The 72089-nt window shown below is 41.7% G+C and overlaps 4 protein-coding genes across 7 annotated transcripts in view; 3 read left to right on the forward strand and 1 right to left on the reverse strand.

Annotated features, from left to right (window-relative positions):
* Positions 1-33013: 33013 nt before the first annotated feature.
* On the forward strand, positions 33014-34023 carry LOC109552244 (olfactory receptor 52I2-like). Its single transcript, XM_033862430.1, is given in 2 exon segments — positions 33014-33071; positions 33074-34023. Coding segments are annotated over 2 exon segments (993 nt in total). The 5' UTR covers positions 33014-33028.
* A 2693-nt stretch (positions 34024-36716) lies between these two features.
* Positions 36717-47195, reverse strand: TRIM68 (tripartite motif containing 68). Of its 4 annotated transcripts, XM_019948396.3 has the most exons (8): positions 46871-47195; positions 43813-44294; positions 42116-42211; positions 41007-41267; positions 40518-40540; positions 39822-39922; positions 39489-39629; positions 36717-39148 (listed from the first exon to the last, which is right to left on the reverse strand). In XM_019948396.3, the coding sequence occupies exons 2-8, from the start codon at positions 44236-44238 to the stop codon at positions 38985-38987; spliced, it is 1212 nt and encodes a 403-aa protein (XP_019803955.1). In that variant the 5' UTR covers positions 44239-44294; positions 46871-47195; the 3' UTR covers positions 36717-38984. The 4 variants fall into 4 exon arrangements, with proteins under 4 accessions (XP_019803955.1, XP_019803954.1, XP_004330062.1 ...); XM_019948395.3 differs by having other exon boundaries at positions 36717-39629; positions 41106-41267; positions 46871-47191; XM_004330014.4 differs by having other exon boundaries at positions 36717-39629; positions 46871-47187.
* Positions 47196-57433: 10238 nt separating this feature from the next.
* Positions 57434-58403, forward strand: LOC101330094 (olfactory receptor 51D1). Its single transcript, XM_073807927.1, is given in 6 exon segments — positions 57434-57523; positions 57525-57573; positions 57576-57729; positions 57731-57780; positions 57783-58297; positions 58299-58403. Coding segments are annotated over 6 exon segments (963 nt in total).
* A 5100-nt stretch (positions 58404-63503) lies between these two features.
* The window catches only part of LOC101316507 (olfactory receptor 51E1), an 11264-nt gene continuing 2678 nt past the window's right edge, over positions 63504-72089 (forward strand). The window contains exons 1-2 of the mRNA XM_073807928.1: positions 63504-63588; positions 71655-72089. The exon at positions 71655-72089 is cut by the window's right edge and continues 2678 nt beyond it. Of these exons, the coding sequence (XP_073664029.1) occupies positions 71697-72089 (393 nt within the window). The 5' untranslated portion in view covers positions 63504-63588; positions 71655-71696. The remainder of the gene's footprint in view (positions 63589-71654) is intronic.

The following is a 72089-nucleotide window of genomic DNA, read 5'->3' on the forward strand; positions in this document are numbered from 1 at the left end:
CGGATGCAGCCCAGCCCACCAGAAAGACAAGATCGAGGCCCATCCACAAGAACACAGGCACCAGTCCCCTCCACAAGACACTGAACCAACCTCACACACTGGGGGTAGACACCAAAAATAATGGGAACTATGAGCCTGCAGACTATGCTACAAAGCTACAGTAATCATGACAGTATGGTACTGGCACAAAAACAGAAATATAGATCAATGGAACAGGATAGAAATCCCAAAGATAAACCCATGCACCTATGGTCAATTAATCTATGATAAAGGAGGCAAGGATATATAATGGAGAAAGGACAGTCTCTTCAATAAGTGGTGCTGGGAGAACTGGACAGGTACATGTAAAAGAATGAAATTAGAACACTCCCAAACACCATACACAAAAACAAACTCAAAATGGATTAAAGACCTAAATGTAAGGCCAGACACTATCAAACTCTTAGAGGAAAACATAGGCAGAACACTCTATGAGATAAATCACAGCAAGATCCTTTTTGACCCATCTCTTAGAGAAATGGAAATAAAAACAAAAATAAACAAATGGGACCTAATGAAACTTCAAAGCTTTTACACAGCAAAGGAAACCATAAACAAGACCAAAAGACAACCCTCAGAATGGGAGAAAATATTTGCACACAAAGCAACTGACAATGGATTAATCTCCAAAATATATAAGCAGCTCATGCAGCTCAATACCAAATAAACAAACAACCCAATCCAAAAATGGGCAGAAGACCTAAATAGACATTTCTCCAAAGAAGATAGACAGATTGCCAACAAACACATGAAAGGACGCTCAACATCACTAATCATTAGAGAAATGCAAATCAAAACCACAGCGAGATATCACCTCACACCGGTCAGAATGGCCACCATCAAACAATCTACAAACAATAAATGCTGGAGAGGGTGTGGAGAAAAGGGAACCCTCTTGCACTGTTGGTGGGAATGTATATTGATACAGCCATAATGGAGAACAGTATGGAGGTTCCTTAAAAATCTAAAAATAAAACTACTATATGACCCAGCAATCCCACTAGCGGGCATATACCCTGAGAAAACCATAATTCAAAAAGAGTCACGTACCAAAATGTTCACTGCAGCCCTATTTACAATAGCCAGGAGATGGAAGCTACCTAACTGTCCATCATCAGATGAATGGATAAAGAAGACGTGGCACATATATACAATGGAATATTACTCAGCCATAAAAAGAAACGAAATTGAGTTATTTGTAGTGAGGTGGATGGACCTAGAGTCTGTCATACAGAGTGAAGTAGGTCAGAAAGAAAAAAACAAATACCGTATGCTAACACATATATATATGGAATCTAAGAAAAAGAAAAGTCATGAAGAACCTAGGGGTAAGACGGGAATAAAGACACAGACCTACTAGAGAACGGACTTGAGGATATGGGGAGGGGGAAGTGTAAGCTGTGAGAAAGTGAGAGAGTGGCATGGACATATATACACTACTAAACATAAAACAGGTAGCTAGTGGGAAGAAGCTGCATGGCACAGGGAGATCAGCTCGGTGGTTTGTGACCACCTAGAGGTGTGGGATAGGGAGGGTGGGAGGGTGGGAGGGAGGGATATGCAAGAGAGAAGAGATATGGGAACATATGTATAACTGATTCACTTTGTTATAAAGCAGAAACACACCACTGTAAAGCAATTATAGTCCAATGAAGATGTTAAAATGATGTAGCACATATATACAATGGAATATTACTGAGCCATAAAAAGAAATGAAATTGAGTTATTTGTAGTGAGGTGGATGGACCTAGAGTCTCTCATACAGAGTGAAGTCAGAAAGAGTGAAACAAATACCGTATGCTAACACATATGTATGGAATCTAAAAAAAAAAATGGTTCTGATGAACCTCGGGGAGGACAGGAATAAAGACACAGACGTATAGACTTGAGGACACAGGGAGGGGGAAGGGTAAGCTGGGTAGAGAGAGAGTAGCCCTGACTTATACACACTACCAAATAAAATAGATATCTAGTGGGAAGTAGCAGCATAGCACAGCGAGATCAACTCCGTGCTTTGTGACCACCTAGAGGGGTGGGACAGCGAGTGTGGAAGGGAGATGCAAGAGGGAGGGGATATGGGGATATATGTATACATATCGCTGATTCACTTTGTTATGTAGCAGAAACTAACACAACATTGTAAAGCAACTATACTCCAATAAAGGTGTTAAAGGAGAATTATTAGAACAGATGGATGACTACTAGCAGTGGTCATGTGTTTGTATTATGTGCATAAGACAAACAGGATTTAACTCGGCACAAAGTTGCCTTTGCTTTGTAGAAGTATATGGGTAGGAAATAGAACAGTCCTTCATCCTCAGTCCCATTGGGAGGTCCTATAACTATGCAGCCTCCTGGACTCTCATCCCTGCAGGGATGTGAATGAAGATGAGAAAGGATCAAATGATGAGGCTAACATGAGTTACGTTCCACCTTACACAGAGATCTCTGCATTGATATTCCACTGGAGTTTTGCCTTTTCAAGTATATACGTCCAGGACCTATGCCATAGACCCACAAGTCCATCTTTTTCCCACAGACCAGGAGATCAGTCAACAGGACAATCATCTCTTTGTGCACAGCATTCCACCTTTATCTTAACTCAGTAAGAACTTACTGACAGGAGGGCCTGTTCAATTAGTGTACCTGGAAAAATCACTATCCACATGGAAATTCTTTAGATCCCAACCTTACTCCATAAACAAAAATGAATTCCAGATGTATTAAGAATTTAAATGTGAAAGTAACTTTAATTCTTGGTATAGAAATATAGGTGAATAAGTTAGTTCTTGGGGGAAATGAGAATTTAGACATATGTCTCCTCCAAGAAATGTAGAAAATTGGACTAAATTTTCAAAAGTGCCTTAAATTATAAGACATTATAAATGGAAAGATTCACATACACAAAGGACTTATAAAGGTCTAAATAACCATCAAATGTCCTAATATTAAGAGAAATTGGACAAGAAAATGGTTTCAAAAAAACCTTTAAACACACAAGAAATTATAAATAGCAATCAGTAATATATATCAAGATATTATCATTGAAGACCATTTAATTTTGAAAAATAAGATCTGATTAGTGTTGGAGAGGGTGTTGGTTAAGTTTTTTTTTATGGTGTAAATCAAGGCAATGACTTTGAATGACAGTTTCGCACTGTCTCCTACAATTGAGCATTTGTACACCCTTATAGTTTGAGTTTCACTCTAAGTATACCAAGAAGCTTACATGTACAACAATGGACATGTAAAAGTGTTCACAGATGCACTTAATAGCAAAGTCCTAAAACTCCAAAGACTCAGTAAGAGCATGCATAAACTATGTATTTACACAATGAAATGTCAGACAAGTCAGAATGAATTACGGCAACATACAGATGACGTCTTCAAATCAGATATATAAAGGGATTACACAGAACACTGTTTAAGTAAAGAATGACTAACTTCTAATATGTACATTTAGATGAACAGAAACATGGATTTTGTGCTCTGCATTTAAGGCAGAGCTCAATTAATTTGAGCTGCTGCAAAAACAGATCAAGTCTTGTAAAGAGTATTAACTTGGGTGTACCACATCTCTTTCTATAGGCATCTTATCTCTACTGCTCTCCCTGGCTTTCTAAGCCATCTAAAATTGAATTGTACTAGTCTATCTCCAAGTTTCTGTGGCAGGAGGGTAGGAGCCTTATTTCAGCCAATGCTTGGCTCCAAGTTGCCAATCTACCTCACATATGAAAATGTGAGAAATTTTTCCTCTGGATAAAGGCTATTAAACACAGGTGACTATCCAAATTACCAGGTGAATTTAAGATAACTGTGCAACCAATGGTGCTCTTCAGTCCTTATTTATCATCTATCTTGATAACAGGCATGTAATGGGATACCTACTTTGCTATATAAATGGACAAAATTTCTGTCTTTGCAATCTCTTTAGCTAGTTGCTTGTCATGAGCACCACATGCTAATGCTTATTCAATACTTCTCTTGTACCTTTGTGGAGTGGTTCTGTTGGCAGGATGTTGTGTTTAAAGTTTTATTTCCTCAAAACTAGTTAGGATGCTGAGTCAAGTTGTCAGCTAGACAATACAAAGCCCCAGTATCCTAGTTGTAGAATGTTAACTAAGTTTCTTGGTATCTCACTCAGATTCTCTCAGTTGCTAACCCTAACTCACCCCAACACTATCAAAATGCAAGGTTTTAGAGGAACCTGGATAAATCTGAAAACTGTCTTTAAGGGCATGAATAAAGAACCTTTTTGAGTGTTAGTCATTGGTGGAAAAGGTGACTGCTTATAAGAGGTTCTTTATCAGAGGGATGAATGTTTATGGCTTGTTATTTGACAGTCAAGTTCAATAGTGATTCTTTAAGAACATGCATTAGCTGGTGGTCATTGCAGAAGAGAGATACTGCAAACTTTGCTGTCCAAGAAACTACTGTTAAGTAGCAGCAGCCAGAAGGAAAAGGCATGTACTGAGTTTGCATTAACCCCTCACCACACATACCACTTCTTCTGGCTGTTGATGCCACAACCTCTATAAAGAGCATGGAGTAAGGCAGCCAATCAGAAGTCTGTTTATAGGAAAAAAGGAAGCAAGGTAACAGCTTGCACCCTATTGTGTGCATCCAAACTTACGTGCAGTGAGTCCAGACTTAACTGTTCCAAAAAAGGATTGCTTTCTACCTAGATCTACTCAAAAGAATTCTTGATACCAATATAGGACATGCAAACCCTGGAGAAACCCCACATGGCCGCTTGGAATCCTCAGCAACAGAACACAGAAATATGAGGAAACTGAAGATGCAATTACCCTGTCATGTCCTTTTCTTAGGGTTGACAATTATCACCGCTCTGACCTGGACAGCTTCCACAAGACCAGACAGCGAAAGTTTAAGACTGCTTTAAAACATCATCCCAAGTTGAACCCAGCTCAGGAGCCATCATGTAACCATAAACAAAAAGCTCCCAATGACCTGAATAGTCTTCAGTTAGAAGAACAGTTATGCAGACTCACAAATCTTGTGACGAGCACTGAACCATCAACCTCTAGTTCCTGTGGGACAAGAGTCCTAAAATAAGCCCAAGGCAATACTGTTAGCAAAACAGAGACTAGGAAGCTTTCCACTGGTATTTAATATTATGTCTAGGTAACAGCTGCTGAAGATAACATGTTAGATTGAACAGCAACTCCTGCTACTATAGCAGTGTTGCATTCCTGAAAGGGAGTCCTCGAGGCTACAAACACCTAGGGTACCCTACTGCAAGGGGCATTTCTCCTGAACTCGCAGGTCTCCTTAATTGTCCCTGCTCTCATCTTCCCTGGTGAAAACTCCTTCCTCATCATTTGATCCAGGATTGGACCACCTCCCCCCACACAATATGGCAGCTGCCACTTTCACCACATAACTAGGATTGTTAGTGGTTTGTTGGTCTGCCTTATGACACCTTTAAGTTAAAAATTCTGTAATAGTTGATAGGAAACAGGGTCCTAAGATATTCTGCTTCATGTTGTGATGGCTCACAATAAGAATAAGATTATTCTACATGGATGAAGATAAGCTCTCTAAAGGAAGCCAGCCACAAGTGAGGGTATTTAATCCTGCTGGTTAGTCATATTAGTAAGTGATGAATGGCATCTGTGAGCTTCTGACTTAACATGCTATCTCAGCCCTCAGTCAGAAATAACTACTCATGCACTAAGGAAAACTTTGAATTCCCTTTAAGCAACAGACAAATGAGTCCTTTAGGAAGTGCACTTAGATTTCACCTATCAACAGGGTCCCAGAGCATTTCATGGCTTCTCCTGTAATAGGATTCTTTCACTCTCTGAGGACACAAGCAGTATCAGGGAGGAAGGAAAACTTCTGGAATCAGTGTCATAATCCCATTTACTGGCCCAATTCCATCCTCCAACCCATATACTTTACAGGGATCTTGTTTCTCAACTCAATTATGAGGTTAATAAGTCGCAACTGCAGGCTGAGGAACATGAGCAAACCCTACCAGAAAATAGGTTCTGAAGTATAGATTCTTGAATTTAAAGGTCTGTAGTTTGGACATAATTATGGAAGGGAACTCTCAAGTCTGGTGTCCCATAAGAAAGCTGCAGATTGTGATTTCAGCAGTACCGTTCTGATTAATTGAAAATCCTAGGGTTATAAAAGAAAGACTACTTCTGAAAAAATTAAATAATTTCAAAGACTTTAACAGTTAGGGGCCAAGGAAGTACACAAGAGGAACCACCTGTTTCTATGAAGACAAAAACGCCAAGTCAAGAGCTCGAAACAAAAAGAGGGACATCTAAACAGCACGAATATGAGGACATTATGGATAGTATAGTCTATCCCCTCAGTACAAGTCATTCCCTAGCCTTGGGTCTTGCCTCCAAAATTCCATGAATACAAATGGAATCAGAATCTAAATGAACACGAGTGTCTCCCAGAGGGAGAGATGAATAAGCAGAGCACAAGGGAATTTTGGACAGTGAAACAATTCTTTATGATACTACAATGATGGATACATGTCATTTTATATTTATCAAAACTCATAAAATGTATAACAACAAGAGTAAACCCTAATATAAATTATGGATTTTGGGTGATGATGTGTCAGCAAAGATTCATTGATTGTTAACAAGTGTAGGATTCTGGTGAGGAATATGCACAGCATAGAAGTTGTATGTATATGGAACTCTCTATATCTCCTGCTCAATTTTGTTGTGAATCTAAAACTGCTCTAAAAAATAAAGTTTATTAAGAACAACAACAAAAAGTTTATGAGGAGATGTCCTATCAACTTTAATGATGCTTCTTATGATGCTTCTTAGGAATTAGTCTAAGGGATAGCAAATTTCAAGGAACTAATTACTTCCTTATAATTTACCAAGAAAAAATGCATTAGATCAGAATGAAATTATCTTGTAGATTTCCAATTTTCACCAGAAATTTGGTTTACTTCCATAACACACACACATATGTATACATATACATATGTATATATGTGTATGTTTACAATGCTTTAATTTAAAATTTTAAACACTTTAATAAAAGTTATTATTATTAAAAAAAAGTGTCTCCCAGATTTCAACCTAAGAAAGAGTCTGATTAAGAGGAATGGAGAGATCAGGAAAGTTAAATTAGACTAACAACCCTTGTGTCCTGAAAAGACTTCGTTAAAAAATGGATCTCATACAGGACAAATGTTCTAGACACAAAATGACTAGACACTGAATCCTTCCTGAAAGTTCTGGATGGCTTTGGAGTAGAAGGTAACTATAAAGTAAGCCTACTGAAGCCACTAAGAAGACAATAGGCTGTATTCATAGTTTCCCTCTGCTGTTATGAGTCAGGAGAGAAAGTAGCCCATATCCGCCCTTGTCAGGGATGGTGAGGCTACTTTTAAGAGATTAAGCTAGAGTTAGAACCAAAGGTTGAGCCAACCAAAGAAGGTCCTTCTTGCAGCTCCATCGTAAGGGATGCCATATGGAAAATTAGGAATGCCCTTCCTAATGAAAGCAGGGTTAGTGCTGGTAGCCCAGTCCTTTAGCTAGCATCATCTTTGAGACTTATTTCCAGTTCCAGGTTTTCTAAGAGCCCCACAACAAGCCAATAAATGAAGCAGGGGTGGAGGAAAGAATTCCACCTGAAGAGATAGTTTCCAGTATCTGATCAGCCCTAAGCATTTCTTTAACTCAGTATCAAGTTTCTCTCTCTTTTTTTTTTTTTTTTTTTTCCAGTATGCGGACTTCTCACTGCTGTGGCCTCTCCCGTTGATGAGCGCAGGCTCAGCCGCCATGGCTCACGGGCCCAGCCGCTCCGCGGCATGTGGGATCTTCCCGGACCGGGGCACGAACCCGTGTCCCCTGCATCGGCAGGCAAACTCTCAACCACTGTGCCACCAGGGAAGCCCCAAGTTTCTCTTTTTTCATTACTGAAAAGAAAGCCCAAGTCTTGACTTCTTGCAAATAGTTTGGGATTGTAAGCGAGATGAAAGGAAAGAGGGCTAAAATCTAGGTGCCTTGTTCATTTTTCTTGTTTCCACCCCACCCCCTCCCAGCAGCAGGAAATTCACTGTCTCCCAAAGGAGGCAGAAACAGTAAAGCAAAGAAAAACAGACACTAACAGAAAATAGAACCTAAATTTGAAAATCTCCAGGCTCTCACCTCTAGTACTTATGATGAACCCTCGTTTCGCTCCAGTCTGCAGTAGAAAAGAGCTGGTAAGCTGCAGAATCTCACTTAAGCAGAAGTGAAGTGAACCTAATTGGTCAGAGTTGGAGGCCGGACATGATTGGTCAGGCTGGAACCAATGAGCTTCCTGAATCTGTTAAACCAGAAGTAAAGTGGCAGCTGAGGACTGGTGCTTACTTTTTTTTTAATTGGGAGGGAGACCTTAAAGTATGTCCACCTGTAAGTACTTATGGTAATTCACTCTTCAACAAGAAAAAAAGTTGCAACTGTCAGAAATGGGCTAGAATCTTAAACTTGATAGTAAAGAAAATAAACTTAGTAAATAGTGATATTACACCACTCCACCTGAAAAACAATAAACATTTCCTTAATTATTATAGAAGAAGACACAAGTCGTATCACTTTCTGTGTGAGCAGAAACCACTGTGAACTCCCTCCTTTTTAGGGTCTCTTCTTACAGCCCAACCGTCTCCCTCCAGAAACAGGTTTGGGCAAAACAAGACTGTGACTAGTAGCCATTCAGTCACTTCAGCGTCTCACACTCTCCCTCTAGATAGCTGTACCTGATATCAAAACCCACTTTTCATGTCTTAGTTTTTCTCATCAATACATCCTCATCCTCAGCTTTGAGCTTAGGAAAATTGGTGAAATCTCTAATGAGGACAGCTGGAGTGCAGTTAGTATTTTTACTCTGACACATTAGTAGAAGAGTGCTTATGCTGCCAGGAGAATATTCATGTTTATGAACCGTCTCTGCAGCAGCTGCACCAGCAGTATCACCTGAGACGTATTGGAAATGCAAATTCTTAATCTTCTGAATCAGAAACTCTTGGGATAGAGGTCAACAATCTGTGGTTTACCAAGCCTTCCAGGTGATTCCAATGCATGCTGAAGTTGGAGAACCACTGCTCTATACCAGTTCAGTCAGAATCTTGTGGGGCTGTGTTGCTTTTCTAAACACCAACTGTAGCTTTTGCAAAGTTCTCTGGGTGATTTGTGCAGCCAAGGTTGTTAACCACTGCCTTCATTATTCATGAATTCAGTTACCATCTTGGTGCAAACTGAAGTTGATTACCAAATCTTTAACTCGCATCCAGACCTCCCTCATCACCTCCAGAACAATATACCCAGCTGATTTATAGAGAACTAATTACAAGTAGGGCCATGTGCTAAGTGCTTTACAATTTACCATTTTATTTAATCACTGTGAGGTAGCTATTTTCAGAGCTCTTTTATATTTGAGGAACTGAGCATTTTAGACATTAAATAACCTACTCAAAACTAAGCAATTAATAAGTGACCAAGCCCAGATTCAAGAACATGACTTTTTTGAAGATTACTACACTCTGTTATTGTCCGTGCTACTTCTCAGCAGTTCATTACTGAACAGAATCAGCTGACTTGAAGTGTGACATGAGTGACAGAATAGACTTAGAATAGAGACTTCCGAAAATTATGGAGGAGCTAGGAGTCATACAGCATATAGAAAATCCTGAAAGGAGGGTTTCATAGAACATAAGCACAATTACAGATTTGGGGGACCAAAGTTGAGGCACTTCTTTGATATGTCAAGAAAAGCCCTTCTCCCCCATAGGTCTGTTCTATTTCCCTAGCTACAGAATAAAGGTTTTACATTATACTCATCCTAAAGTTACCTAGAAGCACTGTTTTGTTTTTTTTTTTAAGATTATCTAATTTCCTAGAGATAAAAGGAAAAGGCAAGCAACTCAACAACAGCATTGCAGAATTGCCAGTTCAATGAATTAGTAAATCAATAAATAACAAGTGGGCACTCAAGTATCTCCTATGTAGCAAAAACTCTACTAAGTATAGACAAAGGCATATGGGGAAGGAGGTAATTGCTATGGAAAAACCTTGATGGAAATCCAAATGGGGGCTTATTGTACAATATGTTAAATATAGAAAGCTTCACAATATGGAGGTAACATCATCCTGAAGTCAAATTAGAATAACAATAGTATAGAAAAGAAACAAACAAAATTATACACTATTCACTTATGACAAAGGATAAAAAATCTTCCCAAAATTAAAATCAGCAAATCAGAACCAAAGGTGCATCATAATAACACATAAATAACCAAGCGATTCTAACCAAAAACTGCAAAGATAGGTTAACATTAGGTAACTTATTAATGCAATTCATTTTTCAACGCATTCCTGGCAGGTCACAGATTAGAAAAACAGATCTCATATGTGCTTACTACCAGGGTATTTTAAATCCATAATTTTTTCCCTAGGATGCAGAAACTTATCAGAGCTTAGGTGTCTACCCAGAGGAGACGTAGATACATCATACTTCAGAAGGGTTCCTACTTGAAGGGGGTGGTCACAGCTGCCGGGGACACTTAGAATCCCCCGGATCTGGAAGCTCAAAACATGTTGCACCTGACCAGTTTTTTCCATATCATTTAATTTTATCTAAAAAATTTTGTTCTCTTTTTTATTATGGTTTATTACAAGGTATTGAATATAGTTCCCTGTGCTATACAATAGGACCTTGTTTTTTATCCATTCTATATATAATAGTTTGCATCTGCTAGTCCCAAACTCCCAATCAAACCCTCCTCCACCGCCCCCTCACCTGACCTTTTAGATTGGGAAATTATGTCACTACTCAAGTAAAATCTAAAAAGCAAGAAATGCTAATTTTATGTGTATCCTTTAAGAGAATGTTTACAAGCATCAAGTTCTCTGGCTTCTTGAAGCAAACTCAATGTCAAAAAGGCATTCAGGGATAGAATTAGTGCCCACGGATAGTCAAATAGTATTTCTACCTTCAGCTTCTTTCATTTTTGAAAGACCATTTCTTATTTCTTTCTGATTACATTTAGAGAATTAATGAAACATTAGAACTTGTTGAACATAGTCAACAGCTGTGTTCAACAAATACGCACAACAAATATTTAACTTTCTACTACACACTAGAAATTTCACTGTGGGAAAAGGGAGAAACCAGAAAGACACAAGACCTGCCTGCAAAAAAAGAACATTCTAGAGTAGAAGCTTAAGAAACTTAACTGATTGTTTTTGTTTGGGAGATCAGCTCGGTGCTTTGTGACCACCTAGAGGGGTGGGATAGGGAGGGTGGGAGGGAGACACAAGAGGGAGGAGATATGGGGATTATATGTATATGTATAGCTGATTCACTTTGTTATAAAGCAGAAACTAACACACCATTGTAAAGCAATTATACTCCAATAAAGGTGTTAAAATAAATAAATAAAATGCATGTAGATCAATGTAAAAAAAAAGCTTATTTGCTGGTACTTCATTAACAGTTGTAATTTCAGGAAAGCAGGAGTGAGAAAAGCTGAAGTGATACAGAGAAGAAAGGCAAGGGAATATGATGGTGTTTTACTAAGATGATCACCATTTTGTAACAAGCGTGACTGAATGCTTACCAACAGGCAAGCATCTTGTAAAAGTGCAAATGAACGATATCATATTAGAAAAACCTGTCCGGAGTAAGGATAAGGGAAGGAGAATTTATCTTCCAGCTTCCATATCCTGTTAATAAAGGTTGGCTGCATTACGTATTAACTGGTCCTACTTCTGGATTGCCCATGCATGAGTACCAAGTAGGTTCCACAGGACATTATTACTCAGTGTGAACAAGGAAGCCTAGAGGTGGGAAGTGAGACATAAGCATTTTGGGCATGAGGTGAAGAACTGTGTGGATGTGCCTACATGAACTTGATCAGGCTCCACACAGAGAAGCTGCCACAGCAGTGGATGGAATGAAGCAAGTGGACAAAGGTGCAGGGGACAGATGAAGATGAGAAGACCCAACGTGGTATATACAAAGGTGGATATATTTCACTCCTTGCACCATGCATGTCTATGCATGCCATCCATTATATCCAGCTATCACACCACAATACGTGGCCTATCTATTTTGTAAAAACAACATGCTTTCACTTCTTCCCAGAAAGGTAAGGTACGAGTTAATCATTTGTGTATTTATCTTCAAAGTAGTAGCTAGCTGCAGTCTCTGGCATGAGTTAAGGCAAGGGGATGAGTAAAACAAGCTATAAACTCTACTGTAATTTCTGACCCTAAGGTTATATTTGATGTTCATCTCCTCTTCCTCCTCCACTCATTATAGATTTTTCTCACTCTTGTCTAACCCTTTGACTAGTGTCGGTTGCCTGCCTAGTGGGTAAACTAGATCTTTACTCCCGAGGAGTCTGAACTATTATGTGTCTTGTCCTTGTCAGGCCAGTTGCTTCATTTGCCCATATACTATTACTACTGAGCATGGAAAAACCAAGAGACATGCTGATTAATCTCCTGCATTCCAGGTATATTCCTCTCCACCTCCATCGTGTAGCAACAATGATGGCTCATTTTGGTAATCAGGGTCAGCTAAGGTTATCAGTAGAGATACACATCTTTACCTGCTAGTCTGTTGACATGAAGAACCCAAAGAGACCAAGTGGTAGTTGAGGATTCAAGTTCAGTAGAAGTTTTACTAGAACTCTGGTAGAAATATTTCCTCTGAACTAAGATCTCAAACTCAAAAGAGCCTACGATTGTGAGAAGAGGAAGTTTAAATACCAAAACTGGAATGCTGGGGGTGATGGTGAGAGAAGCTAAACATATTCCTATCCCTTGCTTCCTGGAACATGGATTCTAGTTATTGGGGACACAGTGCTATATGTTGGTTGTTGGTTTAGAGAATACTTCACTCTGGAGGACAGCTCCCCAACTAGCAAGGCCTTCCCAAACTGGCATCTAGGCTCTTATTCAGATTTTATGGAGATATTAAAAGCTTTTCAGACAAGCAAAGGCTAAAAGAATTTAGCATCACCAAGCCAGCTTTACAACAAATGTTAAAGGAATTTCTCTAGGTGAAAAACGAAAGGCCACAACTAGAAAAAAGAAAATTACAAAATGAAAAAGCTCACCAGTAATGGCAAACATACAGTGAAGGTAGGAAATCATCCACACACAAAGCTAGTAGGGAGGTTAAAAGAGAAAAGTGTTGGGTGGGCCAAAAAGTGCCTTCAGTTTTTTAAGCAAAAATAAAAGACACATTTTTCATTTTCACCAAGAACTTTATTGAACAACGTATTCACCCTTTTGTTCCACTACCTTTTGCCATTTTTCAGGCAGCTTCATAATTCCATCTTCCCAAAACTTTTTATCTTTTTGAGCAAAGAACTGTTCCAGGTGTCTTTCACAGTCTTCCAGGAAATTGAAATTGTTTCCACTAAGAGAATTTTGTAAAGACTGAAATAAATGTAAATCCAAAGATGCGATGTCTGGTGAGTACGGCAGGTGAATCAGAACTTCCCCGCCAAGCTGTAAGTTTTTGCCTGGCCAAAGCTGGGACAAAGTGAGAGAGCGGTAGTGTATATATGGACATATATACACTACCAAATGTAAAATAGATAGCTAGTGGGAAGCAGTCGCATAGCACAGGGAGATCAGCTGGGTGCTTTGTGACCAGCTAGAAGGGTGGGATAGGGAGGGTGGGAGACGCAAGAAGGAAGAGATATGGGGATATATGTATATATATGACTGATTCACTTTGTTATAAAGCAGAAACTAACACACCATTGTAAAGCAATTATACTCCAATAAAAATGTTAAAAAAAAAAAAGAAACATGCAGTCTTGTGTTATCCTGATGGAAGATTATGCTTTATCTGTTGACTAATTTTGGACACTTTTTGTCGAGGGCCACTTTCATTTGGTATAATTGGGAGCAGTACTTGTTGGAATTAATCATCTGGTTTTCCAGAAGGAGCTCATAATAGAGGACTCCCTTCCAATCCCACCACTTATACAACATAACCTTCTTAGGATGAAGACCGAACTTTGGTGTGGTTGGTGGTGGTTCATTTCACTTGCCTCATGATCTCTTCCATTCCACACTGTTGTACTGTATCCACTTTTCATCACTGTCACAATTTGTTTTAAAAACGGAACATTTTCCTTATGTTTCATTAGAGAATCACATGCGGAAATATGGTAAAGACGGTTTTTTCACTTAACTTATGTGGAACCCAAACATCAAAGCAATGAACATAACCAAGCTGGTGCAAATGATTTTCAGCACTTGCTTTGGATATTTTGAGTATGTCGGCTATCTCCCATGTGGTATAACGTTGACTGTTCTCAATTATTGTTTCAATTTGATTTCTATCCACTTCAACTGGGCTACCCAACACGGAGCATTGTCTAGTGAGAAATCTCCAGAACAAAACTTCACAAACCACTTTTGACATGTTCAGTCAGTCACAGCACCTTCTCCATACACTGCACAAATCTTTTTTTGCGTTTCAGTTGCATTAGTACCTTTCTTGAACTAATAAAGCATAATATGCTGAAAATGTTGCTTTTTTCCTTCCATCATCAATATTAAAATAGCTACACAAAAATTCACCAATTTTGATGTCTTTTTTTTTTTTTTTTTTTTTTTTTGCGGTATGCGGGCCTCTCACTGTTGTGGCCTCTCCCGTTGCGAAGCATAGGCTCCGGACACACAGGCTCAGAGGCCATGGCCCACGGGTCCAGCCGCTCCGTGGCATGTGGGATCTTCCCGGTCCGGGGCATGAACCCGCGTCCCCTGCATCGGCAGGCGGACTCTCAACCACTGCACCACCAGGGAAGCCCTGATGTCTTTTTCTTAATACAGATTTATTTAATTAATTTATTTATTTTTGGCTGCATTGGGTCTTCGTTGCTGTGCGGGCTTTCTCTACTTGCGGCGAGTGGGGGCTACTCTTCGTATCGGTGCACAGTCTTCTCATTGCGGTGCCTTCTCTTGTTGTGGAGCATGGGCTGTAGGCACGCGGGCTTCAGCAGTTGTGGCTTCTGGGCTCTAGAGCGCAGGCTCAGTAGTTGTGGCGCACGGGTTTAGTTGCTCCGTGGCATGTGGAATCTTCCCGGACCAGGGCTCAAACCCGTGTCCTCTGCACTGGCAGGCGGATGCTTAACCACGGCACCACTAGGGAAGCCTGACAAGTTTGTTTCAAATGCACACTGATATGACAGCTGTCACGTACAATCTAACAAAATTGTTTCAAATGAAGTTAAAGACAACTAAGTCCTACTAGAGCCATCTTACAGAAAAAAACGAATGAATCTTTTGGCCCACCCAATAGTAAACTTTTCTACATGTACAACAAGCAACTAAGGGATACACAAAAGAATTAGATGTAAAATATGATATCAAAAATAATAATTGTGAAGGTAGGAGAATACAAATGCAGGGTTTTTAAAATGCATTTGAAATTAAGAGATCAGCAACTTCAGACGATCACATTATGTGTGTGTGTGTGTGTGTGTGTGTGTGTGCGTATACTACAATATAATAACTTGATGGTAACAACAAACCAAAAATCTATAATAGATCTACACACAAAAAATAAAAAGGAATCCAAACATAACACTAAAGATAGTCTTCAAATCACAAGAGAACAAAAGAAGAAAGGGGAAAAAAAGACCTATTACAAACAAATACAAAACAACAAAATGGCAATAAGAACATACATATTGATAATTACCTTAAATGTAAACATACTAAATGCTCAAACCAAAAGACATAGACTGGCTGAATGGATACAAAAACAAGACCTGTATATATGTTGCCTAAAGAGACTCACTTCAGATCTAGGGACACATACACACTAAAGTGAGGGGATGGGAAAAGGTAATGCAGGCAAATGGAAACCAAAAAAAGCAAAGTGGCAATACATATATCAAAACCAAAACTACCAAAGTAGCAATACATATATCAGACAAAATAGACTTTAAAATAGAGACTGTTTCAAGAGACAAAGAAGGACACTACATAATGATCAAGTGATCAATCCAAGAAGAAGTTATAACAATTGTAAATATATATGCACCCAACATAGGAGCAGCTCAATATATAAAGCAAATTTAATGGACATAAAAGGAGAAATTGAAAGTAACACAATAATAGCGGGGGATTTTAACACCCCATTTACACCAATGGAGAGATCATCCAGACAGAAAATCAGCATGGAAACACAGGCCTTAAACAACACATTACACCAAATGCACTTAATTGATTTTATGTATGTATATTATACATATATATATACATACATACACATCATTCCATCCAAAAGCAGAATACATATTCTTTTCAAGTGTACATGGGGCATTCTCCAGGATAGATCACATGCTAGACCATAAAGCCTCAGTAAATTTAAGAAAACTGAAATAATATCAAGCACCTTTTTTTTTTCAAGCACCTTTTTGACCACAACACTATGAGACTAGAAATCAACCACAAGAAAAAAATTACAAAAAACACAAACACATGGAGGCTAAACAATATGGTACAAAACAACCAATGGATCACTGAAGAAATCAAAGAGGAAATTTAAAAATACCTAGAGACAAATGAAGATGAACACACAACCATCCAAAACCTATGGGATGCAGCAAAAGCAGTTCTAAAAGGGAAGTTTATGGTGATAACAAACTTACATCTATAAACAAGAAAAATCTCAAATAAACAACCTAACCTTACACCTAAAGCAACTAGAAAAAGAACAAACAAAACCCAATGTTAGTAGGAGGAAAGAAATGATAACAACCAGAGCAGAAATAAATGAAATGAAGACAAAAAAAAAAAAAAAAAAAGATCGACAAAACTAAAAGTTGGTTCTTTGAAAAGATAAACAAAATTGATAGCCCTTTAGCTAGATGCATCAAGGAAAAAAGGGAGAGGTCCCAAACCAATAAAATCAGAAATGAAAAAGAAGTTAAGCCAACACTACAGAAATACAAAGGATCATAAGAAACTACTACAAGCAACTATATGCCAGTAAAATGACAACCTAGAAGAAATGGACAAATTCTTAGAATGGTACAATCTCCCAAGACTGACTCAGGAAGAAATAGAAAGCATGAACAGATAAATTACCAGTACTGAAATTGAATCAGGAATTTAAAACCTTCCAACAAACCCAAGTCCAGGAACAGATAGCTTCACAGGTGAATTATACCAAACATTCAAAGAAGAGTTAACACCTATCCTTCTCACACTATTCCCAAAAATTGCAGAAGAAGGAACACTTTGAAACTCATTCTATGTGGCCAGCATCACCCTGACACCAAAACCAGACAAAGATATCACACACGCTGGGCTTCCCTGGTGGCACAGTGGTTGAGAGTCTGCCTGCTGATGCAGGGGACACAGGTTCGTGCCCCAGTCCGGGAAGATCCCACATGCTGTGGAGCAGCTGGGCCCATGAGCCATGGCCACTGAGCCTGCACATCTGGAGCCTGTGCTCCACAATGGGAGAGGCCACAACAGTGAGAGGCCTGCGTACCACAAAAAAAAAAAAAGATATCACACACACACAAAAAGAAAATTACAGACCAATACCAGTGATGAACACAGAAGAAAAAATCCTTGACAAAATACTAGCAAACTGAGTCCAACAATACTTTAAAAGGATTATACACTATGATCAAGTGGGATTTATCCCAGGGATGAAGGGGTTTTTCAGTATCCACAAATCAATCAATGTGATACACCACATTAACAAATTGAAAGATAAAAACCAATGATCATCTCAATAGATACAGAAAAAGCTTTTGATAAAATTCAACATCCATTTATGATAAAAACTCTCCAGAAAGTGGGCATAGAGGCAATGTACCTCAACATAATAAAGGCCATATATGACACCCACAGGTAACACCATACACAGTGGTGAAAAGCTGAAAGCATTCCTTCTAAAAACTGGAACAAGACAAGAGTGTTCACTCTCACCACTTTTATTCAACATAGTTTTGGAAGTCCTAGCCACAGCAATCAGAGAAGAAAAGCAAATAAAGGGAATCCAAATTGGAAAGAAGTAAAACTGTCACTGTTTGCAGATGACATGATGCTATACATAGAAAATCATAAAGACACCACCAAAAAACTATTAGAGCTCATCAATGAATTTGGTAATGTTACAGGATACAAAATCAATATACAGAAATCAGTTGCACTTCTATACACTAACATCCAAATATCAGAAAGAGAAATTAAGAAAACAATCCCATTTACCATCACATCAAAAAGAATAAACTATCTAGGAATAAACCTATCAGAGAAGGCAAAAGACCTGTACTCCAAAAACCATAAAATGCTGCTGAAAGAAACTGAAGATGACATAAACAGATGGAAAGATATATCATGTTCTTGGATTGGAAGAAACAATATTATTAAAATGACCATACTACCCAAGGCAATTACAGATCCAATGCAATCCCTATCAAATTACCAATGGTATTTTTCACATAACTAGAACAAAATAATTTAACTTTGTAGGGAAACAAAAGATCCCAGATAGCCAAAACAATCTTGAGAAAGAAAAACTAAGCTGGAGGAATCAGGCTCCATGACTTCAGACTATACTACAAAGCTACAGTAATCAAAAGATTATGGTACTGGCACAAAAACATAGATCATAGAACAAAATTGAGAGCCCAAGAATAAACCCATACTTAAATGGGCAATTAATCTACAACAAAGGAGACAAGAATATACAATGGAGAAAAGACAGTCTCTTCAATAAGTGGTGATGGGAAAACTGGACAGCTACATATAAAAGAATGAAATTAGAACATTCTCTAACAGCATAAACAAAAATAAACTCAAAGTGGATTAAAGACCTAAATGTAAGCCTAGATACTATAAAACTCCTAGAGGAAAACATAGGCAGAACAGTCTTTGACATAAAATCACAGCCACACTTTTTATGGATCCATTTCCTAGAGTAATGGATATAAAAGCAAAAATAAAAAATGGAACCTAATTAAACTTAAAGGATTTGCATAGCAAAGGAAACCACAAACAAAATGAAAAGAAAACCTACAGACTGGCAGAAAATATTTGCAAACAATGAGACTGACAAGGGGTTAATTTGCAAAATATACAAACAGTTCTTACAGCTCAATATCAAAAAAACAACAACAACCCAATCAAAAATGGGAAGAAGACCTAAATAGACATTTTTGCAAAGAAGATATACAGATGGCCAACAGGCACATGAAAAGATTTTCAACACTGCTAATTATTAGAGAAATGCAAATCAAAACTACAATGAGGTATCACCTCACACTGGTCAGAATTGCCATTATCAAAAAGTCTACAAATAATAAATGCTGGAGAGGGTTGGAGAAAAAGGAACCCTCCTGCACTGTTGGTGGGAATGTAAATTGATATAGCCACTATGGAAAATAGCATAGAGGTTCCTTCAAAAACCAAAAATAGAGTTGCCATATGATCCAGCAATCCCACTCCTGGTCATATATCCGGAGAAAAGTCTGTTTTGAAAAGATACAAGTACCGCAATGTTCATATCAGCACTATTTACAATAGCTAAGACATAGAAGCAACCTAAGTGTCATTGACAGATGAATGGATAAAGAAGATGTGATATATATATATACAATGGAATATTACTCAGCCATAAAAATAATGAAATATTGCCATTGTAGCAACATGGGTGGACATAGAGATTATCACAGTAAATCAAGTAAGTCAGAAAGATAAAAACAAATACCATATGATATCACTTATATATGGAATATAAAATATGATACAAATGAACTAATTTACAAAGACATACAAACTTACAGTTACCAAAGGGGACAGGGGTGCGGAGGGATAAATTAGGAGTTTGGGGTTAACAGATACACACTACTATATATAAAATAGATAAATAACAAGGACCTACTGTATAATATAAGGAAGTATATTCAATATCTTGTAAAAACCTATAATGAAAAAGAATCTGAAAAAGAATGTAAATATGTATATAACTGAACTGCTTTGCTGCACACCTGAAACTAACACAACACTGTAAATCAACTATACTTCATTAAAGTATGAGAAAATAAAAAGAACAAGAAGAAGTAATCACTGAAACTGATAAAATAAAAAATGATTAGAGATTACACAATTCTATGCAAATAAGTTGGAAAACCTGTGTGAAATTGGTACAGTATAATACAGTACAATATAGTAAAATAGAATGCAATACCTTTGGTCAAAATTGACCTCAGTAGAGGTAGAAAGTACAAATTTGCACTGAAGAAATAAACGTAAGAACTACTCTGAAAACACAATAGGTTCAGATGATTTCACAGGAGAGTCAGAAAACAAAAGAGAGATTTGCAAGAAAAGAAGAAAGACATCCATTTTTCCTCTACATAGGAAGAGTTACATCGATGGCTGAACCTGAGACAGACTGTGCAGAAAAGGAAAACTAGGGATGAACTTCCTCATAAGTATTGATACAAAAATACTAATTAAAATATCAGCAAACAAATCCAACCACATTATGAAAGTAATCCACCATGACCAAGTGGGATTATTCAATGAAAATAAGTGTGGTTCCATTATGGGAAATCCTTTAATTTAAATCACCACATTAATCGATAAAAGGAAAACACAGCACAACAGGCTTCTTTCCAGAGACGGTAAAAAGACTCTTGCCACTTACTGTTCATAAAGCACTCGAATAAGAACTGATTGTAATTGATATGTGTACTTCATTCCTAAATGCATCTTACTTAAGGGAGAAAGAGTAAACCATTACCATGAAGATCAGGAATAAGGCAAGAGCATCCACTTCCTTAGACTGTGTTTTCTCAGAAGCAGATCCTGAGTCGAAGATTTAAATGATCAAATATTCCAAAAGTAGTCTGGTTGTTGCCTGCAGAGTGGCACTGAAGATCATCTAGACAGATAATACCTCCTAAGAGGAACAGAAGCCAGGTATGTTGAATGTGAGAGGTAATTTAGGTAGAGAGCCTGAAGGAGGTTAATTGCATCTGGCCCCTGTCTGTTCCTCCAGGGTCCCAGGCACAGAGGTTTGCAAATAAACTCAGACATACCATCTCACAAGCAAACTGCCTTGAGATCTGCCTCTCAGTTTTTAGTGGAACAGAACTATCAGATCATTAACAGCAGGAAAAGTCATCTTCCCCACACATTATCATGCAATTTTGGGACCCAGAAGTCCAGGATAGCCATGATCAATTAACTGCCCTTAAGAGCAAAAATGGCCAGTGGTAGTGGCATTAACTTTCTTCTTGTAGTAAATGTGAAACTATAGCTATGTGGTTATCTACTGTATTAGTTATATTTCCTGTGTAACAAATTAGCCCGAATTCTTAGACAGCAACATTTATTATCTCACAGTTTCTGATGGGGGAGGGGTGGTCAGAAATATGGATGTGGCTTAATTAGGTGCCTCTGGCTCAGACTGCCTTACAGGTTGCAATGAAGGTGTTGACCAGAACTTAGTCATCTGAAGATTCACTTGGAGGAGGATTTGCTTCCCAGCTCATTCACATGGCTGGTGGCAAGCCTCAGAAGATGTACTTCCAGGCTCACTCAGAGATATAATTTCCTTGCCATTTGGATCTCTCCACAGGGCAGCTCATAACATGGCAGCTGGCTTACCTCAGAACCTCAGAAAGAGTGAGAAAGACAGAAAAACAGAGTGAGCAAGTTGGAAGTCACAGTCTGTTGGTAACTTACTCTCCAAAGTGAAATCCCATCACTTTTGCAGCTTTCTACTCATTAGAAGCAAGTCACTAAGTTGAGTCCACGCTCAAGGGGAGGAGGGGATTACAAATGGGTTTGAATATCAGATACCTACTACAGGTAACTCCTGAGAAATCTCAGTAATATTTTGGGCAGGGGTCTTGGGAACTGAGGTTCTGTATCAACTAATGTAAATAACAAGTTAATAAACTTGGATGGCATGCTCCTAAGGATAGATCTTTGGTTTATTTCTGAATGTCTCCTTATCTACCTTGAGGCAGAGCACAGTACAGCAGTTTTGGGGACTAGTTCTCTTTCAGGCTTGAAGAATGGACCTTCTAATGGAGGCTAAGCATAGTACATTGAACCTAGACTACCTCCCAGTCATTAGAAATATATTGGCTGAGGAAGGCATGAAGCAGCTCCATGCCCCTTCAAAAGGCAGCAGAATGCCTCTCACCATTCACATCACTAATAACTATGTCTCTGCTGAGGAATCGGGGAACTGGGAGCATGCAGCATTGTCTCCTTATTTTTCATATTTCCATATATCTCTATATCTTTTTTTTTTTGCAGTACGCGGGCCCCTCACTGTTGTGGCCTCTCCCGTTGCGGAGCAGAGGCTCCGGACGTGCAGGCTCAGTGGCCATGGCTCACGGGCCCAGCCACTCCGTGGCATGTGGGATCTTCCCGCACCGGGGCACGAACCCCTGTCCCCTGCATCGGCAGGCGGACACTCAACCACTGTGCCACCACGGAAGCCCTCTCTATATCCTTTGCCATTAAAAAACCTTTACATCTTGCACATGTTGGCTTCTTTCTCTCAGCTTTATTCCTGCCCCATGGTGATACCCAGGCAGAAGTCAGGACCTCTAAAATATGGCCCATGCACCTCTCTAGCCTCATTTATTTGCATTCTCTTTCAAGTACCCTGCATTCTACCTTCTCTGGTTTATCTTCTGTTTGGAGAATATTTTGCCTTTTCATATCTTTGTGCTGAGGTCCATGCTCTACCCCCAGTTTGAAAAGCTTATCTTCCTTGGCCTCCCTTACACTCTATTTCCATTCTCTGTTCAAATAAGACTTTATAACACACTGCTAGGAGAAGCCCTATATGAGTTTCCAGGTGGAATGGAGGAAATGAACAGAGAAGCAGACTTTGGAGATTAAGTATACTATCAGTGTGACAACAAAGTGAAATGAAATATGAGTGCTAGAATCTGAATCATGACTGGTTTACTATCTTTGTGACCTTCTATGCACCTCAATTTCATCTGTAAAATGTAGATGTGATAATGGTAGCTTACCTCAAAGGACTGTGAAAATTGAATGAGATCATCTTTGAAAAGTGTTTAGCAGGGTGCTTGGCATATAACAGTGTTTCACAAATCTAACTAATCTTGAGCCTCTTGTTTTCTTTTCAGAATGCATGCTATATTCTTCTAACTCTTAGGTATCCCCTGAGGACTTGAAGAAACAAAGACTTTTCATCCACTAAGCACCTTCCTGTTCCTGCCATTTGGAACACTCCAGGGGGTAGAGTACAAACAAAAAATCAGTCTCTGGAGGAGTTACAGTGTTTGGTTACTGGGCAGAGGCCAAGGGAAGCTGGAGGGTCCAGGGAAAAAGCAGGGTGATAGAGAATCTATAGGGGAAGAGGGCTCCCCATGGGAAGTCTTTGAAAATGACAATACTCCTCACCGTGACTCTACGTTGTTCATATTAGATCTTGTGTCACTCTTCCTGCTCCTCCTGAAGGTTCCTGTATAAATCCCCCTTCTTTTGAGTGAAAGAAATGTGGACTACCAGAGGAAGTCAAAGAGAAAACTCCAGAGTTGTGGGTAACTGAGTTGGGGACTGGGTGTTTGGCGTGATGAAGTCTCAAAGGCAGGGTCACCCTAGAAAGGAGGATATAAGTCCTTAACCGCACTACAAAGGGCTTGTCAGGTCTTGTGAGTACTGCTGATATTAAGATCACATTCTGGAAGTGATGGGACAATTGGGGAAAGGAAAGGAACAGGGAACACATGATACTTTGGTTCAAAGCTGTGAGAGGAAGGGGTATGTCTCACCTTGGGATAATGGAGAGACAGTTTTCAGGGACCAGGAGGAGTTATGAGAATAGAAACTGGGCAGTAGGGCTGATTGGGGGTATGTGCTTTTGGTTGTAGAGTGGAGGCATAGGGTTATCATAAACACAAAGCCTTCATTTGAATGAATTATGCATTACTGCTTTTACCTTTAAGACAATCTTAATTTGAATTGTGTATTTCCCACCCTTTAAATAGGAATAAAAAATCCTCACATACCCTATGATTTAGTTAAGTGACTTGTCTAAGCTTTTGTTTAGTGATTGGCTCTCCAGGTCTTCATGTGAATGTCTCTGCAGAGTTGAAGGCAGAGGCAGGTTCTAGCCTGGAAATGTCGTAGGAGAGTTTGGACAGAGCTTTCTGAAGAACAGTACACCTTAACAACCAGGGAGCAATTGTGCTTGTATCTTGATCTGGGTAGTGGCCATGAGGGTGTGTCCATATGCTCACTTTATAAAACTTTATCAACTATACACCTTCTGTGCATTTTACACAGTATATATTGATATGTTATACTTCAATCAAAAAGTTAACCAAAAAATAAGCTTCAAGATGCTGAATGAGTAAGATATGGGGATCACCTTCCTCCCCACAAATACATTAAAAAATACATCTACATGTGGAACAACTACAGAACACCTACTGAACACTGGGAGAAGACCTCAGACTTCCCAAAAGGCAAGAAACTCCCCACATACCTGGCCGTGTGGCTGACAGGGTCTTGGTGATCCAGTTGGGTGTCAGATCTGAGCCTCTGAAGTGGGAGAGCCAAGTTCAGGACATTGGTCCACCAGAGACCTTGCAGCCCCTCATAATATCAATCGGTGAGAGCTCTCCCAGAGATCTCAATCTCAACACAAAGACCCAGCTCCACTCAACGACCAGCAAGCTACAGTGCTGGACACCCCATGCCAAACAACTAGCAAGACAGGAGCACAACCCCACCCATTAGCAGAGAGGCTGCCTAAAATCATAATAAGTTCACAGAGACTCCCAAACACACCACTGGAAGCAGTCCTGCCCACCAGAAAGACAAGATCCAGCCGCATCCATCAGAACACATGCACCAGTCCCCTCCACCAGGAAGCCTACACAACCCATGGAACCAACCTTACCCAATGGGGGCAGACACCAAAAACAACAGGAACTAAGAACTTGCAGCCTGCAAAAATGAGACCCCAAACAGAGTAAGTTAAGCAAAATGAGAAGACAGAGAAATATGCAGCAGATGAAGGAGCAAGGTAAAAGCCCAAGAGACCAAACAAATGAACAGGAAATAGGCAGTCTACCTGAAAAAGAATTCAGAGTAATGATACTAAGATGACCCAAAATCTTGGAAATAGAAAGGAGAAAATACAAGGAACATTTAACAAGGATCTAGAAGAACTAAGGAGCAAACAAACAATGATGAACAATATAATAAATGAAATTTAAAAATCTCTAGAAGGAATCAATAGCAGAATAACAGAGGCAGAAGGACGGATAAGTGACCTGGAAGATAAAATAGTGGAAATAACTACTGCAGAGCAGAATAAAGAAAAAAGAATGAAAAAAATTGAGGACAGTCTCAGAGACCTCTGGGACAATATTAAACTCACCAACATTCAAATTATAGAGGTCAGAGAAGAAGAAGAGAAAGAGAAAGGGACTGGGAAAATATTTGAAGAGATTATAGTTAAAAACTTCCCTAATATGGGAAAAGAAATAATCAATCAAATCCAGGAAGTGCAGAGGATAAATCCAAGAAGAAACATGCCAAGACACATATTAATCAAACTATCAAAAATTAAATAGAAAGAACAAATATTAAAAGCAGCAAGGGAAAATGCAAGAAATAACGAACAAGGGAATTCCCATAAGGTAAACAGCTGATCTTTCAGCAGAAACTCTGCAAGCCAGAAGGGTGTGGCAGGACACATTTAAAGTGATGAAAGGGAAAAACCTACAATGAAGGTTACTCTACCTAGCAAGGATCTCATTCAGAAATTAAAACCTTTACAGACAAGCAAAAGCTAAAAGAATTCAGCACCACAAAACCAGCTTTACAACAAATGCTAAATGAACTTCTCTAGGCAGGAAACACAGGGGAAGGACAAGACCTACAATAACAAACCCAAAACAATTAAGAAAATGGTAATAGGAACATACATATTGATAATTACCTTAAATGTAAATGGATTAAATGCTCCAACCAAAAGACACAGACTGGCTGAACGGATACAAAAACAAGACCTGTATATATGCTGTCCACAAGAGACCCACTTCAGACCTAGGGACACATACAGAGTGAAAGTGAGGGGATGGAAAAAGATATTCCATGCAAAAGGAAATCAAAAGAAAACTGGAGTAGCAATTCTCATGTCAGACAAAATACTTTAAAATAAACACCATTACAAGAGACAAAGAAGGACACTACATAATGATCAAGGTATCAATCTAAGAAGAAGATATAACAATTGTAAATATTTATGCACCCAACATAGGAGCACCTCAATGCATAAGAGAAATTCTAACAGCTGTAAAAGGGGCAATTGACAGTAACACAATAATAATAGGGGACTTTAACACCCCACTTTCACCAATGACAGATCATCCAAAATGAAAATAAATAAGGAAACACAAGCTTTAAATAATACATTAAACAAGATGGACTTAGTTAATATTTATAGGACATTCCATCCAAAAACAACAGAATACACTTTCTTCTCAAGTGCTCATGGACCATTCTCCAGGATAGATCATATCTTGGGCAACAAATAAAGCTTTTGTAAATGTAAGAAAATTGAAATCGTATCAAGTATCTTTTCCAACCACAACACTATGAGACTAGATATCAACTACAGGAAAAAAAAACTGTAAAAAATACAAACACATGGAGGCTAAACAATACACTACTAAATAACTAAGAGATCACTGAAGATATCAAAGAGGAAATCAAAATATACCTAGAAACAAATGACAATGAAAACATGATGACCCAAAACCTATGGGATGCAGCAAAAGCAGTTCTAAGAGGGAAGTTTGTATCAATACAATCCTACCTCAAGAAACAACTCAAATAAACAAACTAACCTTACACCTAAAACAATTAGAGAAAAAAGAACCAAAAAACCCCAAAGTTAGCAGAAGGAAAGAAATCATAAAGATTAGATCAGAAATAAATGAAAAAGAATTGAAGGAAATGATAACAAAGATCAATAAAACTAAAAGCTGGTTCTTTGAGAAGATAAGCAAAACAGATAAGCCATAAACAAAATGGATAAGCCATTAGGCAGACTTATCAAGAAAAAAGGGGAGAAGACTCAAATCAGTTGAATTAGAAATGAAAAAGGAGAAGTAACAACTGACACTAAAGAAATACAAAGGATCATGAGAGATTACTACAAGCAACTATATGCCAATAAAATGGACAACCTGGAAGAAATGGACATTTTCTTAGAAAAGCACAACCTACAGAGACTGAACCAAGAAGAAATAGAAAATATAAACAGACCAATCACAAGCACTGAAGTTGAAACTGTGATTAAAAATCTTCCAACAAACAAAAGCCCATGATCAGATGGATTCACAGGCAAATTCTATCAAACATTTAGAGAAGATCTAACACCTATCCTTCTCAAACTCTTCCAAAATATAGTAGAGGGAGGAACACACCCAAACTCATTCTACAAGGCCACCGTCAGCCTGACACCAAAACCACACAAAGATGTCACAAAGGAAGAAAACTACAGGCCAATATCACTGTTGAACATAGATGCAAAAATCCTCAACAAAGGGACTTCCCTGGTGGCACAGTGGTTGAGAATCCACCTGCCAAGGCAGGGAACATGGGTTCAAGCCCTTGTCTGGGAAGATCCCACATGCTGTGGAGCAACTAAGCCCATGCACCACAACTACTGAGCCTGTGCTCTAGAGCCCGCAAGCCACAACTACTGAGCTCACGTGCCACAGCTACTGAAGCCCGTGCACCTAGAGCCCATGCTCCACAACAAGAGAAGCGACTGCAATCAGAAGCCCAGCACCGCAACGAAGAGTAGCCCCTGCTCGCCGCAACAAGAGAAAGCCCATGTGCAGCAACGAAGACCCAATGCAGCCATAAGTAAATAAATAAATAAATAAAATTTACAAAAATAAATCTTCATCAAAATACTAGCAAACAGAATCCAACAGCACATTAAAAGGGTCATACACCATGATCAAGTGGGGTTTTTCCCAGGAATGCAAGGATTCTTCAATATACGCAAATCAATCAATGTGATAAACCATATTAACAAATCGAAGGAGAAAAACTATATGATCATCTCAATAGATGCAGAAAAAGCTTTCGACAAAATTCGTCACTGATTTATGATAAAAACCCTCCAGAAAGTAGGCATAGAGGGAACTTACCTCAACATAATAAAGGCCATGTATGACAAACCCACGGCCAACATCATCCTCAATAGTGAAAAACTGAAACCATTTCCACTGAGATCAGGAAAAAGACAAGGCTGCCCACTCTCACCACTATTATTCAACATAGTTTTGGAAGTTTTAGCCACAGCAATCAGAGAAGAAAAAGAAATAAAAGGAATCCAACTTGGAAAGGAAGAAGTAAATTGTCACTGTTTGCAGATGACATGATACTATTCATAGAGAATCTTAAAGATGCTACCAGAAAACTACTAGGGCTAATAAATGAATTTGGTAAAGTAGCAGGATACAAAATTAATGCACAGAAATCTCTGGCATTCCTATACACTAATGATAAAAAATCTGAAAGAGAAATTAAGGAAAAACTCCCATTTACCACTGCAACAAAAAGAATAAAATATCTAGAAATAAACCTACCTAAGGAGACAAAAGACCTGTATGCAGAAAACTATAAGACAGTGATGAAAGAAATTAAAGATGACACCAACAGATGGAGAGATATACCATGTTCTTGGATTGGAAGAATCAACATTGTGAAAATGACTATACTACACAAAGCAATCTACAGTTTCAGTGCAATCCCTATCAAACTACCAATGAAGGGCATTTTTCACAGAACTAGAACAAGAAATTTCACAATTTGTATGGAAACACAAAAGACCCTGAATAACCAAAGCAATCTTGAGAAAGAAAAACAGAGCTGGTGGAATCAGGCTGCCTGGACCTCAGACTATGCTACAAAGCTACAGTAGTCAAGACAGTATGGTACTGGCACAAAAACAGAAATATAGATCAATGGAACAGGATAGAAAGCTCAGAGATAAACCCACGCACCTATGGTCAATTAATCTATGACAAAGGATGCAAGGATATACAATGGAGAAAGGACAGTCTCTTCAATAAGTGGTGCTGGGAAAACTGGACAGGTACATGTAAAAGAATGAAATTAGAACACTCCCTAACACCATACACAAAAATAAACTCAAAATGGATTAGAGACCTAAATGTAAGACCGGACACTATCAAACTCTTAGAGGAAAACATAGGAAGAACACTCTTTGACATAAATCACAGCAAGATCTTTTTTGATCCACCTCCTAGAGTAATGGAAATGAAAACAAAAAAATAAACAAGTGGGACCTAATGACACTTATAAGCTTTTGCACAGCAAAGGAAACTGTAAACAAGACCAAAAGACAACCCTCAGAATGGGAGAAAATATTTGCAAATGAATCAATGGACAAAGGATTAAGCTCCAAAATATATAAACAGCTCATGCAGCTCAATATTAAAATAACGAACAACCTAATCCAAAAATGGGCAGAAGACCTAAATAGGCATTTCTCCAAAGAAGATATACAGACTGCCAACAAACACATGAAAGGACGCTCAACATCACTAATCATTAGAGAAATGCAAATCAAAACCACAATGAGGTATCACCACACACCGGTCACAATGGCCATCATCAAAAAATCTAGAAACAATAAATGCTGGAGAGGGTGTGGAGAAAAGGGAACCCTCTTGTACTGTTGGTGGGGATGTAAATTGATACAGCCACTATGGAGAACAGTATGGAGGTTCCTTAAAAAACTAAAACTAGAACTACCATACGACCCAGCTATCCCACTACTGGGCATATACATGGAGAAAATCATAATTCAAAAAAGAGTAATGTATCACAATGTTCATTGCAGCTCTATTTACGATAGCCAGAACATGTAAGCAACTTAAGTGTCCATCATCGGATGAATGGATAAAGAAGATGTGGCACATATATACAATGGAATATTACTCAGCCATAAAAAGAAAGGAAATTGAGTTATTTGTAGTGAGATGGATGGACCTAGAGTCTGTCATACAGAGTGAAGTAAGTCAGAGAGAGTACTGTATGCTAACACATATATATGGAATCTAAGAAAAAAAATGATCATGGAGAATCTAGAGGCAAGATGGGAATAAAGACACAGACCTACTAGAGAATGGACTTGAGGATATGGGGAGGGGGAAGGGTAAGCTGTGACAAAGTGAGAGAGTGGCATGGACATATATACATTACCAAACGTAAAACAGATAGCTAATGGGAAGCAGCCGCATAGCACAGGGAGATCAGCTCGGTGGTTTGTGACCACCTAGAGGGGTGGGATAGGGAGGGTTTGAGGGAGGGAGACGCAAGAGGGAAGAGATATGGGAACATATGTATATGTATAACTGATTCACTTTATTATAAAACAGAAAGTAACACACCGTTGTAATTATACACCAATAAATTTGTTAAAAAAAAGATGTGGCACATATATACAATGGAATATTACTGAGCCATAAAAAGAAACGAAATTGAGTTATTTGTAGTGAGATGGATGGACCTAGAGTCTGTCATACAGAGTGAAGTGAGACAGAAAAACAAATACTGTATGCTAACACATATATATGGAATATATTAAAAAAGAAAAAGGTTCTGAAGAATCTAGGGGAAGGACAGGAATAAAGACGCAGACGTAGAGAGTTGACTTGAGGACACGGGAAGGGGGAAGGGTAAGCTGCAAGGAAGTGAGAGAGTGGCATGGACGTATATACACTACCATATATAAAATGCATAGCTAGTGGGAAGCAGCCGTATAGTACAGGGAGATCAGCTCTGTGCTTCGTGACCACGTAGATGGGTGGGATAGGGAGGGTGGGAGGGAGACACAAGAAGAAGGGGATATGGGGTTATATGTATACGTATAGCTGCTTCACTTTGTGATATGGCAGAAACTAATACACCATTGTAAAGCAATTATACTCCAATAAAGATGTTTAAAAAAATTTAACCAAAAAAAATGAGAGACCAAGTAGTAATATTAAATGTTTGGGATAGATCAAGTAAAATAAAGAATGAAAAGAAAACGCTGGATTGGCAACATGTTATTGATGGAGATCATTGTTGGCCTTAGCAAGAAAATTTTTAGTAGCAATAGACTGAAGAGTGAAAAAGAAAAAAAAAAAAAAGACCAACCAAACTGTCCAGTCATTTGAAAGCACTAATAAGATATGTAAACCTTTAGCAGTGCTAATCAAGAAGAAAAAGGAATGAGGGGGAAAAAATGAGGGGGGAAAAATCTCTCAAGAGAATGAAAGGTATGACTAGTTACAACTTGTGAGGGCTAGAGAGAGGAGGGATGGGCAGGCACCGGCTGAGACTGCCCTCAGAAGAAAGGTGATTTTATACAGGGCAGAGATGCAGAGAGGAAGATCTTGGATCAGAGGTGAGTGGGGGGAAGAGGCATTCTGGTTCCTTAGACTCTTCTTCGACTTTTTAAGGAATGATGCTTAACCTTGAGTTTGTGGCATTCAGGAAACACACAGCTGTCTTAAGGATATATATGTTTTCACTCTGCACTATCATTCTACTTCAAAAAGTTTTCCCGCATCTTCTCATGACCTATCACTGAAGATGTTTCACTCATCACAGCAAGGTCCTCTGACCATCAAACAGAGCTCGTTAGTTTATTCAGTCTGTTCCGTTATAAGGCATTTCTTATGTTTAGGGTTTTTTTGGTTTGTTTCAATAAAGACCACAGATTGTAATCATATCCCAGAAATTTGGCTTTTTAGAAAACTTCTGAGGACTCTCATCAAGGCTGCTTTGGTACCTGGGTGTGGCGTCAATTAGTGGTAGGCCCTCCAGGGGTAAATGGAAGGGGCAAATGTATGTCACTTGATTAGCATTGAGAACCAGGTAAATTTTTGTCTCATCCTTGGTTAAAAGAGAAAATGCTACTGTAGCTGATGGGATTCTGTGGCCAGTACTCCATCAATCTGATCTACTCAATTTTTTAGGGAGGAGCCAGGCCTGATGAGAAATCCAAGAAGGGTCAAGTGAAGGCAGTGTCCAAGGATATGGAAAGTTCTTAACCTTAAAAAAACTCCTGACTGAGGGGAGGGACGGGGTGATAATTAATAGCATGCTAGTCTCCAGGCTAGGCAAATAAGCACTCTTCATTTAAGATTGCCTGGACACCTGGGAAACAGTTCTTGGGCTATATATGACTATCGTAAAGTCAACATAGTCACACAATTGGTGTGGTGACCCACTAGCCGGAGGCCTTGAGAGATGCAATATTAGGGAAGTGAGAGATTGAAGAAGGAGAAGATGCACAATGTGACATGTTCAATCTCACAAAGTTTCATTCAACAATTATTAAATATTAGGAACTGAACATACAAAAATAAAAGAAAAACTCTTTCCTTTGTTTTCTCATTCACTCATTCAACTGTTTGCTATAATGAGTACACATATCTTCTTAATGGACTTGTGCACCACAGCTATGGGTGCACACAGTTAGTATAAGGTACAAGGCCATGAACAAGACACATATGATTGAATACAATAAAGTCACAGGTAGAGTATTGGAATTGTCAGTTTAGGTCCCTCAGAGGTCAGCATGGATGAGAGTCCATAAAAGCTCTGAAGGTACCTAATTTAGTTTCCACATGGGATGGGGCAGGAGGCAGAGAAGGCTTCCTGGAGGACGTAACTCATGGTATTTGAACGATGAACAGAAGTTAGTAAGGCACAGTACTGAGGAGGATGGAAGGTGGAGCAGGAAAACTTTGTCAGATGTCACTTCCTTAATCCTGTGGTCCACTGAGTTAAGAATACCACCAGGCTCTCCTAACACCATAGCTGGGAACAAGTCTTACAGGATTGCATCCTTTTACATCATTTTATTTATTAACAGGAAAGCAGTCTCATCTGTGATGCTGGGGCCACCCTACAACCATACAATGGAACCCCCTGCCACCTTGTCCTGGTGGGTATTCCAGGTTTGCAATCTTCACATCTTTGGCTGGTTACCTCACTGAACATCATGTATACCATAGCCCTGTTAGAAAACACCCTCATAGTGACTGTAATGTGGATGGATTCCACCCTACAAGAGCCCATGTACTGCTCCCTGGATATTCTGGCTGCTGTGGACACTGTCATGGCTTCCTTGGTAGCGCCCAAGATGGTGAGCATTTTCTCCTTAGGAGACAGCTTCATCAGCTTTAATGCTTGTTTCACTCAGATGTATTTTGTCCATGCAGCCACAGCTGTGGAGACAGGGCTGCTACTGGCCACGGCTTTTTGCTATGTGGCCATCTGTAAGCCCCTACACTACAAGAGAATTCTCACACCTCAAGTGATACTGGGAACGAGTGTGATCATCACCATCGGAGCTATCATATTCATGACTCCATTGAGTTGGATGGTGAGTCATCTGCCTTTCTGTGGCTCCAATGTGGTTCTCCATTCCTACTGTGAGCACATAGCTGTGGCCAAGTTGGCATATGCCCACCCCATGCCCAGTAGTCTCTACAGCTTGATTGGTTCCATTACTGTGAAAACCCACAGAACCTCCATTACTGTGGGTTCTGATGTGGCCTTTATCGCTGCCTCCTATAACTTGATTCTTCAGGCAGTATTTGGTCTCTCCGCAAAGAATGCTCAGTTGAAAGCATTAAGCACATGCGGCTCCCATGTCAGGGTTATGGCTCTGTACTACCTACCTGGGATGGCATCCATCTATGTGGCCTGGCTAGGGAAGGACACAGTGCCTTTGCACATCCAGGTGCTGGTAGCTGACTTGTACCTGATCATCCCACCAACCTCAAACCCCATCATCTATGCCCTGAGAACCAAACAAATAAGGGAGCGAACATGGAGCTTGCTGACGCACTGCCTCTTTAACCACTCCAACCTGGGTTCATGAACACAAAGTCTGTTCAGACCTTGAGCATTCCAGCCAAGTTCAAAGATGCCTGAGAGGTCTGTGGAGCTGCTTTGGTTCACCTGGTACCACAGAAGTTCTAAGATGAAGCTGTAAAGGGTAACTTTGCCTAACTTTTCAATTTTTAGCAAGGATATAAAAGAAATAATTTTCTGACAATGGTTTTATGGTTTCAATTAACTAGTATCTGAATCAGAGGTAAGTTTGGGAAGAGAATATAGATTTGGGGTTTTCCCTTCCTGACCTACACTTCCAACTTAGTATCCTACCAGTCCCTCTGCAGAAGAAACCAACTGTTAGGTACCCCTATACCTGACTGATTTTCTCACAACTGTTCATCTCTTTATGTTATTATACGGAAGCAACTGTTAATATATGTGACCCTGACCTCTGGCCCATTGATGAATCCACTCAACTTGGGTCATGTGCTCACACCTGGACCAGAGTCTGTCTCCAGTCAAAATGGATCCCAGTTTATCTGAGGAGATACAAACTTGGGGTCACTGATGGTGGCCATTTTCCAACACACGAACTTGGAAAGAGAAATCTGTTCCACAGCAAGAGAAACAGATTAGCAAAATGGGATGAAGAAACTGAGTCTCTGGTTCCAATTCATTTTGAACACCTAGGTACGCCCCTGTTATTAAGTTCTGTAAGATATACCTCTATAGCCTTTTAATATCCCCACTATTGTTAAGCTAGTTGTAATCAGTATACTAATCACCAGCTTTTTGTTTCTAAGCAACAGAAGCTAAAGCAACGTGAGTTTGGTTTTGACATCTATCTCTTTGCTTCTTAGTCCTGCCTGTGTAACTAAACTGTAAGATACAAAATAGAGGGATCAAATATAACACAGGTCTTTCTTCTTTTGGACATCTCTAAGGAGGTATGCTCTGGGATAAAAAGTTAATAGAGAACAATAATAATAATGAAGTTGAAATATCACCACTCTTTCCAGGTCATCAGATAATTCATTGGCTTTTGTTTTTATTTTTCCCCTTTCAGAAAGTCTTAAACTGAATAATCAGTGTATGTTAAAAGAAAGAGATTTTATATGTAAGAGGTACATATATTTGACCCTGGTATATTTGAAAATCTTAAGATAATTTCCCAGTAAGTGTTGACAGCAAGTTATTGTATTTGAGTCTTAATATCTCCTTTCTACTGATGAGGAAACAACACTAATTCATAGAGGATATTGAAGATAAAATAATGAATGGAAAGCACATAAAACAATACCTGAATCACTGTATATACTTTAAAAATATACCCAGTAAATTTCTAATTCCATAATTTTAAAGGGTAGCCCTAGGCACTATTGAAACTGTATTCCTGCGTAGATCAGCATTCATGTAGTAACTGTTCCAGAGGGATCTCATGCTTAACAACTTAGCATCCATACTCTTTGCTAATATTGATATTTACCTACCTAGAATGTATTCTATTTCTGAATATCAGAGAAGTAGGAATCAACCTCTCAAAATCAGATAACAATGCATTGAGTTCCCAAAGAGTAGAAAAAAGAAACTCTCCTTCCCTTGCAACCCCATAACATAAAACCAAATCAAGATCATGAGATGGTTAAGCGTATTTGATAAGATTTCCATTTAGTCACACTATTCTTTCTCTACAAGCAACCCAATGATTTGGCTATGCCCATTTAATCAACGAGTTATTAGATGCATTATAGCAACTGATGGAAAGTGACAAAGGGATAGTCCAGCCTGCATTCAAAACAGCAATTTCTTTTCGGCATTTCAATCAGAAGCCTGCCCTGCCAGCTTTGTGTTTCATTCACGCCAGTACTCACTGAAACTAGCTGAGACTCACCGTTGGTACTCAAATATTGAACTTCATACTTCCCAAAATGGACTGGTTCTCTGCCATGGCTGCCCCAAACAGAAAAACCTGCGCGTCTCCCAATATATTCAGATACGACCCCTGCCCAGCACGTGAAGCAACGTGTGCTCATTTAACTAGAGCCTGGGAGCAACAGTAGACTCTGTGTTAGGATTCTTGAGATTACAGCCAATCCTGCTTGGAAAAAAGAAAGATTGGATTTCCTGTGGGGAGTTGCTACCCCAAGGTTTGCCCGCTGTATCCACCTTTCGCAGGACCCAAGCATTTTACCCTTTGAATAGCCTTTCCCCTCAAGACTCAGGCATTGCACCCCTTGGTTTCTTTGCCAGCAAAACAAGGATGGGCAAAGTTCACCCCTGCCTTGTAGTGAATTATCACACCAAGTTGGAGGTACAACCCTAGGCATTCCAGGGAGCGGTGCAGGCACTCTGCCCTCCACATGGCTACCTGCCTTGTCCCCTTCAGGACCACTTTTGTAATTAGCCATCCAATCAGTTTCTGAACAGGACTGTAATTAAATAACATCCAGTCTTTCATGCCCCTATGAGGCAAGAAGATCTTATTTTCGTTTTGATTCTAGGTATATGAATGAAAGTTCCCTCACTTAAATATTTAGACCTGCACACACACACACACACACACACACACACACACACAATGCTAGACTTGGGCTACAATGGTGACGCAGACAAATAAGGTTCTTGTTCTTAGAAAGGAAGTGTAAGCAACTGCCCTAGAGAAAAGGATTTTCATACACTTAAGACCTTTTACCTTTTTGCCTGGTCTTAAAAATCAGACATTATGATAACACATAATATATTTAACCTTGTAATTCTTTTAACAAGTAATCACAGCACCCAAATCAGCTTATAAATGTAAAAACAAAAACAAAAACCCAAAGAGCACATTACAAATAATGCCATTCCACTCCTTAATTCATTCTAGGTTTGAATGAATTTATCACCTAATAATTCTCTCTTTTAGGAACCTTCCAAGATTTGGCCTTATAAAACCACAGAAAAGAACACTGATGCAGTTCCTAGACTCTCTGTTAAGTTTCCATGAACATAGCTGGAAGCACTTCCTAAAGATCTATTTCTCAAGTCTATACACACTTCCCCAGGGAGTCCCCGTGCCCTGCCCTGCTCCCCTACACACACAAAGATATATGGTGCCTCTAATGTAGGTCTGTTCAACCCTTGGCCAATACCAGGTCTGTGACTTACCAGTTCACTTCCCTCCAGGCGGATGATAGCAAGTTCTCCCCTTCTACTGCTAATGCTCAAGGAGCAACTTGGAAGCATGGTGGGAGGAATGAGTTTATTTCTCCACTTTGGCCTGTTTCACCTCCTTCATATGTGAACAACAACACAATTAAGGTAGAAAGACAATTTTGGCTATTCTTTATTACAGGAATGATTTTGCTTCTGCCTGTACCTAACCTAGTATCTACTTTGCTGCCCAATCCTAACTCAACAGTCACTACTTTCAAGCTTAGACTACATCAGAGGTTGTGTTACACAGCATCACAGTGACAATACATAATGTATATATTGTAGCCCCTCACAACAGGCAAAACCCATAGTTCTCATATGCTTGCTTTACAGTTTGTTTCCAGCACAATCATTCCCACATCACACTTTTAAGACCGGTAATGAATTATTTTCGTCACACACAACAATCACTCTGAAGGGCCAATAGCCCAGATCTACAGTCTTAATTCCCTTTCATTATCATATATGGCTTTTTCTGCCTAGTCCTATTCTTCCTCCCCACACCTCCCTCCTGCTTTATTCCTTCTGTCACAGATTTAGGGAAGAGAAAGGCAGAATATTTACCAGAACCATGAAGATTCCCTTGGTGACAAACAAAGATCCAAACTTTAGCCCAATGAGCTTGTGGGTGAGCCTTCCTTTCAGTGCATTTGTTTTACATTTGTCTTTGTATTATTTCCATTCTCTACCCTAACGTCACAGTCCCTGTTCTAACCCAAAGACAAACACATATAATAGACGCTCAATATATTACCGTGGCCCGGAGTTGGCCAGGGCATGGGTATCTTTTGGTCTAAAAGACAGGACTGTCAGGAGAGGCCCTAAGAAGCTAAGGCAGTGCTGCAAAGATGCTGTAAAAAGGTGAGATGGGAAGGTTGCCACCACAGGCAAAATCCATGGCTTGCCTTCCCTGTCCCTGAGAAAGGAACAAAAGTACGGGATGGAACTGAGATCTTCACAACAATCCTGCGAGGTAGGAGAGTATGCAGTTACTATACCCATTTTCCCATTGAGGACACTTAAAATCTTTCAAACATTGGGGTGTTTCAGACCTGAATGTAATGAATGATATGCAGACATGTGACCTGAGAAGTGAGTTTGTCAGTCTGGTTTCATTTGAATGTGAGAAATACTTTATAATCGATACACTCTTCTTTCCATCAGCTTTGTTAGAAATAACTGACTGCACTAAGGCCATTTCAGTCTCTTCATCCATGAAGTGAAAATACAAACAAGGCGCACAGGTCTTCCGATTCTGACATTTAGAGAAAAGGGCAGGACCAGGACACAGCTCTCATTACAGTCTGAGATTAGTGACTTGCCCAGCTTGTGCTCAGAGAGGAGATGGCCACTGGGGCGGTCTGGGCAATTGGTGATGCATTTCTCTAGCTGGGAGGTCAGAGAGTTGGGGTGAAATATGGGTGCTCAGAGGCACCTCAGTACACCTCAGGTGAAGCATCCTCCTGCTGCTATCAGCACAGCAACCAGCTCTGGACACGGACAGTATTCTTCTGGCTTGTCCGTAAACCTGACCCAATGGGTTTCCTGAAGATCGGATCTAATCCATCACGCTCACTGAATTATGGCACTGACAGGGACAGGGAAGAGGGGCGTGACCTGCAGAAAGCACTATCCTGGTCCTTAGAGCCGCTGTGATCCTCACCAAAAGCCTTGTCATACTTCCCGCGGGGGCGCAATGCTCCTTTTGCCGAGCCTCAGCTTTTTAACATGAGTGGTTTAGTGGGAGACTGGCCCGGTAGCGACACACCACTGGGTCAGGCAGAGGAATCCCTGGGTTCCAGGCTCAGCTCAGTTCCAGGGGACACTCATCAGGGGCAGGGTCCTCCAAGACCCCTGCGGGCCAGGCGACATTCCAAGGCCTCTGGGTAAAATGGTGGCTCTCTTAGTCGTCCCCGTCCAGGGAGCAGATGGCCAGGGGAGCGGTGTTGTTGGCTCCGATGCTGTAGCAAGGACTGAAATAGGGCAGGAGGCGCCCAGGGAAGGGATAGTGGGGGAAAGTGAAAATGTGGGAGCCGCTGTCAGTCACGTTGTAGAAGGAGATATCATGAGCCTCGTAATCCAGGAAGACTCCCACCCGGCGGGGAGGGACGGGCAAGGACAGGAGTGGGTATTCGTCGGTGCCTGCCCGGTACTCATCGCCCTTCCTCAGCCTGATCACCCAGAATCCGTAGTGGGGGGATAAATAGACCACCTCCTTCCGGTCTACATTTTCCTTACACACTCCCAGGCCCCATTCAGACCTGTCTCCCACCTCCACCTCCCAGTAGTGCCGACCCGAGGAGATGCACTGACTGCCCAGGACGATATTGTAGCGGTAAAATCTCTCAGGATTGTCGGGCAGCTTCTGCTTGGTGTCTCCATAGCGCACGCATTTTCTGTCCTCAGACACGATGAGGCGAGAATAAGCAGTGTCTGGATCCAGCCGCACATCCGCTAGGGAAAAAGATCCTGGTTGGTACCCTGACACAGGGCGAGGGGGCCTGGGCGAGGTCTCTGCGATAGATACAGCCAGCGATTTCCTCAGTGGCGGGTGGGCAATGGGCATCCAGAGGGCACTGAGCCATTTCATTTCTCCGGGAGGGGTCCCGCCCCCCGCTCATCACAATCCCGCCGAGCGTTCATTACCTGCATACGTCTTCAGGATCTCTCTGAGCCCCAGCACACGGCAGTCCGTCTTCAGCTCCAGCGAGACTGGTTCTGGTCTCTGCAGGCTCCAAGACTTGCTCCTGATAGAGAGGGGTAGGCCTTGGGGCCAGAAGTCCTGGCTCTGCCACATGGGCCTTCCCTTAGTACAGGGAAGGGGGCTTGGCCAGGGACGGGGTCAGCGAGGTGCCCCTCCCCAGCAATACCAGGCAGAGCAGAGATGTGATGATTATTTGACTGAGCTGAACGGCTTGTGGCACAGAGAGAATATTCACATACCTAGGCCATGGGAAGGGTTAGGTGTGAATCTGACATTGGGAGAGGAAGAGGTGTACTGCAGAGGAGAAGGGCCCATATGCAGACTCAGAGCACCGATGCTGCTGGAGACAGCTGCAGTCTTCTCCCCTCCTTGGGCCATCTACTTGAAACCATACATTTTATAGCTCTACCTGAAACTCTTATTGGTAATGCTTGAAATGAATTTGGCCAAGCACAAAGAAGAAAAAAGAAAGATGCTGAAAGCTTCCTTAGCCAATACAATGGAAGGGGCAGAAGATTACGGACCAGCACCCACTTTTCTGTAGGTACTTGGTCTACGTTCCTTCCCCACTTCTGGCTCTGGCCAGGACCCACTTTCTCTTACAGGGCTGTCGAGGGGCTCCAGAGATGGAAACATACCTGTTTAAGACTTCCTGAATACCCTAGAAGGAGAAAAAGATATGCAGCACATGAGTATGCCCCATTCCTTGGAGGGACCAGACAGACACAGAGCTGTAGGAGGGAGTTTCTCCGAGGGAAGGGGAAGGCAGAGAGCAAAGCTGGAGAGAAGGCGTGTAGAGGGAGCGGGGGAGAAGCCTACAGGAGGCAGGCAGGGCAGGCTGAGCCCTGGCTTCACTGGCCAACTTCGGGCTCCATCTCAACTCTCTGGCCAGAGGGACGGACGGGTATGATGTGAGGGCCGCCTAGACAATGTCCCTCTAGGAGGCCACGAGGTCATCCACCCAACCAGGGGTAGGGGAACAGCCGGCATTAGCAGCGGGTATACGGAATCCATATCTGGTAGGCTGAGTGCTGACAGGTCCCACTGAAGACGAGGTCCCCCCTCTCCTACAGTCCCAGGCCACCCTCAGCTCTTGCTCAGACTTCCCAGGAAAGCCTGCCCCTCACCTGCAGCATCCAGCGGACAGGCCTCTGAGACCTTTCTTCCAGCTCTGCGATCATCCTCCACAGGACCCGGCTCTGCTGGATGAGTGCGTTGTGACTCACCCCCAGTTTCTGCGTGGTCTCCCCTTCCTCCTGCTCCAGGCTGGCCAGAGCGGCGGCGGCCTCTACTTCCAGCCGCCGACCTGGTGGCTGTTTTTTCTTTAGTAATCGCCGGTACTTCTCAAACTCCCATATGATGCTCTGCTTGCGGGTTTCCACCTGTATCTGTAAAGCCAAGATCAGAAATCAGCACGGATACTGGTCGTGTAAGGGCCACCCAGGATTGAGGACGCTGGTATGTGCACACACACACGCACTCTGGAATGTCCTGGTACCAACTGTGTGCCAGGCACTGTAGCGGCACAGACAAAGGATATGATTTTTCCTAACTTCCTGTTCCCACAGCTCCAGTACATGCTCCTCAGTCCCTATTACTAACTCTTGTTGACCCCAGGAGGGCCCAGGATATTACCTTTGCACTATATATTCCAGACTATTTTCCATTTTCAGAATAATATATTCTATTTTCAGAATAATGACCAGGCAGTGTAACAACTACACTGTCAGACGATTTTGCTTCTTACTGGTATTGTTATCAATTCTATATGCTGTTTTAGACTGATTCAGTGTTACCTTCCGTCGATCACAAGTTCTCATAGTTTGATAGTTGTGGGCCTTGGGTTTATTTCTGAAGTGATTTTCCACTATTTTAATGACTTAACTTTTAGTAAATATGCTTTAGCTGAGGAAAGAGAAACAGAAACTATGCTTTACTAAGCATTATACAAGTCATACCTCTGTGAGCTAAAGCATATGTGAGGTGTGTACTTTTCCTTTCTCACATATGAGGAGAGCCCAGAAGTTATCTCTACATCACATTCAAGAAACTGGAAGTGAGTGGTCCCAAGGCCAGCTGAAGGCCACACACCTAGTAGAGAAAGCGGGCATGAGGACCCCAGGCTCTCTGACCTCAAACCCCACATTCTGCCTCACAGAGATGAGGAAGGTACCATGGGCCAGCTTCAGGACAACACAGGGACCACACAGACTCCTTTCCCCAGGGGGCAACTTGCCTTCCAGTTTGCAGTTCGTTTCCTCTCACCAACTTCCAGCTTCCAGGCCTCTTCTTGCTCTTTCCTCAGATGTTCCAAAGCCTCATGGAGTTTCCACTGAAAGAGACAAAAACCTCATGAGGACACCTCGGGCAGCCTGGGTGGATAGCCAGGCTTCCTAGCATTGGTAGGTGATGGGAAAACAAGCATCCCTCAGGGGGTGGGCCAGAATGCATGCTGGGAGAAAAGGGAACACCACAGAGGGAGCAGATTCCTGCCCAGGTTACATCCAAGGTCTCTCAATCTGAGAATCATTTCAACTCCCACAGTCTCTAAGTTTCTGTAAAGCAGAAGAAAAGGTCCATTTCCAACCTGGCCAGAAAACTATCTTGGACTTTTCCTATCCATGCCTCTTTTTATCCTTATCTGCTTTGTTATCCTACAGCCTCCTAAACCTTGTTATTCAAAGTGTGGTCCACGTGTGTCAGCAGCATCAACATCACCTGGGAGCTTGTTAGCAATGCAGGATCTTGGGCTTCACCCCAGACCTCCTGAATTTTAGCAAGACCCTTGTGTGGTTCATATGCACCCTAAAGATAAGAAGTACCATCCTAGACTCTAATGCAAGAGATGACTACTGGGAAGCATAAAGTAATCTCATAATAATATGGACCATTTTATTAAAGATGTACCAACAAAACTGAGGCTTAGAGAGTGACCTACGCAAAGTCACTCATCTAGTAAATGGTTGGGCTGGGATTTAACCCAGCTCTTTAACTCTTATGCCTATGGTATACTGCCTCCCTATTCTAATACTTGCAAAACAAAATAAATAAATACTTTTAATTTTTCAGAAATTCTTTTTGCATAGGAAAACAGCTAATTCAGGGGATTCATCTTACAATTTTACCTTCTAATCTCAACTTCAAAAAAGAGAATTAAGACCAGTACAGGATCAATGGATCACAGAATCATTGGGATAGTGATTCCAATAAAGATATGTCAGCATGGACATCTAAGGAAAATATAAGAAGTTAGAAGTTGATAGGATAGCTATAAAAAAGGAGCAGTGGGTGTCAGAGATGGCTCCCCCTATTGCCCCCAATAAATAGAAGGTAAGGAGAAGAGAAAGAACAGTGGCTGAAGAGTAAGAAGGCCTTTGATCTTCCTTTAACTAACTTAAGTCAGAAGGGTCCCTACAACATCAGACAATCTCACTCAATCCTAAATGACTCAGCCACGGTCCCTTCTAGCTCTAAAACCAATGATCATGATCTCAAATTTCTAAGCCTTTGTTTTGTCTATAAAATGAGGAGTTTAAAGTGACTCACCTGATGTTCAATGATTATCTGTGGCATTGCTAGGAGGAGTTTGCACGCTCTGATAGGTACAGACTTGACCACTTCATCCAAGGCGCCCAGAACCCCAACTAGACCAAAATGGTCTCCCTCAAATTCTTAGTAAGGAAAGCAAGTTTGGGTTAGGCATTAAACCTGTTGGGACTGGGGTGAGGTGTGGAAGTGGGAAAGAAGGAAGTCAAAGGAGGTCACAAACATAAGGAGAGGAACGGCTCACAGGTCCCTGGGATCTGGGGGTGCGAGAAGCCAAAGGAATCAGCTCTCATTTTGTCTCTGGGGTCCCTGGTCAAGTTCTTGATCTAGAGATAGCCAAGTGAAGGGCAGGGGAGAGACTGGGGGGAGCTGGCCTTAATCTCCCACCTTATAATCCCAGGCGACATCCTCCATGGGCACGACACTGTGGGCCTCGTGCTCGGGGGACCGGCCACAGGCCTCGCACACGATCAGGCCATCCTCTTTGCAGAACATCTTAAGCTGCTCCTCGTGGGTCTCGCACACGTCGCCCTTCAGCCCCATTCCTGGATGCAGCCCTAGCCGTCGGACTTTTTCTACAACGTTGGCCAGCTGCCAATTAGGCCGCAGGTTCCTTGGCTGGACGGGAGCCCGGCAGAGGGGACACGAGTAACCCCAGTTCTGGGATTCTCCTGGGACCTCCCAGAGTCCAGAGAGACAGTTGTGGCAGAAGCTGTGGCCACAGTCGATGCTCACGGGCTCTTTCAGGAAGGTCATGCAGATGGGACAGGCCACTTCTTCTACAACGGCTTCCACCAATGCTGCGGGATCCATGGCTCCTGTCACACCCTCCTCAGAATATGAATAAAACCAGGCGGAGCCACTGAAGGCTGAGAAGAACGAAAGAAACCCAAATAAGGGATAAAAGAGCAGAAGAGCAGAGGGATAGGTAAAAGGGATAAGTAGTGACTGAAAAAAATAACTTCCTCTTTTGGATCCTTTATGAACCCTGTTTAATAAGCTCTGGCCTTCCCCACTGAATCCACTGGGTCACGTTTCTCACGCCATGGAAGGGACATCTGGGGATGCCTGAATGTTGGGATGCTGGGAATTCTCAGTTCCCATTCACCTGGTCATCTCTGACCCTCCTGTGGGTTCGCTCGCCAGCCCATTCTCACTCCACCTCCATTGTGCTCTCGAAATCAGCACTGTTTCTCTTGAACTTCGTGTGGTTTCACTCTCCAAAATAAGGCCAGAAATACCCACCTTCCTCACTCTCTAGGATGTTTCCATGTATATTTATGTACGTCAAGGTGCAGAAAAGGTAATATGCCAGAAGCCCATGGCCTATATGCTCAATTTGTTTTCTTGTGTTGCACACTGAAGTGTAAGGTATAAGGGAACCAGCAACTCTCCCCACCTCCTGTAAACCTCTGCCCACTTCTCCAGCACTAACAACCGCTAAGATGCCAAGACACCCTCCTCAGTGATACATTAGAAGCAGATATGGACAAACAGCCCTTGGAAGATAAAAACAAAGGTCATCTGATGATAATTAAACCCATATTGATGAATCCACTACTCCAGCAAGAAACCTGAGATTTCTGCTAGGGCCATATGTGGGCACAGAACTTGAATGACCAATGGCAGGCTCTTGGTACAGTTGACAATGTTTATTTGTTCACCATGCAAGTCTGTGTTACCAGTTAGTCTATAAAGGGAAAAGCCCTGATGGTCTTAGTCATCATTGTATCCTTAGGACCTAAAAAGTGCCTGTCATGCAGTTATTGCTGAATAAACATTTGCTGAAGGAATAAATGAGCTAGACACAGAAAACAGTTCTAAAACCCAAAATGCTTTTATAATTAAGTTAGGGAGTTGAGAGCATATTATACATTAATAATAAAAGCGAGCACTCCTTGAGTACACTATACGCCAGGCACTCTTCTGAGCATTTTACATGGATTGGCTCAATGTATTTCAAAACCCTAAGTAGAAACCATTATTCTACCCTCCCCTCATTTAACAGATGCTTGGTCCTGGGCTCTGCCATTCTATCTTGGGCAAAGTACTTAACCTCTCCAGCTGCAAAGTATAATAAAAATTCAAGAGGAGAGAGAAATCACTGTGGTTTAATGGTAGTCCTGTGAGGTTTCCTGAAGGAAGTGGGGCAGTAAGTAGATTTTGCAGAACTGTCTGTTACAGGCCATCAGCAGGTCCTGCCTTCTCACTGGCCTCCCTGTCTCTTACTTTTCCTCCTCCCACTGTCACTACCAAACTGTAGGACCAATATCCTAAAACCTTGTTTTACTAAATCACTAACCTACTGAAGAGCCTATCCTGGTTCCCCAGCCCTCAGTCCAACAAGAAGCTCTCTCTTCACCCTGAAACAGCCCAGTCAAGCAAAAGGAGGAACTTCCACATTTTCTCGCAGACCCCATGTCCATTCATTCCACCCACTTGGATTCCTGCTGTCCTCCCAGCTTGAAATGACTTCTCCAAATTCCTGCTCTTAATGTCATTTGACACATATGTGTTTATTGTCTTACTTCCCACAGTAGAAGTTTCATGAGGATACTGACATACTCTATTTTGTTCACGACCATATCCCTAAGGCCAGAAACAGTGCTCAAATATTTTTGAATACACGAGTATTAAACGTAAATGTTAAGGTCTAGCTGATAGTAGGCTGGATATGGAAGAAATGTCAATATCCTCATCTACCACCACGGAGGGGCCCCAAGAACTACTACCTAAGGCTGACACAACAGAGGCTGATATCTATGATTTAAAGCTACAGAGATTAACAAAGAATTGAAAATAGCTACTGAAAAACTGAGAAGATGGTGGAGAAGGGAAGTGAGGTAAAGAAATATCAAAATGATAAATCAAGAAATGCGATGGAAGCACATTATTTAGATTTAGTAGGGCATGAAAAGCTCTAAACATGAACAAGTTAAATGTAGTGGCCTCTGCAAAAAAGGATTTAGGGGCGGGCATCTATTGCCTTACTGTTTTGTTTTCATGATACACAGATTACTTTGACAAAACTTTAATTATTAAACATTTAATTGCTTCAACCGTTCATTTGGCACAGTGGGAAGCCTTCTAGGAAAGACATTTGCGGGGGGTGGGGGTGGGGGGCGAAGCCGGGAAGAGACTCGGGAGGAGGGGCCAAAGTGGGAAGTGAGGAGGCGGTGACCTCCGGGGTTCGGGAGGAGAGAGGGGGAGGGTAACCTCCGGGCCACAGGACGCCGGGCAGGGCCCGAAGGTCCCGGGCGGGTGGGGGCAGAGTGAGGCTAACGGCCTGCAGGACCTCTGAAGAGGCACAACTGTCTACCCACCTCCCTTCTCAGCCGGGAGTAGCGCCCCGAGGCTGAAACCAAACGTGGAGACGCCCGCTTGGTTCCCACGGCCGAGTGTCCGCAGCTTCCGAACCGGCTGGCCCAGCCAGCCCGGCACTTACCGCCGGCTCGGAGACCAAGGCCTCAGCAGCACCCAGCTCCTTGGTTTCTCCTGCAGGATTCCGAGGCCCCGCCCACAGGGCCGGAGCCAATGAGCTCGCCGGCGGCATCTTTGTGGGAGCAGCCAATCACAGACAGGGAACAGGACAACCCTAGCCAATCGGAGGAGGGGACAGGGCCCCGCACACCTCTTGGCCGGACGGCGTATTTTCTCTTCGGTTTTTCTGGCCTCTTCCCCCACTCAGAGCCCTCTAAACTGTAAGAGGGCCCAGGAGTCAGTCGAGGACGGGTCGAAGGGGTGAGGCCCTTGGATGAAGCCCCTCGGGCCATGCAGTAACAGAGGCCTAGCTGGCCCTCGGCTCAAAGAACCCCTTGCGCCTCACGCTTACGCTCTGGATGACTAGTGGCTCTTCAGAGCGAACCTTGTTCCTTCCGGGTCGTAGCCCCGGACCTAATGCTGTTCCTTTGCCAGTTTTCCACGTTAAACTCAGCAGCCTATGAGATCAGCCATGTCTGATTCTGAGACCCAATTTAGTGCGGGGCTGGGCACTGATAATGCAGTGGACTCTGCACTTTCCTGCAAGATGAGCGACCTCTCCTGGCTCCAGGCTGCAGATGGTGGTTTCTCATAAAAAACCCTGGGTTTTCTTGGCAAGCTCTTATCCTTCAGTACTTCAGCAGGCAGTCTCTCATCACTATTGCCACATCCCCCCCTTCAGAGTTAGAAGCAGATGGTGGGAACTGGCGGAGGAGAAGTGGAATTCCTCGTCTGAAACTGCTATACAAATTGGAAAAAAATTTTAAACGAGCGGTGTTCGTCCCTCGCCTAAACACACAGACATGTGCACACGCAAAGTCATACTTAAGGCAGTGATTTCGGTTTTTCTTTGTAGTCTCTGCACCTTGTCCTTTTCCTGATACTTCAGTGTTTACGGAATAAGCAAATAAAGGCACATCCTGCCTGTGTGGAAAATAACCAGGAAATCCTCCAACTGAAGCCCAGTTCCAAATGATTTTCTTGTTGGGACTGCTACTCTTTGGTTCTTCATGCCAATGTCAGGGCTCAGGCCATGGCTGAAATTCTGAAGGGTGAGGCCCAGAAAATTCCTGAAACAAATGGGACCATGAGCAAAAAAAGAAGAAAAGAGGTAGCTGAGGTCTGAGCTGTACCCTGTGTCTCACCTGGATCTATAGGCACGGCTGCCTAACAGAGTAGTAAATGGATTAATCGGAACAAGCCACTTTAAACATTTATTGAGCATTCACTTTTTGCACTTTGTGCTGGATGCTGGAATTACAACCATAGGCCACAGACTGTTTAAGGAACTCAAAATCAAGTTAGTTGTACAGTGAGCCCTTAAATATTGCAGGGGCCACCTGTACAGTCAGAAATATGCATATAACTTTTGACTCCCCCAAACCTTAACTGCTAGTAGCCTACAGTTGGCCTGAAGTCTTACCAATAACATAAAACAGTCGCTTAATACATATTTTGTTTGTATTATATGCTTATAATAAAGTAAACTAGAGAAAAAACGTTAGCAAGAAAATTATAAGGAAGAGAAAATGCATTTACTATACTGTACTATATCAACATCATAACTTTACATCTTCTGTTTAAAAGATGAATCACCAGTCTATCAGTACATACATCAATATTGTCTTATACAAAACACTGTAGATGTTATAGATATTATTAACACTAGACATAAAAAATGAAAAGATAATGTGAAAAAGAAATTAATATTTGTAGTTATAATAATTCATGCATTGATAACAAAGAAGCAGCAATATGATTGCTTTGTGGTAGCCTATATAATTGATATGATTGCTTCACCGTAGCCTAGCCTATACACTAATGAAGGAATCATTATAAAATTTTTATGGCATTCAGTATTATAGTCATATTAATAATATAGTATTGGAAACACTTTCATTTTTTAAAAAACAACTTAAATGTGATGATAGGCTGATATACAATTTCTCCATTTATGAGACAGACAGGTATATTGTATGATAATGTAATTCTTTGAAAGCAAAGTTGTAAATCAGTAAGAAAATTAACACATTAATTTTATATTAAATATCACTCACCTTATGCCTATGTAAGGATAGACTAGTATCTACATATAATTTATGCATTCATGACACACCTAACTTTTTCTTACTTTTTCAATATTTCCAGGCTACATGGTTCATCTGTGAGATTTTTCAAATTGTTGCAAATCTCCAAAACATTTTCTGATATATTTATTGAAAAACATCTGCATATAAGTGGACCCACACAATTCAAACCTGTGTTGTTCAAGGGTCGATTGCACTTCTCTGGAGCTTCTGTGAAGTTAAAGCAGTTAAAGGGGAGATCTTTTTCATTTGTAACTTGGCAATTTGTCCATAACTATGATTGAGTCTCAAGGGCCCTGGCAAAAGGGCACCTTAGTATTCCTGGGGGCGGGGGTTTGTGTTCCCGAGGAGAAAGCTGGACAGAGCACTTTTGAAGATACATCAGTGCAGTGCACAAGCACAGCAGCTCTTCTTCCTGGCCTCCATCAGGGTGCTTTGTTTGCTGTGAGAGGCAGACAGCTGTGTCCAGGTGAGGCTCTGTCTTGGATATAGCCCATGACTGTAACTACAGATTCCAACCCTCTGCCTGAATCCAAGATGGACCAGGACAACAAGTTGAGTGGCTAACTGTGGGATGAGCTGTTTCTGTGCTAAGGGAGAGGAGTGGCAGAGAATGGAGTCCCAGCTTCCCATGGTGATAACCTGCTTGATAATACACACTTTATTGACTTCCTTTCCTTCCATTTCTCACTTCTCAACACTCCTGATATTTCATCCTGGGATCACCTCCCAGATAAGCTACTTGAAATCAGATCCATGTTTCCAGTTTGTTTCTGGGACATCCACACTAAGACAAGTCAGATTATTTGCTAGGACAATTCTTAAATAATTTCTCCATGTTATCATAGTAATTATGAAAGTGTGATATTGGTGCAGGGTACCACTGGGCCAATGAATAGAAAAAAAAGCCCAGAAGCACACCCATTCATATATGGCCAGTTGTTCTATGACAAAGGTAGTACTATAGAGCAATGAGGAAAGAAGGATATTTTTAATAAATGGTACTGGCGACACCAAATATCCATATGGAAAAGAATGAAACACGAACCCTAACCTCGTATCACTCACATATGGATTGTAGCTATAACTATAAAAGTCAAAGCAATTAAACTTCCCAAAGTAATTTAAAAGAATATTTTCATGACCTCAGGTAGAGATTGATTCCTTAATGCCAGCAAATTCATCCATGAATATTTATTGAGTGCCTGCTATGTAACAGGCACTCTTTCAAGTGATCGAAATATATCAGTGAACAAAACAGAAAAATGCTTTTGTGGAGCTTACATGCTAGCTGGTATATTTTGGCATTACTTTGTAGGCATATCTGTCTAGATGCATACAGGATAGTTTATTTTTTATTGGAATTCAGAAATTTCATCTGAAATTAAGTATACATCTTTTATTTTATGAATGAGTGAGCATGTTGTATCTTAAGACAGGTTTTGGGCTTTTGGAAATTTTCTCCTAGTTATTTCCTTGATTGTTGATTTTACTCCATCTGCTCCATCCCCTCCTGCCTTTCCTTCTGGAATGCCTGTATTTTCCCCTCCATGTCTCTTACTTTTTCTTGCCCAAGTCTGTATATTTGCTGAAAAAGCAAAGAGCTGTGCGTGGCCAACTTGAGAGATTCTCCTAGAATGTTGTGCAGAAAGACAAAGGATACTCTGTTTCTATTCAGTGATTTGGTTTTGTTGTTGTTATTGTTGTTGTGTTTTACACCTTAGGGATTAAGGGATTCAAGAAAATACTCCTATCTCTTCCCACTCTTGGTTAAGAACCAACCAAGATTTCCCCATAAGATTTGCACACTCTGTTTTATTGTTATTATTTCAAATAATTCTTATTTTCTTGCACATTGCTTTTATTCAGTAGCAATCTGTTCATGTTTTAACACAACAGGATTTTCTCAGCTCTCACTGATGCTATGGATGTTTTTTTTCTAAATTCTCCCAGTTCTGCCCTGTTTCCTGCTGGGCATTTGATCTGTTTTCTCATACTTGTTCCCTTTCTTCAAGCTCTGATATTTTCCACATTACTTGCTTCCTTTGTTTGCTCATGGTTATGAGAGATGATTTGATAAGTCACTGCTCTTAGCTGATGCAGGGTCTCCTGGAGTTCTGCCTCCTTCTCAGTGAACATTAGATTGGGCGTCATCTTAGGAAGGTTATAAGGAACGGCACAGGTCAGCTGGCCAGCCCATACTCTTAAGTAAGGTAAGACCCATGGAGACATGAGGCAGAGCTCTTTCCACAGGGGCCAAATACTGGAGGCTCCGAAGTGAGGGTCTCTCAGCATGGTTTCATGAAAGCTTTCCTTCAAGGTAGGTTAGCTGCCTTCCACCTTACTCTGTACAGACTCACAGGAATCCCAAATTTTAGAAACAACTTTTGCTTTCTTTTGTGTGACAGGATTGTAGATTCTTACTGAATTTTATTTTATTTGAATTTTTTGACACACAAAATTAGAATCGAAGATGTGTTGCCATGTTCCCAGAACCCTCCTGGGTGCAATGTTGAATCTTTTCTTCTTCTTCTTTCTTTCTTTCTTTGGCTGCGTTGGGTCTTCGTTGCTGTGCGCGGGCTTTCTCTAGTTGCGGTGAGTGAGGCTACTCTTCGTTTCGGTGCGTGGGCTTGTCATTTCTCATTGTGGTGGCTTCTTTTGTTACGGAGCACAGGATCTAGGCACACGGGCTTTAGTAGTTGTGTCACACAGGCTCAGTTGTTGTGGCTTGTGAGCTCTAGAGCGCAAGCTCAGTAGTCGTGGCGCACGGGCTTAGTTGCTCCACAGCATGTGGGATCTTCCCAGACCAGGACTCAAACCTGTGTCCGCTGCATCAGCCGGCGGATTCTAAACCACTGCGCCACCAGGGAAGTCCTCTTGTTATCATTTTATAATGGGCTTCTTTTTTGCTACATAGCCTTGTATGGTCCCAAGATAGATAGATAGAAATATCAGGTGCAATCCTAGCACTGAGGATACAGTGATGATCAAGATATTCCTTGCTATCACTTGAGTTTGAGTTGAACAGGCATAATAACAAAAGAAACAATCAGTAAAATAAAAAGACAACTTATGGAACAGGAAAAAATATTTGCAAATCATCTATCTGATGAGGAGTAATATCCAAAATATATAAGGAACTCATACAACTCAATAGCAAAAAACAAAAACAATCCCATTAAAAAGAACTTGGGCAAAGGACTTAAAAGACATTTTTTCCCAAGAAAATATACAAATGGACAACAAGTAATGAAAAGGTGCTCAACATCACTAGTCATAAGGAGATGCAATGAGATTATACCTTACATCTATTGGGTTGGCTATTATCAAAAAGACAAGAGATCAGTGTTGACAGGATGTGAAGAAAAGAAACCCTTGTGTACTGTTAGTGGGAATGTACATTAGTACAGTCACGATGGAAAACAGCATGGAGGTTTCTCAAAGATTAAAAAAGAAATAGAATTACCATATGATCCAGAAGTACCACTTCTGGGTATATATCTGAAGAAAATAAAATACTATCTCAAAAAGATATCTGCACTGCCACATTCATAGCAGCATTATTTACAATAGCTGAGAAATGAAAACCACCTAAATGTCCACTGATGAATGAATAAAGCAAATGGACTTTCATTTCTATTCATTGGCCCAATTTTCTACCTTACACCAATATCACGCTTTCATAATTACTATAGCTTTATTATAAGTCTTGATATTTGATATAGCAAGTCTTCCCACATTGGTCCAATTTTTTAAGAGTGTTGTGGTTATTTTCAGCAATTTACATTTCACTATAAATTTTTAATTAAACTTATCAAGTTCTACAAAATGACTTGTTAGGATATTAATGAGATTGCATTGAATCTGTAGAAAAATTAGGGGAGATAATTAAATTCTTCAATTAAATTCTTAATATTATTGAGTTTTCCAATAAAAGAACATAGTTTATTCTTGCATTATTTAGATCTTCTTCAGTTTCTCTTAGGGATTCCTTCTGGTTTCCATGTAGAAGTTTCTCTATATCCTTTACTGGATTTATTCTTAGATATATGACTTTTCTCTCCTATTGTAAATGCTGTTTTAATAAAACCATGTCTATTTTATAAAGAAATACAGTGGAATTTTGTATATTGACTTTGTAATTTGCAATCTCTTTGTACTTATTAATTCTAATTATTTATCAATGGATTCTTTTGGATTTTTATACATATTCAGTCACTAATCCACAAATAATGATTATATTCGGTTGGCCAAAAAGTTCGTTTGGGTTTTTCCATAACAGTTTATGGAAAAACCCAAACGAACTTTTTGGCCAACTCAATATAATTTTTTTCTAACTCTCATGCTATATATTTCTTTTTCTTGCCTTAATACAAGTTATTAATGTAAAGAATCATTCCTAAAGCCATATTCTCTTTCATGAAGGCTGTCTGTGGCTTTGTATGGCCATGTCCATCAGTGTTTCCTAGCAAAAAACAAGGGAATTATTCATCTGCAAAAGGAATTTGGATACCCTTGGAAACAAGAGAACATTTTCTTACAGGAAAGATTTCCTTGTAGAAACAGTACCTACAGTGGAATCTAAGAATAGTTAATATGTAGAGGAGGGAAACAAAGAGGTTGACTATTCCAGACAAAGCAAGTGCTTGGAAGTGGGTGTAAGAAAAGAGAACTTTCATTTGAGGAACTGAAAGAATGCCAGTGTAGGACCATATTGAGGGACAGCTGGTGGGTCATGATATGGAGCTGGGGAATTATTATCAGCAAGTTCATATAACTGAGCATCTCCTATGCCAAGAATTTGAGTATATCCCTGGCCAGAAGTCTCCATTATTGGCTGGACCTTTTAACACTCTGTTTATGTTGAATGATTTTTTCCTTATTTCTTGTGAAAAATATTGAAACAAAAATATAGGGATATACTATTATTTTAAAAGTTCACCTTATGCAGTAAGATACTATTCTTGTGACTGTAACAAGTGAAAAAATGCTTGAAAAATTCCCATGAAAAATCTTCATTCAAAAATTGTGCCAACTTGGTGCTTGATGTTACTAATAAAAATTTAAGGGGACCGGCCCATTAGACATGACTCAATTGAAGTAACTGAATTGTGAGTTATGAGTGAACATCAATAAGAGGACCAATAATTTCTGTATTAAGAGTGAATGAAAGAAGTCTATGTAAACCTCCCCTATTAAATGTACACATCAGTGTCCATCCCCCGCTATAAAAATAGGAGGATATGATCTGTTTGGAACTATGAAGAATAATTAATCTCATAACGTTAAAGTCTTTAAGTGAAACAAAGGGAAAAAAAGTAAAGTGATTACATCAAGATTAGGACCCAGAATAGATCTTCCTAAGGAAGATTGTTTAAACAGATATCTGAAAGCTAAGAATTAATAAAAACAGGAAGTAAGATGAGTATTTTTACCATGGGGAAAAACATATGCGAAAGCTGAAGGGTGAGAGAAAACATGGCACATTGAAGCAGGGGGATAATTTCAGTGTGCCTGCTACTTGGCATGCAAAAAGGGAGGTAGAATGGTTGAAGATAGGGTGGAAATGTGCACTAAGATTGCACAAGAAGGTTTAAGAATTGGGTTATGGAGTGTGAACTTCAACTTTTCATTCTAAAGTCAATGGGGAAACGCTATGAACTGATTTGTGTTTGGAAGATCACACTGGCCACAGTGTGGACAGTAAATTGGTAGGAAAGATCTTCAATGAGGCTGACCAGTGAACAAGTTATTCCGATGGTCTAGGCAAGAGATTATCTTGGTTAGGAGGCAAAGGGGATGGAGAAAAATAATTTGATTCATGAGATATCCAGGATGTAAATTAAAGAGAACTTGGTGACTGATTGGATGGGATCAGAGAGAGGTAAGAGAGAGAGAGAAGGCAGAGATGAAGGCTTCTAGGTTCCTGGCTGGGGCAACAGAGTCATTTCTGTGACAGTGAACAAAAAACACAGATTGGGGGCAGAGACTGCAGATCAGAGATAATGAACTTAGTTGGAGGCACTGAGTTTGAGGTACCTGAAGGATGCTTAAATAGTGATGTCCAATGGACATTACCATGTCTGGAGTTCAGGATATTGGTTTTGCCTGTTTGGGTGATGCTATGGGAGCAATTACAATTTCTCACGGTCACTATATAGAGGGGGAAGGACAGAGGGTTTACCTGGGTCACAGCGTTAATGAACTCCACTAGGAATATGAGAAATAAAGGACAGGGAGCCTCTCTACTAACTTCATCCTGTTGACATTTACTTGTGTTTAAGCTCCAAAATACAAATTTTAAAACTCTCCTTAGAGCTATCAATTCTTCATGTATTGCCCATTTCACTCCTTCTCTTCACATACAAACTTCTCAAAATAGTGGTCTACATCCACTTTCTCCATTTCTTCCCAACTCACTCACTCCTCACTCTGCTGCATTCAGGACTCCACTCATACCAACGCACCTCAACAGTTCTTCCCAAGGTAACCAGTGGCTTTTTATTTTCAGTCCTCATACTACTTGATCTCTAAGCAGCCTTCTGCACTGCTGTCCACTCTTCCCCCTCAATGTATTTTCTTCCTTTGGCTGTTGTAGCACTATCTCAACTGGATTTCCTTCTATTTCATTGGCCCTTCCAGTTGTTTTGAGCAATAATAATGAACACAGTAATTTACTGGAGAATTGCTAATATCTCATTTTATTTTTCACATCAAACTGAGGCTAAGGATGGTATGTGATTGAGCCCAGATTTGGACATAAGTCTGTTTCCTGATAGAGCCCCACATTTAAACAACCATTCTACACTGTCTCATTTGGGGGCGGGGGGCAGGAGAGCTATTATTAGCAGCCCGAGGGATAAAGAGTTGGCTTATTAGGGAGAGGGGTGTGAGCTAAGGAGCAGCCGTAGTGCAGTGGCAGGAGCTCACATTCAAGGTAAGTTAGGTCCTTGGTTCATCAACCTCAGTCAGTGCCCAAGTAGCCACAAGGCTGCAATTCGCCTACATTACCATAAGGGGGCAGCATCAAGAAGCGAGAGGCAGTGCCTGAGCACAGGGCTGGATCCCCTAGGATAGTGCCTCTGAGAGTGAGCAGGCGTATTCACGTCTGTGTGCTTTTAGGTGTGCGCCCACGCCTCCATTCCAGTAGCTCCTTTCTTCCAGTGCAGGTTATCCCTCACCTCCACTGCATTACCCTTACCTCTAGTCTCCTAAGGTGGCCTTAGACTAGTAACAGAATGCAGCCCCCCGGGGTAGGAGTCTGGGTTCAGATTTACTTGAGCACCTGAGCGGAGCGGTGCTCCCAGGGAGCCTGGCGTAGTGCACTGTTCATCATCCCTCACGCTCCCTAGGGCCCCCAGGGAAGCTATATAAGGGCAGCTGCCTGGGGCAGAAGCATTGTTGGTGAGTGTGCCAGGCTTAGCCCAGGGTGGGGAGGAAAGGGGAGGGGAGGGGAGACCACAGAGTGGTCTGTGTAGAGAAAGGAAATTGACCTTGGGGTGTTCTGTGTTCCCCAGGGAGGGTAGTGGAGGAAGGAGGATGTGCTTGTGGATACCACAGAGCACTGGTGACAACACAGACTGATTTTCTTTTCATGTCTCAGCTGTATCTGGTTTCCATGTCACAGCCCAGCCAAGCACAATCTGGGACTGACTCTCATGTGGGCCTTGAGAGATCCCAATGAAAGACTATATTCTGTTCTTTGCTGGGGACTGGAAATGATAGTCTTTCTTCACTCCTGTCTCCCTACCTCCCAGAAGACCAGAAAGCTTTTCCCAAATTTTTCTGATTAAAAAAAAAAAAAATCACCTGGAGAGAAAGGATTTATTGTTTTTTAAACCAGATTTCTGGGCCCTTTCCCAGGAAAACCTTATTCTCTGGGCCTGGAGTAGGACCTGGAGAGATAGTGTTTTCAATAACCACTTCAGATGATTCTATCAAGGAATTTTGAGAAACGGTACTCAGGCTGAAACACAAACCTATCTCTTGAAATCTAGGCTCAGACTGACTCCCTGCTTCCCATCCTAAAATCAGATTAGAGTGAGTCTTAAAGGCAACCACAGACTGAACCTCAAACCCTGAACTCAGACAGACCCTAACCCTAACATGCACTAGAAAAGCTGGGATCTGGAAGGATCTGTGCAAGCCTGGCAGTTCTGTTGTGGAAGTAGCCAACAGCAGTGTCTGTGGTCAGAAACATCAGCTCTGGAAATGAAGAGCTGTTGCACATGTGTTCTGAGTGGGCTTCATACACTGAGATTAATGGGACCCCCAGGGAGGTATTAGAGCAGAAGGAGGCTGGAGTTCAGAATTACCAGAAGTACTTAGTCTTTGTTTGCTGCCCTCACTGTTTCAGTGTCCTTTCCTAATAAGTCCTTTCTCTCCTCTGAGCCATGACTGAGTGATTTCTCCTTTTCCCTTTCATAGACCCTGGACTTGGGATGCAGAAACCTTGATTCTTGATTCCTGCCATGGCCACACCAAATGGAACTCTGGTCTACCCAGCATGCTTCCTGCTGGTGGGCATCCCTGGCCTGGGGCCTGGGACCTAATGTCCACTTTTGGCTGGTTTTCCCACTGTGTTGGCCACCCTGGGCAACCTGGCCATTGTCCTCATCATCCGTGTGGAAAGGTGCCTTCATGAGCCCATGTACCTCTTCCTGGCTGTGCTTTCTAGCTTTGACCTAGTCCTCTCCTCCATTACTATGCCCAAGATGGCCAGCCTCTTCCTGACGGGCCGAGTTCAACGTCTGTCTGGCCCAGCTGTTCCTTATCCGTGCTCTGTCAGCCATGAGTCAGCTGTCCTGCTGGCCATGGCGTTTGACCACGTTGTGGCCATCTGCCACCCACTGCGGCATGCTTCTGTGCTCCCAGGGCCTACGGTCACCACGGTCACCAAGATCTGACTAGCTGCCCTGACCAGAGGATTTGTATTCTTCTTCCCCCTGCCCTTCATCCTGAAGCAGTTGTCATACTGCCAAACACACACTGTCACACACTCCTTCTGTCTGCCCCAAGATATTATGAAGCTGTCCTGTACTGACACCACGGTCAGTGTGGTGTACAGGCTCTTCATCATCCTCGCGGTCATGGACGTTGACTCTCTCTTCCCGGGCTTCTCCTGTATCCTCATTCTGAGGGCAGTGTTGGAGCTGTCCTCTCGGGGGGCAGCACTCAAGGCTTTCAACACCTGCATCTCCCATCTCTGTGCTGTGCTGGTCTTCTATGTGCCCCTCATCAGGCTCTCGGTGGTACACAGGCTGGGTGGCCCCACTTCCCTTCTCCGTGTGATTACGGCTAATGTCTATCTATCTACTACTACCACCCATGGTTAACCCTATAGTCTATGGAGCCAAAACCAAGGAGATTCATTCACAGGGCCTCCATACGTTCTTACAGGATGGCAGGTGAGCAGGATAATCTCTTCAGTGTCCTCAGTCTGTACCAAAGATGGCAGGATTTGGGTCCTGTTGAACATCTTGGTGACTGGCACATCCAACCCACTGGGATGTCTGCTCCCAGCTACTTAAATAGACCTTGAATTTCTGTCTCCAGGAATGTGTCAATACAGAAGGACTTACGACAGTTTGAACAGGTTATCCTGGTGAATGATCACCCTAGTCTCTCTGCTATGGTGGCCTTGCTGTATTCCTCTCTCCCAACTAGAAAATACACCCAGTACTGACATGAGAAGGCTGTAAATGACATACCTCAGGATTCATTCCAGTCTTGATATATGATTTTAATTATTTTGCTTCCATGTATCCATGTCAGTGAATCTGTGTTAGCTATAAAGCTTCTTTCTTGGACCCCAAAGTGGTTACACAGCCATTTTTAGGGGTTAATGAAGGTATTTGGGTGATAGTAATTGGAGGGAGGGAGACGGTAGCAAACGAAGAAACAGCTCACATGAAATGTTACTTTTCTGTATGCATGTGAGTGTATTTATGTGGAATCTGCCAATGTCAATGTCATCTATGTGGTTCTATTGGAGACTGTTTTTCCTAAAGGGCGATGTTTATCCTGGTTGTGGCTGTGAGCATGTGTGTTTATGTGACTATATGTATTTTTAGTGTGTGCGTGTCAGTACATAGAACATGTGCCAGTTGTGTTTTGGTCTGTGTGATAGTCGTGTCCTGGTGTGTATACACTTCATAAATAATGTCTCTGTACGTTTATTATGTTTATGTGGCCTCTGTTAGTTGGTATGTGATGTGCATCTATGTGAGAATGATGGACAATATCTTTATGTGTATCTGATGAGAAAGCTGCCTCTTTTTTCCTTCATATCTGTAATATGTAAATGTACAATGTTACATATTCATAACAATGTGGAATATATAATATGCATGAGTGTGTGGGATGTGTCGTGTTGGGATGCTGTGCCTTTTGGCATGTGTGGTGTTTACCTTTGGGCGTATATCTGTTGTGCATCTTATTTGTGATATGAAATCCATTTGTGTAATATATATGTCTTTAGTCATATGTCGGTGGAATATAATGTCCGAAGGATATGTGAAAAAAAAGATATGTGTACAAGGGGGTGTGTGTGTGTATGATTTGTTTGTGATTATTGTGTTTTAGGGAGTATTTCCTTTGTGCACTGGGTATGGATTATATGACACAAGATGGGTATAACTTCTGTGTTCCTGGGCACTGATTGAAGAATGTGTGTATCTATCAGGATGGAGCTAGGAAATTGAAGTAATTTCCATATTTGGGAGCCATGACTCAAAGAGGCCCAGTTTCTTGGCTTGGGCTCAGCCTGGGGTTATGTTTCAGTCTCTGGGACTGATAGAAAAGCACAGTGGTTATCTTCTCAATAGGCAGACCACACCTTCTTCATCCTGACCACAAGGATTTCAGGTGCTTCTGTGACTTCTTCCCTTCTTTCCTCCCACCCTTCTGGAGGCACTGATCTCCCTAAATTGCTGGCCTTCAGTAGCAAATCACATATCTTCCCCTTTCCCTTGGCTTTCTTGCTAATCTACTAAACATGTTTAGGTGTCCTTGATAGTAGGGAGTTTCTTTTAATCCCTTTGGGGAATCAGTGAACGAGCATGGGGGTTGGGTGTGAAGGAGAGTAATAGGAGACATTGTGAAGACTCTGTCACCACCCCCCCAGGGGTCTCACCCCCCCCCCCCCCCCCCACGTAGACTCACTTAACTTCCAGCTCTTGAAATTTGTTAGGTCAAAAACGTTCACATTGAAGAATTATAGGTAGAGAACAATGTACGCTCATTTGAGGCAGAAGGAAGAACACTGAAGTACGACTTATAAGGTTAAAGTCCTGGAAATATCATAAAGTGACATACTGCATTACCTCTCTGGATTTTGTTTCCTCTTCCGTATAATGAGAAACTACAATAGCAGTGATGTTGCAAAGCTTAAACCCTATGAATGTTCTTTGTAGACTTCAAAGTGTTGTAAATATGCAAGAAATGATCATATTCATGGTTGTCTCACTGTACAGCTTTAGGAAACATTGTCCGCACCATGGTCCACGTGAATGGTGCTCCCGTATTGTGCAGTGCATCACCAGTTTTGCCACATGTGGCTGTCCTGACTTATTGTTATTAAAACAACTCTTTGTCTCTTAATAAAGTGTTTTCACAAAGCTTCAGACAAGTTGACATTTATTTTCCTGTGCTGGTGTCTGATTTACAAATGATGTTCAAATTTACAAATGAAATTCAAAGACAGCACAACCTTGCCAAGAAATTCCTTTAGACATGGTAGATAACTGTATTAGGAAAAGAGACATTGTGGGGTTGGAATTAGATGCAGTAGACGTTAGGATCACTAGCTTTAATATTTGGGCAAGTTACTTAGCCTACTGCACCTCAGTAATTTTTGGAAACTCTAAGTGCTGTAAAAAGGAGATATAATGTAGCTCTGGTTGGGTGGTTGTGGGGATTCAATAGGATAATAGGTGTGAAAACACATGGAAAATAGAAAGTAATCAATACACATTGGTGGCAACGGTTTTAATAATAAAACTGATAAAATGAGATATGTTTATTGCATTACAGGGAATTTTCAAAGCACAGCAGACTTCACCTTTCATAGCAACCTGTTGTGTCAAGGCCAGGAGCTAGTCCCTTATCCAGGTTGCAGTATCACTGGCTTTAGATTAACTCATGGCCTTCTTTCTCAGGAGATCTTGGGAAATCTCTGTTCCTCCAGAATCTCTTTACTTGGATAACTGGGGGTGACTGGGGTAATTGTTGCTTGTTGGAAAAGTCGGCTAATTGCCAGACTAAATTAAGGGCTTCCCCTAGGCTCCCGCAGAGTCTGTTTCCCTCTGTCATAAAACTTAAAGCTTTGCATTCCAACTGGATGTTTATCCCTCTGTCATAGAGCTTAAATAGTTTTATGATAGCTGCCTGTTTATCTTCCATCACAGAACTGAAATATTCATATACATAGCTGTCTGTCTCCCTTGAGGACAACACTAGTTTTCTTTGTCTCTGGGGCCTGACATATAATGTGCTCAATGGCTCTTTGGCTGGGACCCCTTGGAGAGAAGGAGAGGGTGAGTGAGTTCTGGTTTACCTAAGATAAATAAATTGACTTATCCCTCCCCAGCCCTCCCATTCCCCACCCCATCCACGCTCATCTCTTTTTCCTGTCTCTATAAACTATAGTCCTTAGTTTGACCTGTGCTACTTTATAAAGTCAACAAAGTACTTTCCCCACCCATTAATGATCAATTATGATCTAAACCCAACATTATACTATAGATAATATTTGGTTAATTATTCCCCACTATGGAGGCAGGATCCTTCTGTAATCTCTACTCAACGCCCTGTGAATCTTGAAGTTTTCCAGTCTGGCTGGTGGAAACAGTCACTCTCCTTGGCCCTGTGTGAACACTGGGTGGTGGTGCTACCTCTCATCTTTCCAGGTGGCTCTGTCCCAGCTTTAGGTAGCTTGTTCACGTGCATGTGGGCTCAGTACTCAGCTGGAATCTTGCAGAGGGTCCTCTACATGTCTCTGGAGTTCTTTCTCTGTGTAGATCTCTCACCTCCAATACCTGGTCTTCAAACTCTAGCTGGCTGGAGCTTCCTGGACTCTCAGCTCCACGGCCCTAACTTAAGGTGTCCTCTGGATTCTGCCTGGGTTCTCTTACCCTGGCCTGCAGCAGGGAACCTCTCTCAAGGCAGTAAGTTGGGGAAACCCCAGGTTCACCTCATTTGTTTCCCAGGCTGCAGAGCTCATTGTCCTTCATTGCCTGATATCCAGTATCTTGCAAAGTATTGTTTTATGTATATTGTCCATTTTAGGTTCCTTCAGGTAGATGTTACTTCCTGTTATTCTGTCTTGGCCAGAAGTAGAAGTCCCTGGGGTATCACTTTTTAAGTCTTCACATCGTCTAAGTCTATGGGAGATTGAAGGAGGCAGCAGAGATGGCTCCAGGGTGATGGCAGTGAGTGTCAGGCTGCAGGTTTACAGGTACTTGGAGATCAGGTAGTCACTAGTTTTGATGCGGTCTGAGTCGGAATGGCCTGATTTGACATTGTCTAATTTTACATAGTTTAAATCAGCATGCACTGTGTTGTGAATTTAAACTTGTAGTTGTGAAACTGATGAGTAAAACATAAGGAGAAACCAACTAAAATTTACTTTGCTTTATTAATAGACTTTTTAAAAACATTTAAATATGCGAGGTATTTCGTTTCACATTCAAACTGTTCTCTAACTCTCTAAAATGTCCTCTCACTATTTTTGCCCTTAAGAGAAAAACAGATGTCTTATATGGCTGGGGTTGGAGGTAAGGGAGGGTTAAGGAAACCACGTCCTCCTTCCTCAACAAGAAGTTCAGGAACTCAAGGCCAGGGAGTGGAAGGCAGAGGCATGGTCCCCAGGGATCCCTGTTATGCATTAGCTAGAGACAGTCCCCAGAGCCTGGGGGACAAAGAAGGTGCAGCCCTAGAGCTCTGGGGAAAAGCAGGTGGGTCCATTGGGATCCAGGCCCAGCAAGGACCCAAGCGGCACCACCAATGGAAAGAAGGTCAGGGAAAGCTTCAGGAAGACGATGAGTTGGCACTTAATCTTGGGGTTCCCCTGAAAGTACACCCTGCTTTTCCTCTGGCTGAGTTTGATAAGCCTGGTAAGAAACTTGGAGAAAACTCCTCGCAAAGGCCATGGCCACACACATGAGTTTCTTCTAGCTTTTCCTCACTCATTCACTCTGTCTAACTTCACATGGGAACTGACAGAAATATCCCAGCTGGCACAGGGCCCATCTGGGGAGGATTCTAGAGACCCCTCTACCCACTGCCCCTCCTTCCCCGTACTCCAAGCACACCTTCCCAGAACACAGAAGCCAAGAAGGACACCAGTCCCACAGTTGGCTACAAGTGGTACCTGCTGATAGACCCTCTGGCAGCACCCTGCCCCCCAGTAGGGAGAAGCCAAAGGAGGGAGGAGGTATGACAGAATAAAAAAGCCTGATGTGGGAGGCTCAAAGGAGGGGGCGGAGACAGAGAGGGCTGCTCTTCAGTGCAGCCTGCCAGACTGCTTCTGGAAGAGTCCTGGAGAAAAGGGCACACGTTCCTTCAACGCAGTTGAGGTGAATGCAGGAGACTGGGGGTGAGTCCGGGTGTGTGGGTTTCTTGCAGCTAGGGGTCCCTCATTAGCCCTGCTGAGTGAATGAGAAACCAGGCCTGGAAGAACCAGAAGTCCAGGGGTAGGACCGGGGATGTAAAGGAGGTCCCTGACTCAAAGGACAGACAGACTTAGCAATTTCTACGTTCGTGTGGTGAAGGGAAGCACGGGTGGTGTTGGATGCTTCCTCGGCAGTTTTCAAGAAATTTTCTAGTGATCGGTTTACTGGGGTGCCCATGTAGAGCCTGGTGGGAATTGGCCTAAATGCAAGTGATGGCGGCAGAGAACAGATGGGGCTGGGACTGAGCTAGAGTTTGATTGGGGTTCAGTGTGAGAACACAGCCAGTCCCACTCAGGTCGTTAGTGTGGTCAAAGCTCACTTTGTGATCAGGGGTCAGACCGTAGCTCTGTTTGGGTTATGGGCTCTGAATGGGGTCCAGGCTCACGTTGTACTTTGCATCAGGAGTCAGGCTGTGGCTGAGACGGAGACTTAGCAATCTTCCCGGGGCTCTGATCCTGACCCTGTGTCTAGGATCAGGGTTCAGTCTTCAGCCCATTTAAACAGTGGATTTTGTGTCCCTACTGCGACTGCCCCTGCCTTGCACTCATTTAACCTCCCACCCCCCTCTCCCCACTGAACCACTTGCAGCTTTTCAAACAGCGTGTGTTCTCTTTCTCTCTGGGTCTTTGCATTCGCCGGAACGCACTTTTGAAAACAAATTAGGTCAGGTCTATTGCTTAAATTCTCCCAAGTCACTCAGAATTAAATCAAAGCTCCTTGCCATGTCCTGCAAGCCCCTACACGATCTGGCCCCTGCCCTCCTCTCTGACCTCATCTCTTACAACTCTCCTGTGCTCTTGATACATGGGCCACCTTGACCTTCTTCCTTCTGGGAATCCCCAAAGCAGAAGACCTTTTTCTCTTGCCTCCTCTGCCTGAAACACTCTTTGCCTCGATCTTAGAATGGCTGGTGTTTTCTCATCACCCAGCTCTCAGCTCATATATCACTGCCTCAGAGAGGCCTTCACTGACCTGCTTCTCACATAAGGGTGCCTCGCCTCTGTCCTTTTCTATCCATCACTCTGTCTTATCTTCAGTGCACTTATCTTTACCTGAAATGTTCTTGCTTATTTCTTTACCTTCTGTTATGGCTCTCCTAGGCTTGAGCTCCATGAGAGCAATGATCTTTGCTGTTTTAGCCACTGTTTTATCTCCAGTTTGGGGCACATAGTAGGCGCTCAATGTGTTTTGTCATCTCACTGAATGCTGCTGTCCCCACGCCCCCAACCCTGCCAGCTTAACTGTGACTAGCCCTGCAAGTCTTGGCTCAGATGTCACCTCCTCAGGGAAGCCCTCTGAGCCTGATGACTTGGTGAGCTATTGTCTGCTTTGTTCCCGAGGCTCTTGTACTTACCCCTGTCCTAGCATTTATCACACACAACATGTTATGATAGCTGCATATTTGTCTTAATGTCTCCCCACCACTGGAGGGCTGAACCATGACTTGTTTACTCTGTATTTCAGTATCTCCAGCGCTTAGCATGGAGTCTGGCCTAGTCATTCAGTCAATAATTTTGGGAAAAAAAAAAAGAAATCAGTGTACCAATCAAAGTCCCAGATCAGGCTTTTCCACCGCATGTAGGCAACACTCAGAGAAGCCTAGAAGGGCCCTGATAACTAGGTCAAACTTTGAAGGTGTGTGGGAATCTTATTGGCTCTGGTTCTACTGGGAAATGGATCAGCAGGGCCCTGGACCCCTGGAGCTTGCCTGGGGGTGATTTTGGAGGGCCAGGCTGACTTGAGTGAGGAGAGTGGGAGTGGGAACCTCACACTGCTTTTTGTGAGTCAGAAATTGCAATCTCTCATCTTTCCAATCTCCTCGCGGCCATTCTAAAAAGAATGGCCAAGGCCCTATAAGGGTTCATCTGCATTATCAAATCCAAGCAAGGTATGAGGGACAGAAGATGCAGATGATTTGGGGTGGATATAATTCTGGGGCCAGCACCCTCATGGAGTGTTAAGAGAAGGGCTCCCTCTCCATGAACTGAGTGATGAGCTCTGATCATCCTTGCCAGCCACAGCATCACCCCTGAGGTCTGCCTTCCCTCTCTGGGCCTGGGAGTAAGAGCCAGAGGTTCCCAGGTATTCCTGGGCTTCCCTCCAAGGACATTTTCTTCCAGGTGTTCCCATAGAGGCTGGCAGGGGCACAAGAGGCCCCTACCCCACTGCTCTCGGCATGGAACATTCTGTGTGTTTAGCCACTGAACCTAAGTGGGGAGACCTGGTCAGGTGTCCTGAGTCTTAGAGAGGCCTTCTGGACCAAATTTTGGATTCTTTGGAGATTAACATTGAAATAATCCTTAAAAACCATTGGTTTGTTCAAAAGGAAACTGGGAAAGGGGCAGGGCAGTAGCTTGGCCTATTGGAAAGCACATGGATTTGAAGCTGAGAGCTCTAACTAACCCTCAACATCCTTATCTGTCAAATGGGGTTAATGTTACCTGCCTGACAGGTTGGTGAGAGGCCTCTATTGTTTGAGAAGAAAGTACTCAGTAGAAGATAAACCTTTTTACTTTCCACTGTGGGCCCTTCCCAAGTCACAGCCAGAGGAATTGAGGCTGAAGAGGGGAGAGCACCCAAGTCCCAGTCCAGGAGGGTCCTCTTTACTGCCCTCTTGGTTTCCCTTCCAAGAGTCTAGCTGGGCCAGGTGTCCTACTTACCAAGCCCTTCTTCTACCCTGCCTCTTGGGCAGATTTTGTTTGTTTTCAGAAGTTGCAACACAAAGCCGGTTAAAGGGAAAATGTACAGGTGTTGGAATTGAACAGTCTAGGTCAAATATCTCTTTTACCGGTCAGCTACTAAACCCCTGGGAATATTATTTAACTTCTTGGGGACTCAGTTTTTACACCTATAATGTAGAAATGATACATAGAAGTCCTATTATGTAGAATTGCTCCTGGGTTAGATAATATTTATATAGTGTCTGGCATTCTGTAGGTATTCAGTGATTTCTGTTATAATCCTAAAAACAATAGAATCAATGCTGGCAGTGACCTCATTGTTCTTATGGGTCTGTATCCCTGACTGCTTTTCCACACGTGTCTGAGATGGAAGGCATTCAGAGAGCTCTGGGAAAGAATGTGAGGATGGGCTGGTATGGGGGCTGTGAGGGCACTGGGGGACAGAGTCCTAGAGGCTGGGGGAAGGAATGGGGAGGATTGAAGGCCTCGATGTAGATTTCTATTCTGTATCACTGGAGGCTCCTGAAGCCCCATCCTCAAGAAAGGTCTAAGATGTTCTTCACAGTTCTCCAATAAACTTCCTGAGACTTGCTAAAATAGTGTGACTTTTCAGAGAAAATCTCAAGCACAGGGCTACTCCCTGGGGGTTAAGGCAGTGCAGGCTTTCTAATAAAGAAAAAGACCCCTCTCTTTGTTTATTTTTCCTTGATTATGTTTTGTTTTCAAAATAGAGTGATTTAGCTCCAGTTTCCTTCAGAGCTTCCAAATGTTATCTGAGTGTGTGCTATGGTTCTAATTGCTAAAAGCTGCTCAGGCTGGTAGTCAGCTGGCAGGACTGTGGGAGATTAGGGTGCTTCAGGGCTGGACAGTCTGAAGGGTGATGCTTGGGTCCTCCGGTTGGCTCCCCTCTCTATTCCTTCATTCCTCTCCCGCTGCCGCCTTCTGAGGTCCATCCTGATTTGACCTCCAGTGAGAACTGCCCACTTCGTGCTGAGGAGGTGCCTCCCTTCCAGGCCGGCTGAATCTCAGTGCTTCAGCTTTGTGTTTCAGTATCTTCATCTCAGTGCTTAGTCTTTGGCATTGTGAGAGACTGGCTGCTAGTTAGTGTGTGTGTGTGTATAAGTGTGTGCTTGAGGCGAAGTGGCAGTTAAGGTGACAGATGGAAGGGGGATAAAAAGTTTTTGGAAACTTCAGACATTTTCAGAGACTTATTCCCCATTTTTATGGAAATATGAAAAAAAGTGCTTTGTACCCTGTGATGCTGTTTTATGACATCTTTTGACATTCCTGACCTCATTAATTTTGCAGCAACACAATGAGGTTATTAATGTCCTCTGCGTTTACTTAGACCCGAGACTCTCATTTCTAGTCCCAGGGTTCTGCTCAACACATCACTTTACCTAGGTAATAGGGTTGAATGTGCCAACCATGATTCTTCCACAGTATGTTTCCTAAGGCAGCTCATTTTTATCCTGGGAATTGCCCAGCTTTACCTTGTCTGTTCATGTAAAATTTCTGGATGGTATTGATATCTGACCCTCTGGAGCACTAGAGCCTTTTTGCTAATGTCTCCAGTCAGCGATCCTAGGTCACCCCCTCTCTTGGGCACAGACTATGCTGCATGCCCACTTTGCATTTATTTAGAGCCAAGGCTGTGCACTTGCCCTGTTCTCCACATGCCCATTCTCATGCCCTCTGGCTCCCTGGGTAAGAAAGGTCTTTTCTGTTTGACCCTAAAGTTTCTTGTTCTGAACTTATAACCACCATGCCCTAACCTTCCAAACAGTCTTCATTTCTTCTCAAAAATCTCTATAGCTCAGACAAAGGGCAGTCTTTCTTACCCCTTGGCTGTGCTACCCTTGTGAGACACTTATTGAGGAATTCTTCTTTTGATAAAACTCCTTTTATAATATAATGTTTATTTTCAACCAACAGTAACTAAACACTAATTAATCAATATGATAGGGTCCCTGACATTAAGGAATTAATAATTTAGTGGGAAATAAACATAGCAATAATTCCAGTTCAGGATGGCAAATGCATAAAAAGAGACCTAAACAAATTTCTTTGGGAGTACAGAGCAGGAAACATTTAATCATACCCAAGGGAAAGAGGCTTAAGAAAGTGCATAGGAAAGAGACAGTAAACCAGGATGTGGAAGATAAGATTTTGCCCAGTGGGAACTTAAGGAGGGAGATCTGGGAGGGCCATGACAAAGGGAAGAGAAGTAAAAAAGACAAGTAGACACAGAGGCATGGGATCAATGCTACATTTATGAAATGGCATGTATTCCAGTGTGCCTGGAGCATAGGGACCATGGTGAGGAGTGGTGAGACAGAAACTAGGGCCGAATGCTGAAAGACAGAGCTTTGTCCCACCCTAGTAGTTTAGTCTTTATTCCAGAATTAATTTGGAGCTTACAAAGGTATTTTTTAAACAATAAATGGTGACCTGATTTCATGTGGGTAGAAGATTATTGGGCTTGTGCCGATGACAAAGTTAACACTAGGGTCATGGCCATGAGAATCAGGGTACTTAGCTCATGTGTCTGTTTAGGCCACCTTAATAGAAAAAAGAAACACTACAGGAAAACAGTTAACAACAACAGGTATAATTTTTTGCATATTTACTTTGTTCCAGGCATTGTGTTAAAAGCATTACACTCATCTCATTTAATCCTCACGTTAACTTCTATTAGGCAGTGACTGTTATCCTCATTTTAACAATAAAGAAACTGAGGCTTAGAAAGGTTAAATGATTTGCCCCAGATCACACAGCTAACAAAGTTGTTGACTGGGATTTGAATCCAGGATCGATTTCAGAGCTCATACTCTTACCATTAAGCTATACAATACTGCCTCTGGAAGACTTTGATCTTCAGACATGGAGAGTTTGATGTGCTTGAGAGACAACTCAGTGGACTCTTTCAGTGACTAGAATTATGGATCTGATCACAAAAGATAATTCAGGCCTTCCCAAGTAGATTTGGGAATCAATAGTTTATACGTAAATAATGGGTTTACTGAAGGAGATGAGATGGCCCGGGGAGAGTGTATATAGAGAGAAGAGATCTGAGGATAAAATTCTGAGAGCATTATCATCTAAAAGTATGCTTAAGGGTCAAGTGGAGGAGGCTGAAGACCCAGAAAGAACCAAGAACTAGTGATCAGAGAGAGCTGAGGAGAAGCAGAAGGAACAAGGAGAAATTTTAAGAAGGAAGGAACTGATCACAGTGTCATATGCTACGGAGAGGTCAGTACAGAAGATTTAAGTGACACGGAAGACTTTGGCCTCTTAGCCTGAAGTTCTTGGTTAAGCATGGCTCCTTATATCTTCTCCCTCCAGTTGTTTAAACTCTGTCACTCTCTGTTCTAAAACTCATGCTCCCAGTGTCTTCTCCTTTGTGTCTGAGGGACCCTCTGGGTGACAGCTCAACAGTGGAACAAAGACCATCAACACATCCTGAGCCCAGTGAATGGTGTAAGCCCCTCCTGATGCTGCCCATGAGCTCTTCTGTGCATTCAACTGCTGTCTGGTAGCCCATGCAGAAGTCCCTACCCCAGTTGTCAAGGGCCAGATCTTAAGAACCTAACCCTTCTTTTTTTCTTACCAAGATAAAATTATCTTAAATATACCCTAGCGATAAGTGTCACTATTTTCCTAATGGGAAGAGGAGACAGCTATATATATATATATTTATATATATATATATATATATATATATATATAGAGAGAGAGAGAGAGAGAGAGAGAGAGAGAGAGAGAGAGAGAGAGGGAGAGAGAGAGAGAGAGAGAGAGAGAGAGAGAGAAAGGGAATACATACACATATATAGTGTGTGTAACTACAATTATATAATCTAATAAATAGTAGGAGCATGTGAATATTTGTGAATGGAGGAAAGGAAAAAAGGGAGGAAGTTAGTTAACTCTGTAGTTGTTTCAACAGAGAGATATGATCTGAGAAAACTCAAATCTGACATTTCCCACCTCAGCAATCTGTACTTATATCCATCACTTTAATAGCCAGATTCAAGGATATTGGAACCCTGGTATAGGATTGATTGTTCCTCCAGTGTTTTTAATGCCATCATCTTTCAGGTTTAGTCCTCTGTGTCAGTCCCACTCTCTTAAGCCTGGTGGGTCCCCTAGAAACAGAGCTTGAGGTAGAAATTCTTCTTTAAACGGTATATTGTCATGAGAAGATGAGTGAGGGAAATAGGATAGAGCAGGGAAAGAAAATTATGTGAGGCTGTGGTCTCAGTTGGAGACCAGCTTCAGCTTTGGTTCCTCAAGAGCTCTGAAGCACACATTACATCACAGCTTTGGTCCCACCTGAAGACAAGAAGGCTGGCCTTTTGTATCTTTGTGTTAGGCACTCATTGCCTTCTAGATGTGCTCTGGTGGGGATAACATAACTTCCTGGGTGAAGTGCCTCTCATTTGATCAAGGAAATTTTCTGTAGAAAGGGAGAACTCTGAGCCTTTAGTACTCAACACTCACTGCAAATGGGATATAGATGCATTGGCTTGGTGAAGGGAATCTGAGTGGGACACCATTGGCGTTCATTGCAGTCATTGTTCCTTTTATGATATAAACTGGGCAGTCTGAACAAGTGTAAGACTTTGGGTGGACATTTGGGCAAGAGTGAAACGTATAGTTAGAGTTCAGGATGAAGTTAGTGTCTTTTATTTTAATTAAATTAAGGGTTATCATAATAAAATAGGTGTATGAAGTTTTACATTAAGTTTGAAACAACAGCTAGAGTTAAGTCTTCGGTTATTGTTAAAGATAGAATTAAGGCTAGAATTGGTGAGATCATTAGGATTAGTGATAAGGTTAGATTTCAGCATTAATCTATGTTACTAGAGTATTGCTACATTGGACTGGGATTAGTCTTAAAGATAGTCCAATGATATAATAAGAATTACAGTGGGTATTAAGCATAGGGGAGCATAAGGTAGGATAAGATATAAGCGATGGGAATTTTTATCATCTAAGTCTAATGTGTACTTAGTCAATAACCTATCCTTGGTGAACTAAAAGATTTAAAATGCTTAGAATTTTTACTTTAGTATTTCATTTGTTTTCAGAATTAACTTCAGAGGTGGGGTTAGTAAGAAAGACTGGATGAATGCTCATTTGGGCCTTGAGTTATGAAGGATAGTTAGGCTGAGTTTAGAATAGAATCAGAGTTTGGATAGGCAATGAAGTTAGAGTTCTGGTCAGAGAACAGGACATCAGGGTGGAGGAAAAGAAAAATGGCAGTGGAATTCTGGAAGATCTGACAATGGCTTATATTTGTATTCCAGCCTCTACCTGCCTGGCATTGGTCTCAGCTCAGCATCTTCACTATGGTGGATCCCAGTGGCAACGAATCCAGTGCCACATATTTCATTCTAATAGGCCTGCCAGGATTGGAAGAAGCTCAGTTCTGGTTGGCCTTCCCATTGTGCTCCCTCTACTTTATCGCTGTGCTAGGTAACTTGACAATCATCTACATTGTGTGGACGGAGCATAGCCTACACGAACCCATGTATATCTTTCTTTGCATGCTTTCTGGCCTTGATGTCCTCATCTCCACCTCATCCATGCCCAAAATGATGGCCATCTTCTGGTTCAATTCCACTACCATACAGTTTGATGCTTGTCTGCTACAGATGTTTGCCATCCACTCCTTATCTGGCATGGAGTCCACGGTGCTGCTGGCCATGGCCTTTGACCGTTATGTGGCAATCTGCCACCCA

The sequence above is a fragment of the Tursiops truncatus genome, chromosome 8 (genome assembly GCF_011762595.2).
Source record: "Tursiops truncatus isolate mTurTru1 chromosome 8, mTurTru1.mat.Y, whole genome shotgun sequence".
In the NCBI taxonomy this organism is placed as follows: domain Eukaryota; kingdom Metazoa; phylum Chordata; class Mammalia; order Artiodactyla; family Delphinidae; genus Tursiops; species Tursiops truncatus.

Bases quoted from the DNA above. Each gene is read 5' to 3' on its own strand.
- TRIM68 (XM_004330014.4), bottom strand. From the start codon at position 44,238: ATGGATCCCGCAGCATTGGTGGAAGCCGTTGTAGAAGAAGTGGCCTGT. The intron at 40,541-41,006 runs GTGAGGGGCAGG...TTCTCCTTCTAG, and splicing joins CTGTCCGCTGGATGCTGCAG to GGTATTCAGGAAGTCTTAAA. The intron at 39,923-40,517 runs GTATGTTTCCAT...CCTCTCTATCAG, and splicing joins ATTCAGGAAGTCTTAAACAG to GAGCAAGTCTTGGAGCCTGC.